The following is a 72,089-nucleotide window of genomic DNA, read 5'->3' as shown; positions in this document are numbered from 1 at the left end:
TGTAACGCCTATGTTACCATCATCCTGCATAAAAAGCGATCATGAGTCTACAGGCATACACGAGTCGCTGATAATTTTACGGTTTGATGTGGAAATGCTTTCCAAAATGCTGTCCGCAATTTTGAATCAAGTCTGCCCATTCAACCACATTTTTGATTTTGGATCCTGTAGAGCCTTCTTTTAATGATTACAGCCACTGGTGAATCATATTCATGCCACACTCGTATCTCGAAACGATTCACCTGTTTTCAAACCTATCTGCTAAGGATCCCACACACTAAGAACTCCAGCGCTGCTTTTACTCAGTACCTTTGCATCTTGCAACTGCTCCTAAGTCTCTGCCCTTCCCTCCCTGCAGCTTAGTCCATTTGATCATCCCAATTTAAGTGTGACCTGTACGGAAGTCGGACAGCGCTATATCTAAGACCTTCTGCATCCTCTGCGGAAACAGGACGAGCTGAGTTAATGCGACACGAGTGCGTTTTGACCACTCAGTGGAAATGGGAACAGGGTTTTATAGCTCCGCCAACTGTGTACAATGTGTAAGGCCAGCGCCAAACGAAGCTATCTCCTGCAACACGAGGTCGTAGACGACATAGTACGAGCAGTTACAGTGGTGTTTCTTGTTGAGAAAATAATGAAGACTACACATCGTACATGGCATAGAGGAAGGACAAAAATTTTGTACTGCGTTGCGACACGTCTCCAAACTACATACAAGTACTGCAATCCGAAAGAGACCTGTGTCTCTCAGGGTGAATTAATGTCTATCACCCAATCTTACATAGCCATCCTATTAACTATAAACGTATTGGTTCAGTGGAGCAGATGGTTCGTGATCGAAGTCAATTCTACAGACCGCTGTAAAGTTTCATCGCCTGTAGTGTAAGATGACTATATTCAACAGATTATCAATCACACTAGAGGATTCCCGTACTGTTCCTTTACAAGCAATGTAATATGTATTTTATTAGAGATGAAACAAACCCAATCAAGGTGCACCGCCATACACTTTGTTTTTTTCTACCATGACTTAGAGATCCACGTCAGCTGCTCGTAAACTGACATTTACTGGTTTCGATCCTCCGGCTCTCACAGAAAACTGAACATCGCTTGGTATAAACTACCACAATACAGGCTGGTAGAAATAAAACATAGAGGAGATGTTTCTCATTGACAAAAATGTGGAAGACATCGCAACAGATATACGCTGGAACAGTTTGAGGTATTGCAGAGCGCTTCCAACAGCTATTAAAAGATGATTACCTGTACAGTTAATCTCATCTGCCTATCGATAGGATAGCGGATGCCTCGTTGCTACATTTCGAAATTGTTCCTTAATTTTGCAGTCATGTACATGATTACTATTCCTGTGTCGGCCATCGCCAGAAGGTGCTGTTCGCAAATGCGCGTGAGGTAGTACAAATAAAAAGAGGCACTGTTATCTTATTGGTGAAATAAATAAACAAAAAAAATACAGTATGTGATCAAAAGTATCCGTAAACCCCCAAAAACGTACGTTTTTCACATTAGGTGCATTGTGCTGTCGCCTACTGCCAGGTACTCCGTATCAGCGACCTCAGTAATCATTAGATATCGTGAGAGAGCAGAATGGTGCGCTCCGTTGAACTCACGGCCTTCGAACATGGGCAGGTGATTGGGGGTCACTTATGTCATACACCTGTACGCGTGATTTCTACACTCCTGAACATCCCTAGGTCACTCTTTCCGATGTGATAGTGAAGAGGAAACTTAAAGGGACATGTACAGCACAAAAGCGTAGAAGGCGACCTTATCTGTTGACTGGCAAGAGACTGCCTACAGTTAAAGAGGGATGTAATGTGTAATAGGCACACATCTATCGAGACCGCTACACAGGAATTCCAAACTGCATCAGGATCCACTGCAAGTACTGTGACAGTTAGGCAGGAGGTGAGAAAACTTGGATTTCACCGTCGGGCCGCTGCTCATAAGCCACATCACGCCGATAATTGCCAAACGACGCCTCTCTTGGTGTAAGGAGCGTACACATTGGACGATTGAACAGTGGAAACACGTTGTGTGGAGTGACGAATCACGGTACACAACGTGGCGATCCAATTTCGGTGTGTGGGTATATCGAATGCGCAGTGAACGTCATTTGCCAGCATGTGAAGTGCCAACAGTAAAATTCGGAGGAGGGTGTGTTATACTGTGGTCGTGTTTTTTATGGAGGGGGCACTATCACAGCACAGGCCTACATTGATGTTTTAAGGACCTTATTTTCTTATGGAATTTTGTAATATTCTTGCCAATATCTAAACTATGGTGGACATGTTAACGAAGCACATACTCAAGTAGTTTTACAATACACGTTATAGATAAGATTACACATATTTCATTAGCATTTCCGTCAGTGTTATAACATGGACTCTACAGAAGTTTGTCGGATAATATGGAATTGGATGTAAGTTGCAAGTGCTACTCTGAGATGAAGAAGTTGGCACAGGAGAGGAATGCGTCATGGGCCGCATCGAACCAGTCAGAATACTGATAACACAAGAAAAAGAAAATGGACATGAGTCCAATAATCTCATGAATTTTGGTGCCCTCCAACCATTTCTTTTGGTGACTCACTTCTTCAGACTACTCCCTCCTCGCCAGTTCCCCCTCCCTTCGTTGTCACCTATAGCACTTCCAACCCTATCCAGTATGATTAATGTCTCATATTCTGTTGCCTCCACTGCTACCTCCGTACCTCTTCCCCCTCTCCACCATTTCGTCATTTGGGTTGTGGTTTTCTTGGTTGATTGTGCTAGTGTGAGGACTTTTGGAAGTATTTGAGCACTGCTGTTGCAATTTGTAACCATACACATTACTCCTCGACTATATAGATACCGCGTTTTACATAATTAACATTATTACAAGGTAAAGATTCCATATATGTTACAAATATATTATGACAAGACACTTCGCGCTGTTTACATTTGAAAATTAATAGTGGTCCTCCATGTCATTTACTGTAAACACTGTTATGTACCAGTTTATACAAAGATAATGCAGCTATCATGCAAAAGAATTACCTCATCTGCGTTGTTCCCTAACACACCAAAAATTGCATTGTAAAGACTGTGATGTCTCTCAGACGATTTTTGGATGATTGATTCAACCATGTCCACGTCAGTTGTTGCTGAGATACTACAGTATAGCGCGTGCTCGTTTATTGGTTAGCATTTTCATAAAACAGCTGTGCTACGGGGTCCATAATGAATGTCTGCTATACATTTAGGCTTTTTAGAGATGTTCTCACTTTTACTAACAACAGATGAGCACTGTATGACTAGATAAACTTTTTCGATGAAGATTTGTAATTCACACCAGTCTGATGTCGTTTGACAATATTAATAATGTAAAGAATCGTAGTACTTCTGCACTATTTTTCAATGTTGCCCTGATGTTGTTTTCGTGATTTATACTTCTGCTGTTCATCCTAGTTTTTGTACTTGAAAATGGCCTAAGGCCAGTTGTAACAAGAAACGTGATGCACTTGAGCACGTTTCCCTTTCCTTTCATCCACTATCGAATTTCGTTGATTTAGTGTACACCGCAATACTAATGCGTCAACAGGGTTGAATGGTAATCTACTGCGAAGACACTTGTTCAGCATCGTGTGCGGAACTATGTCCTTCGAAACATTTTTACCTGCACCACCATTGAGCGCTTTTGTCAGATCTGCCACATATAGCTGCCCATCATGCTTTACAACGCACGCAAGCTTCTGATGTCCACGTTCTGAGATGAAGCATGGCCTTCCAACACCCTGTTGCCTATTCATTGTTTCACCATCCTTCAACCACTTTCCATCGAAGCGCACAAGAAATCGAGCACCCCCGCCGATTCCGAGATGCTCGTTCAAAGAGGTTTGGCCATAAAAGTCTGAAATTTCTCAGATTTGTTTAATAGTGGGTTTCCTCATTTGAGTCCCATGTCTTTGTTCATAGATCCCCCATTCAATTCTGCTCAGCTTGTATGTAGTTCTTACCGCATCGATTGCCCACTACGTCACCCATCCTAATCCAGTTTCGCGGTCTGCAATGGTCGTTATGTTTCAGCTCAGCATCGTAAATATTAATTCTTAAAAAAAGGGTAATACAGCAATCGCTAGCCTTATGTGTAACGTCTATGAAGGAAAAATCTCAACATTAAATTTTGCCAAGTCGCAACAACAATAGTCATTGGTGCAACTAAACATTTGCTTGCAGAAGTATGGACTGCAATCGACTCTGACCTTTTTGAAGTAACCACATAAAATTAAATACCATTAGGAATTCAAGAAAAGCTGAATGAGGACATTTGGATGGGAAGTAGAGAGAAGTCCTCAAAAACGTTTCATCAATGCTGCGTTCACTTATCAACCACGCTCAGTGATTAAGAGAAGAATATCAAGAACTGCTAACGTAAAAGTATCTGTGAAAACCAGCAACAATGTTAGACTGAATGGTGTTGCGTAAAACTGCTGACGAAGAGCTAAGGCGCGTTATGAGGAATATGATATTTTTAGCAGTTTCGACTGCACAATGTTTGCATTAAATTACTAGGATTTTTCTAGATATAACCAGTACTGAGATATACCACAGCACAACAAATGAAAGGAGTATACAAAGGTGAGCATTGCTAGTAGCTGGTTTAAAAACCATTAAAGAAGGCTGTACACGTGGGTGAGATATACTGACGAGACAGAGCCTTTGAAACCAGATTTTGAACTGAAAAACATCTTTAGGGACGGGTGTGAAGTCTGACCATATCGTACACTGAAGCGCCAAAAAAATGTTATAGGAATGCTTTTACAACTACAGAGATACTTATACAGGCAGAATACGGCACTGCGCTCGGCAACGCCTATGTAAGACAAGTGATTGACATGATTGTTAGATCAGTTACTGCTGCTACAATGGCAGGTTATCAAGATTTAAGTGAATTTCAACGTAGTATTATAGTCGGCGCACGAGCCATGGGACCAGAATCTTCGAGATAAAGATGAAGCGGCGATCTTCCATTACGACCATTTCACTAGTGTACCATGAATATCAGGAATCCGGTAAAACATCAAATCTCCAAAACCGATGGTGCCGGAAAAGGATCCTGCAAGAACGGGAAGAACTACGACTGAAGAGAATCGTTCAGAGTGACAGAAGGGCAACCCTTCCCGAATCTGCTGCGAAATCAGTGCTGGGCCATCAGCTCACTTGTCAGCGTGCGAAGCCTTCAACGTTACATCCTCGATATGGGCTTTCGGTGACGAAGGCCCCTCTTGTACTCTTGATGACTGCCTGACCCAAAGCTTTACGCCTCGTCTTGGCCCGTCAACATCGACATTTGCCTGTTGATGACTGGAAACATGTTGAATGATCGGACGAGTCTTATTTCAAATTGAATCTAGGGGATGGGCGTGTACGGGTATGGAGACAACCTCATGAATCCATGGACCCTGCATGTCAGCAGGGGACTGTTCAGGCAGGTGGAGCCTCTGTAATGGTGTGGGGCGTGTGCAGATGGAGTGATATGGGGCCCCTGATACGTCTAGATACGACTCTGACGTGTCACACTAACGTAAGAATCCTGTCTGATCAACTGCATTCATTCATGTCCATTGTGCTATCAGACGGACAGCAGGATAATGCGACGCCCTACACGTCCAGAATTGCTACAGAGTGTCTCCAGGAACAATCATCTGAGTTTTGACACTTCCGCTGGCCACCAAACTCCCCAGAAATAAACTTTATTGAGCATATCTGGTCTGTCTTGTAACGTGCTGTTCAGAAGGGTTCTCCCCCCCTCATACTCTGACGGATTTATGGACAGCCCTGAAGGATTCATTGAGTCATTTCCCTCCAGCACTGCATCAGACATTAGACGAGTTCAAACCACGTCGTGTTATGGCATTTCTGTCTGGACCCTACACGATTTTTTGAAGCAGGTCTACCAGTTTCTTTGGCTGTTCAGTGTATTTGAGGGGCGCGCTTTCCTTATCAGCGCCGCTCGCTTGGGTCGATAGCAGGTTGCACCTAATCACAGTAAATGTCTCTGACCAATTTCTGGGTAATTTCTGGGTAACCAAAGTATGACTTCCCGCCAGGCAGCAGGATGGCGGCATCGAACGGCAATATATGGACGTGCGCGGCATACTCGTGGAATCTTGTTAGTGAAGCAGTGTATGGTTCAGGGTCTGCTCTTTCACGGACGTATTCACATCCCTGAAGCAGGACATCGCATGAGGTCGGCAGATTAGCTTGGGGTGTGCATTGTTGGTTCCGAGAAGCTGATTGAAATTCAAACTGTTACCCACCCAACCGTTTGGAGGACGCAGACTTGGCTTAGGAATCCTTCTCACCTCAGAACTGTAGATTTCATGGTGACCATTCATTTCCAGATATGGACAGCAATTTTGAATTTAATGAACAACTGTTGTGGTCTCGGGCATTGCGGTTTCTTTCTACTTTATGACTGATTGTCCTATGGCTGGCCTGTTATACTGTTGGGCACGAATGGACTCGTTTGTTTCTGTACCGAGCTGCCTCGAGTCGTTTTGAGCACATTTCGGGCTGGTGGCGAGCGTGAGATAGTCGTTAAATTTACTGTTGACAGTTTTGCTATTCTGATGTCACACTTGTGAGTGTGGGCTTGTTAGTATACGTGCAGGCCCTGCGTTTTGGTAGTGCCTAGGTATCTGCATGTTTGAGAAATTGCTCTTAAATTTTCCTGCCGTCTCTATTGTTTTGTGCTCCTCAACCTTGCCGCTCCCGTGTGATTTACGTTCAAAGGAAGATTAAAACTAAGTGACCCAAAGAAACAGAGTTACGTGTATTGAATAACAAATCTAATTAGTAATGAGGGATTTCTTTTAAATACATAGAACCAATCGTCACCTATAATTTCACCGTAACTTCCTAGGTTTGACTAATAGACTTGGATTTCATTCGTTGTAGAGTATAAAGGAGCTTATTTGTAACGTCAGTTGTAGATGCCCTTATTGCATTAGCTGTAGTTTGGTGCTTGATAATGTTGGTGACGACCGGTTGTGCGCGCCTTGGCGAGGATTTTGTAATCCGCTTACCTTACCGAGGGATTCATCAGTCAGTCGGTTACGAACTCCAGCGGCTACTGAAAACCTGAGGACATCGCTTCGCTGCCTTCCCTGCTGAGTGTTGCGCGTTGCTCTCACCCCGAACCCACGTTCCAGCTCCCTATGTCTAGCGACTTTCAACTTGGAGAATTGGATCACCACTTTGCTTGGAGATACGAACACAGCCCATACCGGCAAGAGGCGTGAGTCACTGATGCTGTTTAAGCAAAGGCTAGGTAGTCGAGGCACATTGTTGAGGCAAATTGTGGTAAGTGCACTGCCACGGTCTTCCTGGTGATCACATTAGCGATTTGCAAAATAAGTATATTCAGCAAAATAGTGCGAATGAAAAAATGCTCTCGAATTGAAAGAATGAATGGCAAAACCGTTACGGTGATCTAGGGTTTCTCGAAGTTCTGTACCCCACTCAATACTTTTTTTTAAAATATGGTATCTTCCTTAATATTTATCTACCTTGTATTTCTTGCGTCATAAATTTCTTTCATAAAGCTCTTCTCTATCTGAAGATTTGTTTGAACACCACAGTACTTCTCAGAGTTTGATTTCGTTGGTATGGTAAGCGTCTACAATCATTGGACCTTTCTACATCTACATATACATGATACTCTGCAGTTCAATCCTAAAGTCTCTGACAGAGGGTTCATGTGACTACTTTCTGACTATTTGTTCACAGTTCCACTCTCGAACAGCTCGTAGGAAAAATGAAAACCTAAGTTATTACATGCGAGCTCTGACTCATTTTATTACGATAATCATTTCTCCTATATAGGTAAATGTGAACAACATATTTCCCTTACAAGCTGATGGTTGTCAGTATTCGCAACTGCGAAAACATCTCATGTATTTCATAACATGCTGCATCGTTCTTCTTAACAATACAGGCACTGCAATATCGTAAAATATTTTAGCATTCGAGGAAAAAGTGAGTGACAGAAATTTCCTGAGATCTTGACACAATGAAAAGCATTGTCGTTACAAAGTTGTCATTTCAGTTCTCGTATCATGTTCTACTTCACAGCGATACAAAACCATCAGCCATTCTTGGAAGATCTTTGATGTCCTCGGTCAATGCCTTCTGGTAAAGGTGCCATTCGGAGTAGCGGAACCCCAGAATCAGATAGTGTAGTTTAGTAAATTTGTTGCTTCAGGTAAATGTTCTGACAATTAATCGCAGTCTGTAGTCCGCTTTCCCAACAATATTTTCCTTTTAGGTTGTTTGCAATTATAATCCTTCGATATTTACTTCATTGTATAGCCTTTAAATTTGTATTATTTGTCTTGTAGGTGAAATTTTACGCAAGGTATTTAGTGCTCATGTACAGGGTCTTAAACTTTTTCTTGTTAAGGATCTGTTGACATTTCTCATACTGTGCAGGTACCTTGTTAACATCATTTTGTATTTTCTCCCGATCTTTGTGACATTACTAGACGGCCAATGACAGCATCACGTGCGAAGCATATGAGAGAACTCCTCAGATTGTCCCCTTACTTAGCTTGTTATGGTGGAACGAGAATGAAATGCTACTGAATAGCAAAGTCATGGACATAGAAATGACAAGGGCTGGTTACCCAGAAGAGAAATATTTTTGTCAAGTTGTAACACATTTATGTCCTGGAGTCGTTTTGTTTCTTTTCTCAATTTCAAAGAATTTTGGCACAATATAAACCTTGTATAAAATCAACTCCTCATTAACAATAACTAACTCACCAGACCAGTGCACTGCGCTCAGTTTTTACGAATTTGTCTTAATTGGAATGAGAATAGCTAGAACAAAAGACAGAATTAAGAAAATGTAGAGTGTTTTAAGGCAGAACGGCTTTAGTGTGTCCTTCAATGTGCAATATTAACTTACATAAAACTTAATTAATCAGGTAAGACTTCATACTGTGTAAGCATTATTTCCAAAAGATTTTAAGAAATTTTACGCAAGCATCTGGTATACTTAACAAGTCGTGAATCTGTAACATAGTGAGAAATACATTAACCAAATTGGTGAATGAACAGAGTTCCGTAGGAAAAAATCGTTAGCACCATGCTGCTTGCAGCTTACACGCTCTTGCAACTGTGAATGGGATCCAGTTCAATACAGAGAAAGAGTTGCCAGACGCTCCATTTAATGCAGCACAGAAGAAACAAAATTAGCAGAACGGCAACCAATTCTCGCAATATATGCTGTGGAATTGCGAAAGAAAAACATAGAACGAAATTTCACCAGTGTTCTGTGCAATCAACATTAAAAGACAGCTGAACCATAACACGGATTCAGAAGCTGACTATTCGAAGTGTTGCCACAAAACAGGCAAATAAAAGTAACAACTAATTGCTTGCCAGTTTTCCAATGCATACACTGTTTCTCTGGGTAAGCAGACTAGAGGGTAAAAATTGTAGAGGAAGACAGACATTGGAATACTCTAGCAAATAATTGGGGACTTAGTATGCGATAGCTACTCTAAGATGAAAAGATTGGCACAGGAAAGCAATTCGTGGCATGCCGTATTAAAGCAGTCAGGAAATCGATGACTCAAAGAAAGCAGGCTGACATGAAGTAATTACGTCAGAGCACTGTCACGAGCTTTGCGAGAAAACGCAGGTCTGAACATAGTCACAAGATTTTCGCAGAACCAGATGCTCAGCAGTTTCAGTTACAGAGGTACAAATCCAACATGCAATAGCTGAACGTACCCTCTTGGCAGCGACCATGGATGAGCAATCATGTAACGTACACCACACTCAGGAGCGATTTGGGCTGAGAACTACCACTTAATGGTACAAGCCATGGCTCGTCCCACATCAAGGTCATGGAGCTGCTAGCCCTGCGCTGCTGTCCAGCCGTGTTTCTTTCTAAACAGGAAGTGGCTGATTCTCCCTCTTCGCAAGCGCGGCCGGCGCTAACTACCGACTTACTGTCACGCCCCACGTGTCCATGCGGCAACCAGGAAAACACACATTTAGCAAAGCTATCAAGTATCTCTGATCGGCGCCACGATCAAATAAATGAAGTTAAGTGGACTTAGAACCTCCATTTAACTCCGCAGTTATCACACACGTTAATTGTTGCGGATGTGAAAGAAGCGGTAAACGTCAAAAAGTAAACCAGAGGTAGACTGAGGTGTCTGATTCTTTCTTCTTTTTTTTTGAAGGCTGGATCTCGGGTATTTGTATTTGTAGTCTGACAATTACGCCACCGAAGGACGCTTGTATTTATTTAAAATTGGTTGACAATTTAATCTAGTTATTAAACTAATGTAGCTCTCAGACATGTAGTTATTTTCATTTCAAAGCTGCGCACATTATATTGTAATTGCGGTATTCGCTTTCTTCTGTAAACAGAAGTGTATGCAAGCACTGAATACTTACAGTATCATGATCCTGTGGCACATAACACGCTTTCAGGCGACTGATGCTGTAGATAATAGAGAATATATGCAGTATACATTTCGAGTTTTCATCAGATGCTATTTGTCATTTGCATCGCAGCAAGATAAGATAAGATTTAGCGCGTCACACGTGTGAAAAAATTTTCCTAAGATATGGTGCACTGATAATCATCTGGTACCGAAAAAAGCGACAGTAACATAGCACCTCTGAATGAATTTGGAGACGAGTCGGTTCAAGAAGAGAAAACGCAGGGTCCCCCTGAATAGGTCAGGCGTGCACTACACGCCGGAAGCGGCTACAAGGGTAGCGGAGTACGTGTGGAGTGCACATGGGGTTTTTTTAGGTTAGAGAATCCCCTCCCTAGGCCCGACAAGACGCCTCCTGAGACGCAGCAAGGTAGGAGTAGGCAAAATGCAACAGGGAATAACAATATTAATGTGCTAATAGTTAACTGCAGGAGTGTCTACAGAAAGGTCCCAGAACTGCTCTCATTAATAAACGGTCACAACGCTCATATAGTACTAGGGACAGAAAGTTGGCTAAAACCAGACGTAAATACTAATGAAATCCTAAACTCAGATTGGAATGTATACCGCGGAGGCAGGCTGGACGGTGAAGGGGGAGGCGTGTTTATAGCGATAAGAAGTGCAATAGTATCGAAGGAAATTGACGGAGATCCGAAATGTGAAATGATTTGGGTGAAGGTCACGGTTAAAGCAGGCTTAGACATGGTAATTGGATGTCTCTATAGGCCCCCTGGCTCAGCAGCTGTTGTGGCTGAGCACCTGAAGGATAATTTGGAAAATATTTCGAGTAGATTTCCCCACCATGTTATAGTTCTGGGTGGAGATTTTAATTTGCCGGATATAGACTGGGAGACTCAGACGTTCATAACTGGTGGAAGGGACAAAGAATCGAGTGAAATTTTTTTAAGTGCTTTATCTGAAAACTACCTTGAGCAGTTAAACAGAGAACCGACTCGTGGCGATAACATATTAGACCTTCTGGTGACAACCAGACCCGAACTATTTGAAAAAGTTAACGCAGAACAGGGAATCAGCGATCATAAAGCGGTTACGGCATCGATGATTTCAGCCGTAAATAGGAATATTAAAAAGGGTAGGAAGATTTTTCTGTTTAGAAAAAGCGACAAAAAGCAGATTTCAGAGTACCTGTTGGCTCAACACAAAAGTTTTGTCTCAAGTACAGATAGTGTTGAGGATCAGTGGACAAAGTTCAAAACCGTCGTACATAATGCGTTAGATGAGTATGTGCCAAGCAAGATTGTAAGAGATGGAAAAGAACCACCGTGGTACAACAACCGAGTTAGAAAACTGCTGCGGAAGCAAAGGGAACTTCACAGCAAACATAAACATAGCCAAAGCCTTGCAGACAAACAAAAATTACGTGAAGCGAAATGTAGAGTGAGGAGGGTTATGCGAGAGGCGTTCAATGAATTCGAAAGTAAAGTTCTATGTACTGACTTGGCAGAAAATCCTAAGTAATTTTGGTCTTATGTCAAAGCGGTAGGTGGATCAAAACAAAATGTCCAGACACTCTGTGACCAAAATAGTACTGAAACAGACGATGACAGACTAAAGGCCGAAATACTAAATGTCTATTTCCAAAGTTGTTTCACAGAGGAAGATTGCACTGTAGTTCCTTCTCTAGATTGTCGCACAGATGACAAAATGGTAGATATCGAAATAGACGACAGAGGGATAGAGAAACAATTAAAATCCCTCAAAAGAGGAAAGGCCTCTGGACCTGATGGGATACCAGTTCAATTTTACACAGAGTACGCGAAGGAACTTGCCCCACTTCTTGCAGCGGTGTACCGTAGGTCTCTAGAAGAGCGTAGCGTTCCAAAGGATTGGAAAAGGGCACAGGTCATCCCCGTTCTCAAGAAGGGACGTCGAGCAGATTTGCAGAACCATAGACCTATATCTCTAACGTCGATCAGTTGTAGAATTTTGGAACAAGTATTGTGTTCGAGTATAATGACTTTTCTGGAGACTAGAAATCTACTCTGTAGGAATCAGCATGGGTTTCGAAAAAGACGCTCATTTGAAACCCAGCTCGCGCTATTCGTCCACGAGACTAAGGGGGCCATAGACACGGGTTCACAGGTAGATGCTGTGTTTCTTGACTTCCGCAAGGCGTTCGATACAGTTCCCCACAGTCGTTTAATGAACAAAGTAAGAGCATATGGACTATCAGACCAATTGTGTGATCGGATTGAAGAGTTCCTAGATAACAGGACGCAGCATCTCATTCTCAATGGAGAGAAGTCTTCCGAAGTAAGAGTGATTTCAGGTGTGCCGCAGGGGAGTGTCATAGGACCGTTGCTATTCACAATATACATAAATGACCTTGTGGATGACATCGGAATTTCACTGAGGCTTTTTGCAGATGATGCTGTGGTGTATCGAGAGGTTGTAACAATGGAAAATTGTACTGAAATGCAGGAGGATCTGCAGCGAATTGACGCATGGTGCAGGGAATGGCAATTGAATCTCAATGTAGACAAGTGTAATGTGCTGCGAATACACAGAAAGATAGATCCTTTATCATTTAGCTACAAAATAGCAGGTCAGCAACTGGAAGCAGTTAATACCATAAATTATCTGGGAGTACGCATTAGGAGTCATTTAAAATGGAATGATCATATAAAGTTGATCGTCGGTAAAGCAGACGCCAAACTGAGATTCATTGGAAGAATCCGAAGGAAATGCAATCCGAAAACAAAGGAAGTAGGTTACAGTACGCTTGTTCGCCCACTGCTTGAATACTGCTCAGCAGTGTGGGATCCGTACCAGATAGGGTTGATAGAAGATATAGAGAAGATCCAACGGAGAGCAGCGCGCTTCGTTACAGGATCACTTAGTAATCGCGAAAGCGTTACGGAGATGATAGATAAACTCCAGTGGAAGACTCTGCAGGAGAGACGCTCAGTAGCTCGGTACGGGCTTTTGTCAAAGTTTCGAGAACATACCTTCACCGAAGAGTCAAGCAGTATATTGCTCCCTCCTACGTATATCTCGCGAAGAGACCATGAGGATAAAATCAGAGAGATTAGAGCGCACACGGAGGCATACCGACAATCCTTCTTTCCACGAACAATACGAGACTGGAATAGAAGGAAGAACCGATAGAGGTACTCAAGGTACCCTTCGCCACACACCGTCAGGTGGTTTGCGGAGTATGGATGTAGATGTAGATGTAGAAGGCACGTCTTGTAGAAAATACGTGAGAAGTAAATGTGACAGCGAAAATTCATAAAAATCACTGTGGAAACAGTGTACTCAGTATCAGGGGGAAGAGAGATACATCAGAGATACACAACAGGACGAAAAAGTAAATATAGTAAAATAAATTATCACTACCCACGAAAAAGTACTTCCAAAATATACAAACGTCCCTCACGACTACTTTGCAGAAGACATGCCGTCAAAACAACAAAAAAGGTCATAATAACCGATCTGTGGAAATGCATTTTCGGTAATTCTATGGTGAAAAATCGAAAGATACGAAAGAAAATGTATACGTTATCATCTTTCGGACTACAACAGATGAACGATTATAAACTTTGCATCATAGTTTACAGAAATAAACTTTATCCCACCACATTGTTGCCGAAAAATTTATTCGGTGAATAAAAAGATACATTGTTTTGCATATGGCGGATTTCAAATTAACCAAATTTTAAATCGCCCACCTAGAGAAACATGTGTAAGAGCTTCCGACCTGCGTAAGATGAGACTGAAAATAAGGTTAGCGATTACCCGTTTTCTTTAATAGACTTAGAGATTTCCCTTGAATCGTATTGCAAAATCAGTATTATGCTCCGTAATATCTTATTAAAGCTATTTCACCCTTCATCTGTTGGAACATCACCTTCTACTTATAATAGCAATTTACTGATTTTCTTGTTGTTACGGAATGATGTGTTTATTGACTGGCATAGTCGTGTTCCCTAAATCGTGCAGTTTGAATTCAGAGGCGTGCCGCTACATGTGTTACCGATAGGTTCGATCAACACGCGAATAGTACCTAATTAACACTCCATAAACGTGATGGGAATCCGTGGAAGGCAGAAGACCTTCTTTCCTTAAAACAAAATTGAGAAAGTTAGAACCCTCATTTGCGACAGATTGTAGAACGATTGCGCGAACATCAATGAATGTCTTGCATAGCGATTGCACAGATAAGGAAAATGATGGCTCGTACGGATGCGTATGGACAGTCGTTTCCCTTCCTCCATTTGCGAATTGAACAGCAAAGAGAATGAGTAGAAGTAATACAAGGTACTCACCACCATGCATCGTATAATAACTTCAGGAATATATGTACAGATGAACCAAAACATTGTGATCACCTGCTCAATAGCTGGTTTGTCCTTCTTTGGAGTGAACTACTTCACGGATTATGCGTATTACAGATTCGACAGTTTGTTAGTAGGTTTGTGAAGCTATGTGATATTACATTGCCACGCACAGGCCATAAAATTCGTGTAAATAACGGACCCTTGACATGTTTACGCGATGGTGGCTCCTGTTAAAAGCCAAGATGGGTTACATAGGATTTATATCGGGCGAATTTCATCGTCGGGACATCAACGTTAGTTTACTACAGCGCTCCGCACACCAATGCAGCACAGTTGTGACTCCGAGACACGGAAAATTCGATTACTACCACAGGTCTCATGCAAGCGCAGGAGCATGTCTCCCATAGCATAATACTGCTGCCACCAGCCTACGTTCGTAGCGTGCAGCACGTTTCGAGCCGCCGTTCACGTTGAAGGCGGCACTCGTTGAGGCAACCGTCGACCTATTGTAGCAAAAAAATGATCACTGGAAGAGCCGACACGTTTTCATTGACCAACGGTCGAACCTCGATAGTCCCGTGGCCACTGCAATCGTAATTGGTGGTGTCGTTGGATCAACGTGTGAACACGTAAGGGAGTTCTGCTGCGGAGCTCCATGTTCAACAAAGTACAATGAACGGTGTGGTCCGAGACACTTTTGCGAGCACAAGCACTGCGCTCTTTCCGCAGAGATGCCGCAGGTCATCGTCTATCCTACTTTAGAGAGCAGACAAGCCACCGGACCCCACGTTCTATGATGTGTCGTAAACGTCCAGTCATTTGGCGCATAGTGGAAGTTTACTGTACTTCTCCCTCTTTGTGTATATGCCCACGACAGTAGCACGTGAACATTCGACCAGCTTCGCCGTTTTCGAAACACTCGTTCACAGGCTCTACGTAATAATAATCTGCGCTTTATCAAAGTCACTTATCTCAATAGATTTCACCATTCGCAAGGTGATTCACCGTCCACGTCTGCTCCACTGAAATACTTTTTTAACAGCATCACGGGCCCGCAGCACCTCAAGGTGGCAGCCAACGCCGCGGTGGGCGGTGGTCATAATATTTGGGATCATTAGAGTATGCAGATGTACCGCGGCATATCATTGAACAGTTTGTCACAATATATGATGCCAGGGTAATACTCTGTCGCAACTGTTAAAGCATTACGATAAATCGAGAGCCTTGCCCCTTAGGTAGTTTGCTGAAATATTTCTGCGCATTTCAATATTTCGTTTTGTCTGCAGGCGGCATAGCTCACGCAGAAGTCTGAAATATCTGCAATTGCTGCCTTTGTGCGTGTAGGCTTCTTCGGGCAGCGAATAAAGATTCCTCATCAGGTTGGCAAAACTTGCGCCGCGAATTCGTCGTCTCTGCAACGGCAGCGGTGGAAAGTTTAAACTCGTGAAACAAACTTTGCGTTAAGGGAAAGAATAAAGTAGTAGAGGCGAGCAATGAAAGGCTGGTCCTGGCCCAAGCTCTTCCGCTCGATACCACGCCCCCTCCCACCCCCTCGCACCCGCTGAGGCCGTCCAACAATTGCACTGACCTTGGGGTCCCGGAAACACGGCGAGGCCCTCAGGTTCCACTAGCAATTTCTATTGCTCTCATATCCTTTTAATTAGATATATCTGATTCGAGGAAATGTGGGGCAAAATTTAATCGACTTCCACTTAATGAGATGTAAAGTCATTTCCGTCACCCATGCCATTGATTTATAAAGTCTTATTCGGAAGTACCTCAGCCGTTTCAAAAGACGATTTCGTGAAAACTTTAATTCACAGAGAGACATGACACACATCAGAGAATAAAGCACCATTCCCGATTTCTATTACTAATTCGATCCGTTCCGTAATTGTACAACCCATAACAAGGGGGCAGGAGTCTCAGAATGTGTAGACAAATCATGTGCACCATATTGTCGCATCGAAACAGGTCGCGACTGTAGACGGGCAATCCATTGAACAGACATCCTAAGCGTGCTGCCGTCGTTGCACAACATGCGTATTGCACGCACCTATTGTTGTTTGCTGCGTAACAAACGGAGCGTATGTTGAGTACCTGTAACGCGGATTAAAGCTTACAGAGATGCTCTATCCACTGATGTATTTGTGTATAGTGTGTGCCTTGAAGATTTTCTCGTAGTCGTCTTCTGAAAATTGTATATTCAGAATGGGATTTTATACGATTTATTTATTTCAATCCTACTACTAGAGAATGTTTTCTTCTTTTTCTCCGTACAAGTCACAATTCCTCTGTAATATTCTTTCCTATCAAATTTTAAAGCCAAGGAGAACCTCGTCACCTAAGATAGTCTGAAGGGAAGTGTTATTCTTTTAAATTGACTGGATTGAATCCACAAATGCAGTCCTTAAGAAGGTATCAGCATCACTTCATTCATTACAGACATATAAAAAATTATTTCCTCTAGAACTTGAAAAGAAACTTGTACAGTAATCCTGTTCTCCTATGACTTCCGTATGAGAGCTCACGTCCGCTGGAACTGGTGGTGAATGCTTGTATGAGATACGTTTGTGATGTACGCTATTTCGAGAACTTCACCTATATTTGTGTACAGTTATCATGACTACTTGTCGATAAGTGTAGAAATTTTTATACCCTGTGTTTGCTGTATCGTCTACTCATCTTCTCAATTATTCTTGCTATTTATCTTCAACACTTACAGTACTACCTGAGTATCGTAGCAGAAATACTTGTTCCCAACGAAGTAAAATTCCTTCTGTAACAATTCACAATATTGACATTTCCCAAAATATTAGAACAATTAAAATCCTTTCAAACTTCAAAAGACAGCTAATGGTTTACCTTCTGTCACTTTCGTCAAGCGTCCCTCCCCCAACTCTTTTCTCTCTCCTCGTCTATAGAGTTATCTACTGAAATTCTCATCTTCCCTCTCACCTTTCATTATCCCTTCCACTTCTTCTAATACAGTACGAAGCAAAGCTTCAAAATTGCTAAAGTAATCAATATCGTTCTTGACGCTTCCACAATTTTATCATTAAAGTTATTATTATTGCTGTTATTACTATTTCAAATTATTACTTTTGCTAATAATGCAATTTACTATTATTGAGTTTTATGTAAGAACTAATTAATATCGTTCTTAATTACTCCATTATTTTAGCACCATTATTAGTGTTGCAATTCTTCTTCTTCTTATTATTATTATTATCACCAATTATATTTACTGATAATGCAAATTATTATTATTGTGATTGTTATGTAATTTTATTGTATGCGTTGTTACCGGTCAGATGAAAGTGAGTGCCTTACGGCCATAATCTGGTTAGCCTGAATATGCAATTCATAATAAATAAATAAGCACGTCGGAAACCTTTTGACATGAATCAACCGAGTATATTTGTCAATTCCGCGAATGCACGGGCTATTTGTACCTTGTGTACTGCCATCTGTATACGTGCACATCGCTTTCCATGTGTGTGTGTGTTTGCTGTGTTTGTGTGTTTGTGTTTGTATGTGTGTGTCTCTGTGTATGTGTGTGTGTGTGTTTTCAGTATGCTTAGGGGTCTCAGAGTGTGAAATGCCTGTATTTGAACTAGATTTTTATTGTTATTCCCCATTCAATGTAGATATCCCAGTAAATTTAATCATTTATTTACATCATTTACAGTAGCGACGATGCCCATGCGTTGACTTGACAAATGTAGTTTCTTTACATAGTATGAATCTAGTAAAAAATGTCTGATGAATAAATCATTCATCTTATAAATGTCATGCCATCGGCGCGTAGGAGTCATTATTGCATGTACGAGAGCTCAATATGAATTTCACATTAATAAAAATATGCATGTTATTCTGATTCTACTCCTGAATGATTAAACATGAAACCAAATTACCCATTGCATTGTGATAACGAGGTCATTGTTGGGTGTAGATCAACAATGTGTGTGCCTTAACATTAAATCAAAAACCTTCAAGTTTGATATAAATTAGTTAACAGTTTTGTTTTATTCAGTCACTCAGCTAAGAACAGGGAGAGGGTAGTAGTAGTTATGTTTTACATTGCTAACCCTTCCATTGCAGATGATAGTTTCTTTTCGTATAGCCACCCAAGCAATAGACTGCGTGTACATTTTGAGCCCGCCAACGATATTATTTTATTATCAATCGCATGTTCTGAACGTCAGCTGCGAAATAAAAACCACATCATTGTAATAGTGAATGAGCTCTGGGTATACCATCAACGCCAAATAACTTAAAGTCATAACTGATGTACGAGGGTTATTCCAAAAGTAAGGTCCGATTCGCCGTAACTATTTAAATTTGGCGCCAATGACAAAACACGCATGCGCGCCGACTCCAGGCAAGCCTTGCGCGTCAAACGCCGCCATTCGCTTTGTTACTGTTGCTGAGTGTAGTTCACAGTGTCACTTTACAATGTTTAAGACAATTGATCAGCCCGCCGATTGTGAAGTAAGGGCAGTGATACGGTTTTTGTCTGCAAGAAACAATTCTTCGGCGGAAATCCATCGGCAGATTACTGAAGTGTACGGTCCTAACATAATGAGCGACAGTAATGTTCGCAAGTGGGTGCGAGCTTTTAATGAAGGACGGGATCATGTGCACGATGAACCACGGTGTGGCCGACCATCAGTGATTTCAGACGATTTGGTCAATGCGGTTGACAAAAAAATTCGTGAAGATCGCCGATTCACTATTACAGACGTAGACATGCATTTTCCGAATGTGAGTAGAACAACTTTGTACAGAATTGTGTCTGAACATTTGAAGTTTCACAATTTGTGTGCCCGTTGGGTTCCCAGGCTGCTTACTGAGCCCCAACGAATGAAAAGAATGGCTTTTGCTCTTGATTTTTTGGAGCGATATCATAAGGAAGGTGACAGTCTTTTAGACAATGTTGTCACAGGGGATGAGACATGGGTTTCTCACATCACTCCAGAGTCTAAACGTCAGTCAATGCAATGGCGTCACACGTCATCGCCAGTCAAGGTCAAGGCAAAGCAGACAATCTCAACACGTAAGGTTATGGCGACTGTGTTCTGGGATAGACGTGGAGTATTGTTAGTCGACTTTATGGAGAGAGGAACAACGATTAATAAGGCTGCCTACTGCGCTACCCTGACTAAACTTCGACGTGCAATCCAGAATAAGCGACGTGGTCTTTTGTCGTCTGGAATCTTGTTGTTGCATGACAATGCCAGACCCCACACTGCAAATGAAACGCAAGCTCTGATCAAGAAATTTGGATGGGAACAGATGGACCATCCTCCTTACAGTCCGGACCTGGCGCCAAGTGATTTCCACCTGTTCCGTTACTTAAAGGAGTTTCTCGGCGGCAAGCGCTTCGACACAGATGATGAAGTGAAAGAAGCAGTTAAGGACTGGTTATCGTCACAGGCGGCCGATTTCTATAACATGGGCATTCAAAAGCTTGTTGAACGATGTGACAAATGTTTAAATAAGTATGGAAGTTATGTAGAAAAATAGATAAAGATGTAAGGAATGTAAATAAAACAATTGTTTTGAAAAAACATTTTAGTTTTGATTTTTTTTTTTTATAACCGGACCCTACTTTTGGAATAACCCTCGTAGTTACTGGCAAGGAATAAATGTTTAAATCTTGCATTGCAATGCGTCTCTCCATTCACAACGCTCCAGTGTTTCGCGTAGTTCTACACTGTCAGCACATTTTATGTAATAACTGTATAACTTACAGTTCTGTCAAGTTGTAAACGCAATGAGTGGTAAAGGCAACTGAGAGTGCGTGATTTTGAACTACCCAGTCACATTACTTTCAAATTATCTTGAGATAGGAAGCTTTTTTCTGTTTATTAAATGCTTTTGGGCATCACCCATATTTCCAGCCTCAGAACCATAAAAAATAGTTATCAGCTACAGCCAACCAAACTTAATTTATGTCAATGGGCTGAGCAAATTAGCATATTTACTATAATATAATGTATAAAAATCTCTTTTCCTATGCTCTTGTTTGATCCTTTTATGTGTTCTGTTGCTGAAAGAGTTTTAATATTTTTTGGCAAGGCATTTCCACAGGTCAACTTTGTAAGTAGGCTGTTTATGTTTTCCCTATGTAAGTAGGCTGTTTAGGTTCTTTATTGGTAACGCCACCTCAATATGAAAATCACTGGCTGTGCTGTGTGCAGTCTGTGGCTAGTTTGCATTGTTGTCTGCCATTGTAGTGTTGGGCAGCGACAGCTGGATGTGAACAGCGCGTAGCGTTGCGCAGTTGGAGGTGAGCCGCCAGCAGTGGTGGATGTGGGGAGAGAGATGGCGGAGTTTTGTAATTTTTCATGAACTGCTATATTTATATATGATGATATCAAGGTAAATACATTGTTTGTTCTCTATTAATATCTTTCATTTGCTAACTATCCCTATCAGTAGTTAGTGCCTTTAGTAGTTTGAATCTTTTATTTAGCTGACAGTAGTGGCGCTCGCTGTATTGCAGTAGCTTGAGCAGCGAAGATTTTTGTGAGGTAAGTGATTTGTGAAAGGTATAGTTTAATGTTAGTCAGGGCCATTCTTTTGTAGGGATTTTTGAAAGTCAGATTGCGTTGCGCTAAAAATATTGTGTGTCAGTATAAGCACAGTCCTGTATAAATTGTTCAAAGGGGACGTTTCATATGTCGACCCTTGGCCTAGGATACCTCACTGGAGTCTTCTGATTTTTTTTCTTGTAGTTTGTGTAATTAGTGTAGATTTTGTTTATTGCTAGCACGTAACTGTAGAGAGAATCTCCTTTGTAGTTGCAGTCTTTCATTGTTGTACGGTAAAACAGTTGTGGCATGCATGTAGATTTGCACCAAGTATTTAGCAGCTGCAATTAACTAGATATTATTTTCAGTGTTATGTTAATGTGTTCTTTTATTTTTGCTCTTCAAATTGTGCTTTTCTGCGTTGTCGTGTGAAATATTGTGACAATAATGGCGTGTGAAAAACGTAATACTAGGCTCCAAAGTAAATTGAGAAATAACAGTGAAGACGAAAGCAGTGTGTTACCGCCGCAGAATAATGAATTAACTAATGTTCAAAGTAGTAATTTGGTAATTGCGCATAGGGAAATGGAGCGGGCGGCAAACAATGGTGTAGACAGTGAAACAATTAGAGAACCGGGAAGTATTATCGATCGATCGGTCGGCAACAGCTCGCCTCAGGAATCCGAAATGACAGGAAACAATCTCGCAAATACTGTAAATTCAGGTTTTGGTTCCTCACCGTTTTCTCAAATAAGTCAAGACACATTTTCTGCTTGTCAAAATGTGAATGTTGCCGGTGCAAATTCACTGCCGAAAAGCACTGAGGAACATGTTCCAGACACCAGTGCATTGTTATTACAATTAATACAGCAAATGGGACAAACACAGCAAAAGCTTCAAAAGTTAGACACAATGGAACAAAATCTTCGAAAGTTAGACACAGTGGAACAAAATCTTAAAAAGTTAGACACAATGGAACAACATCAGAGACAAACACAGCAACAGTTAGACACAATGGAACAAAATCTTCAAAAGTTAGACACCACACTTGAACAAACACGTGAAGATTTAACTACTGAGTTACATAACATTGAATCTAAATGTCAAAAAGTCTGTAATGACGTAAAAACACAAATTTGTGAGCATTTTCAACCTATTTTTTCGCGGCATGAAAATGCATTACAGAATCACGAAGCAGCCATAAAAGAACTGCAAATTATTGTTCATGAAAATCATGAGACCTTGCAAGCTAAATTTGACTCAGTTGCATCTACCGATTCGGTTACGCAACTTGCAAAAACTCAGGATAACTTAAAGGACACAGTAGATTCGATTTCAACACAAATGGACACTCTGAAACTTGGTTCAGAAAAACACACTGAGGAAATGTGTTCATTATCAGAGAAAGTAGTTGAACTTTCGGATCAGCTAAATAATTTATCTACGAAGGTAGATGATAATCTGAATGACGCAAAACCGGTAGTCTTTAATGACACAGAACAGAGCGAACAAATTAGGAAACTGAAACAGTATGCTTTGTCAGAATTAGAATCTGTTAATATGCAACAATGTTTGAAGTTAAATATCCAGTCAAGAACCAAGAGAACTTATTTAAACAGAAATTACGAATGCATTGTTATAGTGAACAGATGACACAGTGTTGTATTTGTACGTTCTTGCTTGTTAGTTGCACGATTACGTAACGACTATCAGGCTTACATACATAGAACATGTACTCGTACTGCTCATGAGATTTTAATGCAATATTTTGGTTTACTTGAAAATACATTCTGGGTTTAAAGTACTTTCTGTGAGATACCAGACGACACAGTGGTTAGTTTATGTGACAGCTACACGGTTATATCACGACGCTACTAATGAGTGAAAATTTACAATGTTGCTTTTGCGGTGTATCTGTTTTATATCTGCACAGTTTTCTGAATTCTTCTGGAAAGTAAAACATGTTTTAGTAGTAACTTTTGTGGTACAGCAACAATGAGACAGCTTTTTTGTGGCACAACAATACGTTACTGTACAGTACTTTCTTCATCACGCCAATAAGCATAATAACTACGATATCTATACGCAAAGCATTTCACTTTTGTTTATCATGAGGTAAGTACATTGGCTTCTGCAGAGCTTAGCTTTCGGAGGAAGATAACTACGACGCTTCCACAGAGATTATCTTACAACAAGATGCACATTTAGCGCTACAGGACACGCATTTCAGTGATCAATTTTATACTTAAAACATTTATTTTTAAAGATTTTTGAATTACAAAGAAAGTTTTCTGTGATATATTTCATTCCATTGCTGTAATCTGTAGCACCTGAGGGTATAATTACATTAATCCTCAGGGGGGTACACGCTTACTTTGTGTACCATGTGTGTGGCAACCACAAGGAACCCTAGCTAATATGGTATTTGCTTATACAACTTTACACATTGGTACCATATTTCTCTAACACACAAATTACACAGCTATCTGATCATTTAACTGAGAGAGACAAACATTTATTTTAGTACATCAGTGACACATGTTTACGCAATTACACAGTTGGATAACTTCACACTAATGAATCTGTATTTTGTCTGTACTTTGTAAACTGTTCATATTTTTTCGGAACCATTGTGATACTATGAGAGCTTTGAATGATATATTTGGTAAGGGAGCATGATTTTAAAGTACGTTTGAGGTAGATGACACTATTGAAATGAGCAGAATATTTTTTTAATTATTGGAGGAAGCTACGACGATTTTGAGATTTTACTGAGGTGTTATGATGTTATTTTTACGACGACGATGTGTATTATGCTGCTGAGGTATGTTTACGATTAATAGGCTGAGGCTATATGAGTTATTTGATTATGCTTCATATTTATAATGACGAAATATTGACGAGTGTCGATGGATACGTATATGTGTAATAAGGTAAGGAGTAATGAATAGTGATTAGGGACTCTGACTTATGGAAAAGGATGTTGGAAACCAAGAATCATACTTTAGAATTATGAAATGTGTGTACATGTGTGAATCATGTGTGAATGTATCACAATGCCACTGAAAATTTTTTTGGACACTGTTATATTCATAGGATTTTGTTTCTACACATTTGTTACGCAAATTTTCGACCTGTGAAATGTTTATATGAGACTGTCACTGTAGCGGAAACTGCTGTCGTAAATATGTCGGTAAGAAAGGTAAGTGACCGTGACGTAATGCGTTGCGAGCGGCCAGGTGTGCCAGTTGCCTGGAGGAAAAGCCATTATTACAAGCCCTTTTCAGCGGCACAGGTAGAAAAAAAAAGGGGACGCCATTAACCTCGCTTCTGACATTCCTTTGTAGAAAGCATAGCAAAAACGACACGGTCGAACTTGAAAACATATGATTACACTAGCTCTTAATTTACGATATTTACTGAAATGCCTAATGAAATGACGAGAAATATTTTTACATCTGCACACCTGATTATGACAAGCGTCTTTCTACGAGAGTTGAGAGAGTTTCTACTAACTTATGAAATGTCACATGACTACTGAATGATATTTTTATACTTTGCTTTTCGTAATTGCTTATTTCATTTGATACCTGTTTTCCAGCTGTGTTGCAGCATTGCCTTTATAAAATGAAATGCATTTGCTAATGTGAACACTTTCTGTCAACAGATCTATTAAATAATTATTTTATGATCCACATTCTTTAAAAAAAGGAGCACTTGGAAAGGAAAGAACAATAAGAAGGAACTAGTAACAGTAACACAATTTTCTTTTCAAGTACTTGGTAATTTCTTTTGTAGAATAAATTGTGATGCATCACTCTAATGTTAAGATGTGACATAGGTATTAGACATGGCCATTTTAGTGTAATATTTTTTCTGCTTGAGCTATGTCATGTTTAGGTATAAGTTGCTGCTGTTCGCCAGGCATAGTGTTATTGAATTTGACTTTTGCTCATTTATGCTGCTAGCTTTGCCAATTTGCATTTTTTTGCATTGCTGTTTGTGTTGATTTGTTATGTGATGCTGCATTGCCTCGTCCCTTAGTTTAGCATCTGAGCTCAGTAGATTTAAGTTAGCTTAAGAGGGGGTAGCCTCTAAGAGAATGAGTTACGATGAATTGGAAGAAATGCATTGAGAAAACAGGTTTAGGTAGGATTTTCTTGGAAATAAATGTTGAGGTAAGAAATGTGTGAACATATAAACACAGAAAGCATGCTTAGATAGAATTTTTTTTGGTGGAAACAAAGGATGAAATAAGAGGAAAGATATATGAAGTTTTGGGTTGGACTGCAGTACCAAATGTTACACTGAAAACGAACCCTGTCCTTTCCTATTGGTGTTATCCCACTATGTGTTTGTGTACCCTTGAGTATTTGTTTTCTTCCTGTCTCTGTGTAGTTTCATAGAATTTTTTCTTCTTTTAATATTAAGCTACATTCACTATGATGAGGAATACTGTTATCCTCGAATATAATTGGCATTAATAATATGTTATTTACTTTGTAAAGATGTTAGACATTATTAATTCTGTTCTGTTCAATGCTCATGTGTGAAGTTGATGTTTCAAAACTTATTGTGATCCTTTATGTATGTACTCATGTCATAATTCCACTGGTGTATATGTTTATTTCTATTCTTTTGTAAAGCCTGTGTTACTACAAATGTTATCTGTATTATTATGTTTTTAATGATGTATTTTGTACCTTTGTTATTGTATTCTTATGTTATAAAATTGTAATTGTCACCAGTTCATCTTATTATTAACTTGTTAGTTACATTTCACTGCACACGTTTCTGTTGGTCATAGTATATGGACAATATGTGAGAAGTAGGGACTGTTCGTGTTTGCACGTGTGTTAATAATTCTGCAAGGGACTGGATAACAGCATTGCTGGTTCTAAGGACAATTCCAAAAACGTTGTGAGTGCACAAGTGGTGGTTTATGGACTTGCTATATTCTCTGCAAGACTCTTCGATGGTGATTGTGCACCTGCCCAGTCTCAACAGATGGCTGCTGGCCATTTCTACAAGGACTACAGTGGGTCTACACCTTTGCTGACTCACCAGTACCATTATTTCTACAAGGCCTGCAGTGGGTCTGCACCTCTGGTGGCCCACCAATACCGTAATCTCTACCAGGACTACAGTGGGTCTGCTCTGTGATGACCTACCTACCAATATTCATCAAAACTTCGACTGACTCTGCAGTGGGTTTGCTCTGTTGTGGCCCATTACCTGTCAGCATGTCGAGAGTCAGCACTGTCTTTCCGTTGGAAGGACAACACTACTTCTTCAAGACTGCATGGAAATCCACTACTTCCGTGTGCATTTTCTTCTACTGCTCAGACTTTGAGAAAAACACTATTTTACCGTAATGAATGATCAGGACTGTCTTTATGGACTGTGAGAAAATTTGAGCTTTTGACCAACATAATATCAATAAGTGTGTGCATTTGATTTCTTTGTAATTGTAATTATGAAAAATTTTATCAAATCATTATTGGCCACTGCCCAAAAAAAAATTTGTAAAATTTTTGTGGGGAGCGTGGGGGCTATGTAAGTAGGCTGTTTATGTTTTCTCTATGTAAGTAGGCTGTTTATGTTTTCTTATTGGCAACGTTACGTAGCGCTCAATATGAAAATCACTGGCTGTGCTGTGTGCAGTCTGTGGCTAGTTTGCATTGTTGTCTGCCATTGTAGTGTTGGGCAGCGGCAGCTGGATGTGAACAGCGCGTAGCGTTGCGCAGTTGGAGGTGAGCCGCCAGCAGTGGTGGATGTGGGGAGAGAGATGGCGGAGATTTGTAATTTGTCATGAACTGCTATATTTATATATGATGATATCAAGGTAAATACATTATTTGTTCTCTATTAATATCTTTCATTTGCTAACTATCCCTATCAGTAGTTAGTGCCTTTAGTAGTTTGAATCTTTTATTTAGCTGGCAGTAGTGGCGCTTGCTGTATTGCAGTAGCTTGAGCAACGAAGATTATTGTGAGGTAAGTGATTTAGTGATTTGTGAAAGGTATAGTTTAATGTTAGTCAGGGCCATTCTTTTGTAGGGATTTTTGAAAGTCAGATTGCGTTGCGCTAAAAATATTGTGTGTCAGTATAAGCACAGTCCTGTATAAATTGTTCAAAGGGGACGTTTCAACTTGTGCCATATGATTTCGTAGTTTCTTGATAATTTCTGTGGTAGCTCGTTGTTGTGGTCTTCAGTCCTGAGACTGGTTTGATGCAGCTCTCCATGCTACTCTATCCTGTGCAAGCTTTTTCATCTCCCAGTACCTACTGCAACCTACATCCTTCTGAATCTGCTTAGTGTATTCATCTCTTGGTCTCCCTCTACGATTTTTACCCTCCACGCTGCCCTCCAATACTAAATTGGTGATCCCTTGATGCCTCAGAACATGTCCTACTAACCGATCCCTTCTTCTGGACAAGTTGTGCCACAAACTTCTCTTCTCCCCAATCCTATTCAATACTTCCTCATTAGTTATGTGATCTACCCATCTAATCTTCAGCATTCTTCTGTAGCACCACATTTCGAAAGCTTCTATTCTCTTCTTGTCCAAACTATTTATCGTCCATGTTTCACTTCCATACATGGCTACACTCCATACGAATACTTTCAGAAATGACTTCCTGACACTTAAATCAATACTGGATGTTAACAAATTTCTTTTCTTCAGAAACGCCTTCCTTGCCATTGCCAGCCTACATTTTATATCCTCTCTACTTCGACCATCATCAGTTATTTTGCTCCCCAAATAGCAAAACTCCTTTACTACTTTAAGTGCCTCATTTCCTAATCTAATTCCCTCAGCATCACCCGACTTAATTAGACTACATTCCATTATCCTTGTTTTGCTTTTGTTGATGTTCATCTTATATCCTCCTTTCAAGACACTGTCCATTCCATTCAACTGCTCTTCCAAGTCCTTTGCTGTCTCTGACAGAATTACAATGTCATCGGCGAACCTCAAAGTTTTTATTTCTTCTCCATGAATTTTAATACCTACTCCGAATTTTTCTTTTGTTTCCTTTACTGCTTGCTCAATATACAGATTGAACAACATCGGGCAGAGGCTACAACCCTGTCTTACTCCCTTCCCAACCACTGCTTCCCTTTCATGTCCCTCGACTCTTATAACTGCCATCTGGTTTCTGTACAAATTGTAAATAGCCTTTCGCTCCCTGTATTTTACCCCTGCCACCTTTAGAATTTGAAAGAGAGTATTCCAGTCAACATTGTCAAAAGCTTTCTCTAAGTCTACAAATGCTAGAAACGTAGGTTTGCCTTTCCTTAATCTTTCTTCTAAGATAAGTCGTAAGGTCAGTATTGCCTCACGTGTTCCAGTGTTTCTGCGGAATCCAAACTGATCTTCCCCGAGGTTGGCTTCTACTAGTTTTTCCATTCGTCTGTAAAGAATTCGTGTTAGTATTTTGCAGCTGTGACTTATTAAGCTGATAGTTCGGTAATTTTCACATCTGTCAACACCTGCTTTCTTTGGGATTGGAATTATTATATTCTTCTTGAAGTCTGAGGGTATTTCGCCTGTTTCATACATCTTGCTCACCAGATGGTAGAGTTTTGTCAGGACTGGCTCTCCCACGGCCGTCAGTAGTTCCAATGGAATATTGTCTACTCCGGGGGCCTTGTTTCGACTCAGGTCTTTCAGTGCTCTGTCAAACTCTTCACGCAGTATCATATCTCCCATTTCATCTTCATCTACATCCTCTTCCATTTCCATAATATTGTCCTCAAGTACATCGCCCTTGTATAGACCCTCTATATACTCCTTCCACCTTTCTGCTTTCCCTTCTTTGCTTAGAACTGGGTTTCCATCTGAGCTCTTGATATTCATACAAGTCGTTCTCTTATCTCCAAAGGTCTCTCTAATTTTCCTGTAGGCGGTATCTATCTTACCCCTAGTGAGATAGGCCTCTACATCCTTACATTTGTCCTCTAGCCATCCCTGCTTAGCCATTTTGCACTTCCTGTCGATCTCATTTTTGAGCCGTTTGTATTCCTTTTTGCCTGTTTCACTTACTGCATTTTTATATTTTCTCCTTTCATCAATTAAATTCAATATTTCTTCTGTTACCCAAGGATTTCTACTAGCCCTCGTCTTTTTACCTACTTGATCCTCTGCTGCCTTCACTACTTCATCCCTCAAAGCTACCCATTCTTCTTCTACTGTATTTATTTCCCCCATTCCTGTCAATTGCTCCCTTATGCTCTCCCTGAATCTCTGTACAACCTCTGGTTCTTTTAGTTTATCCAGGTCCCATCTCCTTAAATTCCCACCTTTTTGCAGTTTCTTCAGTTTTAATCTACAGGTCATAACCAATAGATTGTGGTCAGAGTCCACATCTGCCCCTGGAAATGTCTTACAATTTAAAACCTGGTTCCTAAATCTCTGTCTTACCATTATATAATCTATCTGATACCTTTTAGTATCTCCAGGGTTCTTCCATGTATACAACCTTCTTTCATGTGGTAGCTCAAGAAAATGAAACTAACGTCTTGTTCACTGCCACATTCAGATCAGAAAGTTGTGGTGAACGTGTTCAGGCGGTAGAGATATTGCCAGAATCTTCTGCACTTGAATCAAAGTTTTTCCATTGCCATTATAAAGTTTATGCTGTATTTGCTATTATGATACCAAGGACGTGATGGGAGATCAGGCACAACTGCGGCATAGTGTCTAATTTTGTAAGATTGTGTGTGGGTTTCACTCCATCGGGCTCTGCATATGGTCCTTATGGCATGAAGAAGACTGTCGGGTGGCAATTCCTCAAATTTCAATGAACCACTGAACATGCCTTGCTTGGCCAAAGTATCTACTTTTCATTTCACTTTATTTCTCTGCGTGTCTTCTCCTATAACTTGACGGTCGTCTTATTTAGGTTTTAAAGTTCCTGAACTGCTTCTGTAGTGCGGTATACTAGGTGAGTTTTGTTACTGTTGACATTTTAACAATTTAACAGCATAAATGTTGAGTGTGAATCAGATTTCTATCGGCCAACAATAAGTAGTATATCAGCAACTAACTGTACCAGCATTTCAGTTGTGCTTTTACGCTGTCAAAGTTGATTTGTCGAGGAGGCGGTGAACTACGACTTTCAGTCTACCATTCTGATTTGTGGTTAATCATTCGTTTGAAAGTCTTATACAGAGACGATAAGAGAGTTGTTGGTCTGTACGATGAAGCAAACGTAGGAATTTTCTTAGTTTTATTTATTGGAATGACATGAGCATTCTTTGTTTCTGGTACATGGATTTAGTTGGTGCATATTTTGTTTAAGATGACCAGTGGGTGAATTCGACTCTTCTCCGACACGTGCTGTAGCAAAGAATAATGTATGTATCCGGTCCCGGCTTCGTACCCTTGCAGCGGGGTATTGCTCAAGTCATTTCTGGCAGGACGAAATTTCCATTTAGTAGGTGTTCCATCTGACTATCTACCATGTGATTGTTATTTCGCTTTTGCTGCGTCTGGAGTCAGGTTGCGTAAAATGTTTGCTAAAATGCCCCTAGATGATGTCTGTACTTTTTCCGTTGCTGTGTTAATTCGTCTACTAGTTATTGCGCAAGTTACGGCAGCTTTCTCTGCTTTAATTTTTATGTAGACGCTTCTTCCTTGTCTGGATGCGATTTAAATGAAGTAAATTCCCTTCCGTGGCTTGTCGCTTGTAGGTTTTGAGCGTGTCTCTCGTCTCCTTGGCTGCCGTTTCACATTCTTCGTCCCACCAGACTGGAGGTGGCCTAGCAAAAATATAGAAGAGCGTGTTTTGGGGATTGCGGCTTCGGGTGCCCTTTGAATATTACATACTAGATTAGCATAGTCACCTCTCACGCCCCACCTTTGTTTAAAGTCTTTCAGCCTCTCCGTCAGCACTTCCAAGTATTCTGACCACAGTGATTTTCTTATATTCCATTTGTACTGCGGAGAGATCTTTACTCCTTTATTGAGACTGTTCTGACGCTGTATCAGTATCGATAGATGGTCAGATCTGGGTGGTTTTTGTAGTGCTTCCCAGCTAACTTGTAGCGCAAAATTAGTCGATGTGAAACTGACGCTTATCAATTCTCGTTGGTCTGCAGTCAATTAGTCCCGCTAAGGTGTCCGGCTCTATCTCTTCTGCAGTTTCCCTTGCAACACCGTTTTCACCATTATACTCTGAAGTAGGACAAAGGGTGTTCATGTACCCTGCTATGGCCTTTGGGTGGTCAACAGCATTAATTATTTCTCTTACTTGTTCTCCTATTATGTACTTGCTAGGAGACTAATAAATCGATAAGAGATTCACACGGCCATCCCTCGTGCGCATAGTGGCTCCACACGTCACCACCACATAGTTTTGTGCTTGTGTAAGCAAAAATTCAATACATTCTTTTACAGATGGCGCTGCCTCCTTAGCCATTCCTCCGGTCTTTTTCATCATACCGTATCCTGAAATTGGAATACGTTCGCCTCGTCGTATCCACGTTCCTGATATGGAACATACAGATATTTCATTGTTCTAGCAATTTTCTGTAGACTGTCCCTGTCACACTTTAATAAACGAGAATTCCACTGTATAATATAATGGAACTAATTATTAGTACTGGTGGGTGCTGCAAGTGATTTCACGATAAGGACTTTTATAATTCTGCACTAGGCTGGTGATTCTAAGTGCACGGCTGGTTTGACTGATCGTAACACTAATAGCATTACTTCCAGGCTGTATCAGATAAATTTATCATTGATTTTCAGGCACAGGTAAGTTGGTGGCGGGAAAAGCATTGTTGCTGACAGGAACAATCTTGTAATGGTTTAACACAAAGATTTCTTATACATGCCGTATTTTAAGATCAGAAAACGTTCTCTATGTTATGTCCCCCTGAATGACGATAATGCTGCAGATGGGGGCTGTAATATGAAGAAATCTGAGTACCTGTTATTTAAGCAGTGGCAGGTGGTGCAGGAGCGTATGCCAGCTAAGTTAAAGAGACATTTGTGCCAAAGTGCCTACCTGTCGGTGATCATGCCACAGCTACGATATATTCCTGACTTATTTTAGCAGGTTTGTGTGTGTGTGTGTGTGTGTGTGTGTGTGTGTGTGTGAGGTAACGGCAGGAAGGCCTAATGGCTATGTGGTAGCGCTGCTACCACATTTCCGCATGTTTCACCCCCATAAATCTCACAGCCTGTTTCTGAGTTACGCCTTCATATGCCATAACCTGTTTAATATGCCTCTATGTAGCGTACTCAGAACATCAGAACAGGAACGATCATTCTGAGGCTTGACCATCGGAACAATGTGCACAAACTGCGGGGCAAGATGTGCCACTACCCTCAATGTCACGTGGACATGGGCAGGATGCGCATCGTTGCTGGCTATGGCACTGCTTGGTGCCATGACCACACCGCATAATCTGGCCGCATACGGCTCTACTGGACAACTGATTCCGTGAACGTACACATAAATAAGTAACCTCTGACATTTAAAAGTAATTACAAGCCCTGGCGCTGGTTCGCCTGTGTGAGTCACACTCACTTTTGGTTTTTCATTGTACTTTCTGACTGACACAACTTAAATCCTGCACAGTATGACAAAAAAATGTAATTTTTTTATTTGACATATCCGTGAAAACATTTAAAACAATTCTTTTTCTCGTTCTCAAAAATCAGGGAAAATAAACTTACAGACTATCCATGTAAAAACTGAAGTTTCTACTAGATTATTCTCACGTAAGCCAGAGCAGACTTAAGTTTAAATTTATTACGTCCGGTAAGAGCGAAATCGATGACACTACTGCTAATGGTGGCTTCCAACAATGCAAACGTTTTCAGATTGAGATATAGTGAAACCTTCCAGAGTTCCAATCCTCGCCTTCTAGAAAGACGTAACATAACTCCATAACATACTGTTCACACAAATTTATTGGCTGCATCTTAAGGGGACTAGTACGTGAATAAGTCTACAAAAACTGATTTTTTAATGTTTTAATCTCAAAAATTCTCTGTAGTTTTCTAAACGGGTAAAATTTACTTCGAGGAGATTGTACCGAACAAATCCCCAAAATCAGAGGAATTTAAAAGTGGCTGAGCACATGACGGTGCCCTCACGTCATGCAGACAGTTCTGCTGAAAACAGAATTTTGTTCCCACCATAAGCATTCTTTGCCATTTGGAAAAGGATCAATAAAGAAGTGTTTGCCTGGTAGTGCTCAAAACCCAAAGGAAAGTTTTAGCAGCTTCATACGGGACCTGATATGCAAAACTGTTCTGACAGGAATAAATACTTTGAAGTGTGCTGGATGCACTTCTGTGTTTCAGTGACGGCTCCATATCATGGTTTAAGATGACGGATTTAATGGGTGTGCCGGGTGAACTAAATATGTAGAGAACTATAAACGCCATTGATTGCAGGAGACTCTTCGAAGCAGAGAAATCAGTGTTGGAAGGCACGGAAGATTTAAGAATAAGATGAACAAATCTGAAAAGGTAAGGAAGGAAGAGCAACACGAGAAACAAGATAAATACGGATTCGGGATGCAGTACTGTTATGCAGGCTAGATACAGAAACATGTTTTAACTTGAATTTGAATTTCCCAAAAGCTTACTTTTCTGTCGTTCTAGTGTATGTTGGTGAAAACTATGAAAGATGGACGGCTGAAATTTTGTTAAGTGTCGTGAAACACACTCAACTAAGAAGTAAACTGTTCTTAAGACTTAAAATTGAAAACTGAAGACACATTTTAAAGAAAAACTATGAGTCAATAATAGAAACTTTGGATGATGATTATAAAATTTTTTGAACCATAATTTGTGACAGCAGCATCTTCTTAAAACCCTCCCTTAAAGATAATAGCGTCAAGAACTAACAGAAAAAGTCAGGCTACTACGTGGCTTTCCTTCGAGGTACATACACCGACGTCTGAAGTACAACATACAATTCAGAAAAAGTATGAGGCCAAAAGCCTACTACAATGTTCCCAGGTCTCTTAAAATATGGGCAGTATTACATGGGCTCACAACTCTTATTCTTTAAGCTACATTGTTTAGAAAACTGAATTTTTATTTTAATATTTTCGCTCGTGTTCTTCTTGAACCAGTCCGCTTAAGCTGTAACTACGTACTTACAGCTGCCGTTCGAATGGTACAGCTGATACGTTTTGCTATCTGTTTCTCGCGTGTAACAAGTTAACTTACCACTAATGAAACAACTGCAGAATGACGATGCCGCTCGTACTCGCAAGATTCTTGAAGACTCGTTTATAGCTGATTAAACGATTTCTGAAGTAGGATTTTCTCCCGGTGCAGTCAGTGGGAGAAGTAACGTACTGGGCACTAAAGTATCGTTCCCGCCTTTCTGTCCTCGCCGCTAGTCGTATCGGGCCATTTCGGAACTGTTCTCCAACTAAACTAACGAGGAGAAAAAGGCAGGTATCACAATTAGGTTTTCCAGAAACTTTGTTCAGTGGAATAGGGGTCAAAATAAGCAAACACATGTTTCAGCTTATCGGTAAATTCTCCACCGCTTCTGAGAAAACGACAAAGATTTTGAGTTACTCTGTGTTCCTTTTGGCAAATAACTAATTTAGCCGAACTGGTGGCGCAGCGGGTAGCGTCACGTCTACACTTGTTTGCACCCAGTGCTGGCAACACAGTTATTGGTTCTATTTTATTTATTTATTTATTTATTTAATTTGTCTACCTATGTACGTTGAAGATTACAACACGAATGTGTAAAACGGTAAGTGAAGGAGAAAATTTTGAACTGTTTCCCAGTAATATTGGTGGTGTTGCATATTTGTTCCCGAGAAGTGGATTTCTGTCGGCCAGCAAGTGTACCCGTTTATCCCTGCAGCCTGAAAGCAGGGTCTTCTATTCAATCGATTCTGATCTGCTCAGCTGGTTTGATCCTCTTGAAGGAATCGGTAGAGGAAACATGTCATTCTCGAATTAGTTCTCAAAGCGAACAGACAGGAGTGGACCATAAACACAAATATCATATAACAAGTATCTGATACTGACTGTGAAACCCAGTTGTAATTTTACAATTGATATACCGCCCTTATAGCTCCTGACTTCATAGCATACATATCTGTAGTAACGTTGGAAGGGCACGGGTTGAAAAATGAAATAGAAAGAAAAAAAGAACAATGATCGGGTGTCGAACGTGGGGCACGAAAGTGTGAAGTTACAACACCACCAACTGTGCCAATGCTTTAACACAACTAGTCGCGCGATAAAAGGCATATAAATCGATTCGAAGACTATGACCGTCGGTTTGGCAGAAACGATCGAGTATCTACGGATAAGCTGAGACACTTACTCGCTTATTTTGACCCCTCTTCCACTGAGCGAACACTTGATGTGTTCTCTTTTTTAAGTTCTGCCACCTCAAGCATGATTGCGACACAGACGTTCACTTCAAGGCCTGCACTCGACAGTTGCTTGAGAAGAAGAAAACTATTAAAAATTTCTTGTACTGCCGAAATAACTAAAAACGATTCGAGGCTCTATACTTGGTCACGTTGCCAAGACAACATGGACTATTCACATAACACTGTTAATAGACTAGAATTTGCTTTAAATCTTCACAGTGATTTGTAGGGTAAAATTCGCTCTTCCTATAAGAAGCCTAACATGAAACACACAACATGGAGCTGAACACGACGACATCAATAAAATTTCTTTCGAACTGTTATGAATTTCATGCTTCCTATAGCGCAGTAAATACATACAGAACGTATTGACAATGGTTCAAATGCTTCTGAACGCTATGGGACTTAGCTTCTGAAGTCATTAGTCCCCTAGAACGTAGAACTACTTAAACCTAACTAACATAAGGACATCACACACATACATGCCCGAGGCAGGATTCGAACCTGCGAGCGTAGCGGTCACGTGGTTCCAGACTCTACCGCCTAGAACCGCTCAGCCACCCCGACCGGCCCAAAACGTATTGATTTAAGGTATTTCTTAATCATTTATGCCCGTTGATATTTTGAAACGATCTACTCAGATGTGAACGCCAATAATTTCAACTACAGATATTTAACAAGAAGTATCAAATGTAATTGAAACTAACAAAACGCCAACACTTCTAAGGCTGTAGAAACTCGTTAGAAGCTTTTTACTTAGTGCATTCTGGTATCTGAGAATAGGAAGTTCGCGGTAACAGCCGCTTCCACTACTGCACCACTGTCAACTCCTTACGCCTCTAGTACTCTGTGGGAAACTATGCTCGATCAGAGGAACCACTTCTTGTTTCTCCAGTGAGCGTAGTTAAACGCAGCTTAGCCTATTTCAGTAGTAAGGTCGATAGCTGAGGCGCCTAGATCGAAAGTGCTTTCCGGAACTGGCTGTACCTTTGAATATCCAAGTTATCTGTGAAATGCAATTTATGGGAACAGATTTCAGTGATCAGAGGTCTGATAGTCGTCCAGTGTTTACTGCTTTAGAGGAAACGTTGCCACATTTGCAAACTGGTACGTCTCTTTGGTGTTTACAGCAGAATAACGTAATACTGTGTAAACGCAACATGCATAATTTTAGTACGACATCATAAAAAGGTTATATAGTAATTTAAAATTCTTTCCTGGATCCTCTCAGTTCACATGGCTTTCTTAATCTCCTAAACCAGCTTAATTATTCTTGCTGAAATATCCATACCAGGCAACAAAAAGAAAACAGTCGGTTAGATTTCTGTTTATGACAATGTAGCTAAAAGAATGAGTCAGGGGCGTCTGAGGGGGAATCATTCCATCTGTCTAACACGCTGCGAGACAGGATATTATTCCTGGTGTGTAAGCGATGTCAGTGCAGTAACTATGGTGACCGCATGAACAAACAGCTGTAAACAACAGCTGTGAGAAGACAGAGTCAAGTAATGGACGTGTGGCCGTAATGTGTCAGCGTTGTTGTATCACAGATCACAAAAGGGCAACGAATCGATCATTTCTAAATCCAGTGTTCAAGATATCTTCTAGAATGCTTAGAAGAAAAAAACAGTGTGCACGAAGATTTTCCCGTACACCTTGGCACTAACACAAAATCAGACACACGCGGTGATCATCTGTGACTTGATTGAAATGTAAAACGTGAACAATTTCATTATAGATGAAGTCATTACGAGACTTGGTGCTTTCAGTACGCACGTACTATAAAACGATAAAGTGCATCGGCAAGACCGAAGAAGGTGGGAATGTGAACTGCGAGGTGACATGTCAAAGAATAAGTCTTCCGACAGAATAAATTGGTTACATGAACAACCTACTCAAGTGGAGAGCGACTATGTAGAAAACATGGAGCATTAAAATCACTGTCTCAACTTTTCTCCGTTGTTTTATTAATCTAGTCTTGAATCTTTCGGACAGAGATGGTACTGCGTGAAGAAGTATATGTAGCTGTTAAAAACTAAAGACTCATTTTGGTGTGCTTAATTTCAGTTTTAATTCTGATGGGGGTGATGATACTCTTATCAGCGTTGCACCCGAACTTTCTGAAAGACTATACGTAGACGGTTTAGTTGAAGCATTCTCAGAGCAGAGATACAGGTACCGCTCAGAGATACAGAAGTTGACATGAATGCAACTACAAGCTTATAAAAATTATGTTCTTGGTTTTCTTGTGTTACTCAGTGACTTCCGAATGAGAAATGAAGTACGACCACGAGAAAAATTATTTCTCTTGAAAATGAGGATGTTGCAGTTACCTGTTCACATTCTCTTGGATAAAATATTCCGGAGATAAAATAGTCCCCCATTCGTATTTCCGGGCGGGGACTGCTCAGGAGGATGTCATTGTAGCCTGGTACGTCAGACCCCTTAATCAGGCATAATGGTTAGAAAATTTAAAAACGGAAATGTGTAGATTAAAGTTAGATGAAGTGAGAATTAGTGAAGTTCGGCTGCGGGAAGAACAGGACCCCCAATCAGATGAATGCAGAATTATAAATACAAAATCAGAAAGGGAAATGGAGAGGTGGGTTTAATAGTGAACGCGGATAAGCTACTATGAATAGAATAGTGAACGCATTATTGTAGATAACATTGACACGAAGCCCACACCCACCACAGTAGTGCAAGTTTATATGACAACTAGCTCCGCAAATGTGGAGGAGGTTGAGGAAATGTATGATGAGATAAAAGATATTATTCGGATAGTAAAGGTAGACGAAAATTTAATAGTCATGGGTGAATTCAATAGTAGGAAAAGGAAAAGAAGGAAAGTGGAATGGGGGGAAAGGAACGGAAAAGGAAGCTGCCTGGTAGAATTTTGCACAGCTCATAATTAAATCATAGCTAACACATGGTTTGAGTATCAAGAGAGAATGTTATGTACATGGAAGAGACCTGGAGACACCGGATGGTTTCAGATTGATTATATAATGGTAGACAGATATTTAGGAACCAGATTTTAAATTTTAAGACATTTCCAGGGGCAGATGTGTAGTCTGTCCACAATGTATTGATTATGAACTGCGGATTACAGCTGAAGAAACTGCAAAATGGCAGGAATTCTAGGAGATGGGACCGGGATAAACTGGAAGAACCAAAGGTTGTAGGTGGTTTCAGAGGAAGCGTTAGGGAACTGTTGACAAGAACAAGGGAAAGGAATATAAAAGAAGAATGGGTAGCTTTGAGAGATGAAATAGTGACGGCAGCAGAGGATCAAGTAGTTAAAAAGGCGAGGGCAAGTGGCAAACCTTGGGTAACACAAGAGATATTGAATTCAATAGATGAAAGTAGAAAATATAAAAATACAATAAATGGAGCAAGAGAGAGTGAATACAAACGTCTAAAACATTATACTGATACAATGTGCAAAATAGCTAAGCAGAAATGGCTAGAGGATAAATATAACGATGTGGGATCTTATATCACTAGGGGTAGTATAGATACTGCCTACATAAAAATTAAGAGACCTTTGGAGAAAAGAAAACCACCTGTATGAATATCAAGAGCTGAGATGGAAAACCAGTCCTAAGCAATGAAGGGAAAGCTGAATGGAGGAAAGAGTATACAGACTAGAGTGCTGCAACGCTCAATGTTTGACCGGTCACGGCTCGCCTGTTGACGGGGGTGGGGGGACCGAGCCTCTCGTGTCCGGCCCCACACGACTCGGCTCGGTCACGTACTCGCCCCATGTCTGTTGTCCGGATTCCGGACACGCGGACAACCGAGCATGACCGGTCACCGCTGACGTCTCACCTCGCCTCGCCCCGGTTCGCTGCACTGTACTGTACTGAACACGACGCCTCTCTCTCTCTCTCTCTCTCTCTCTCTCTCTCTCTCTCTCTCTCTCTCACACACACACACACACACACACACACACACACAATGTATTTATCTCTGTCTCTCTTTTAATGCAAAAGAACGAGTGCGTGACACAGCTAAATTCATAATGCACTTGGAATGTAAAATGATATTTCAATACAATCGCGGATAGAAGACGTAGCAATTTTATATGTGGAAGTGATCACAGTCTTTTCACAAACGAAAGTCAAGGCACGATTTTTAATCATTTGTACCTCCTGTCAAAAAATTCATATCTGTTAATACACATCAATTACGCTAGTTAATTACAAATCTATCGCGTATCACAATGAAACAGTGCTTTTAACTGCAGTAATTACTCACCTGACAGCCAGTGTCTTTGACACTGCAAATTTGTTGCAGTTTGTGAAACCAAAGAAGAACTAACCGGATTGTCGCTTCTTTTTCGCTTTCTAATTCATCTGTGGCGTCTTTAAATGGTCTCAGAAAATGCGCAGTTTTTCCTGCAAGCTCATTATCATATCCCTGCAATCTGTAAACGGAGTCCTTTTCCGTCAGCAAAGCAGCAACTTCGTTATACTGTGTGTGTAAGGATTCCAGCCTAGTGTACAAGCTCTTCCAGCGTGTGCAGAACTTTTGTTTCAGCGACAATTTCAAAGGCGAGCAGAGGCCACTTTTCTTAATGTACCTTGCAATACATTTTGCAGTATTTATAGTTGATGTGATGTTCGGGGCATGATTTAACAAGAAGTTATCTTCATCGAAAGTAAGGCTAAGTGCCGTGTTTATACAATGAGCAGCACAAGGAATCCTTCCTCGATTTTTAAAAGCCTTTACTACGTGGGCAACCTGGTCGGAGATAAAAACAAAACTGTGCAACATGTGCGGCGAAATGTCCCAATCAGCTATCCTCCCTTCAATTTCTTTCATAATATTTACTCCCGTCTTGTTAACATCAGGGAATTTTGTTGTAAGTGAAACATTGTTCACAAGAGACCAATCTGTGTTAATGTAATGTGTTGTAAGCGTCAAATAGTGCACCTGATTATGCAAATCAGTCCACATATCAACTGTCGCAGCACTTGCTTTATTAATAACTTCCGCAATAACAGAAGCCATTATGCTGTTTCGCATTGCATCAGCTTGTTCTTTGACATGTCTGCTTATAGTAGAGGGATGTGGCATGACATCTGCCACGTTAACTTCTACATAATGCGCACCTAGATGTATTAATTCTTGGCCTAGTTCTCTGAAACCTTCACCGGGAACAGCATTGATAGGTCTCATATCTTTAGCACACATTGCAACACACTTTGCTGTAATACAATTCCTTATTACTGCCGGTATCCCTGAAGGAGCTGTAACTTTGTGAGGTTTCCTGCAACTGTTTTTCTTTAAATGAGTGGTTCCCGACTGGAAACACAATAATGTGGAGCAGTTTATGCACGATACGTACGCAGTAGACGCACTGTTTTCGTCTACAGCCAACAGAAACGTACTCCATACTTGACTTTTTAGACCTTCCCGTTCCTTCAATGTGTAAACATTGGTTTCAATCTTACGTCTTACTGCACTAGCTTCCTCGCGTTGCATGATTAGAGAGAGAGAGACACCACAAATGACAAGCCCGTACTGGCTGCAGTCTCACACGGATAATGACGTGTGTAATGAGTTAAGCTATGTGCTACGTATTCGGTCACGCCTTCTATGCTCGGTCTCTAGAACTAGTGCGGGCAGCCTATCCAGTTAGGGTGTGCTCGCCCCATCTCGTATTTTCTGCTCGCGTACTCGGTCATGCAGGACTCTAATACAGACGGTCTTTACAAGGGAGATACACTTGAAGGCAATATTACAGAACTGGATGTAGAGGAATATGAGAACGAAGACACTATACTGAGTGAAAAATTTGACAAAGCACTGAAAGATCTAACTCGAAACAATGCCCCGGGATTAAAGAATATTATGTGAGAGCTACTGATAGCCTTGGGAGAGCCAGCCACGACAAAAGTCCTCCATCTGGTGAGCGGGATGTACGAGACAGGCGAAATACCCTCAGATCTCAAGAAGAGTATAATAATCTCCTACGTTTATAGCATTTGCATAATTAAAGAAACCTTTTGACAATGTTGACTGGCATACTGTTTTTCAAATTCTAAAGATTGCAAGAGTGAAATACATGGAGCATAAGGCTATTTACAATTTGTACAGAAACCAGAGGGTATTTATAAGAGTTGAGAGGAACGAAAGGGAAGCAGTGGCTGAGAACAGCAAAAAGGCTATTTACAATTTGTACAGAAACCAGAGGGTATTTATAAGAGTTGAGAGGAACCAAAGGGAAGCAGTGGCTGAGAACAGCAAAAAGGCTATTTACAATTTGTACAGAAACCAGAGGACAGTTATAAGAGTCTATGACCGCGGAAAGGTAAGTGGTGGTTGAGAAGGGAGTGAGACGGGGTTGTAGCCTATCCCCGATGTTATTCAATCTGTATATTGAGCAAGCGGTAAAGGAAACAAAAGAAAAATTTGAAGTAGGAGTTAAAGTCCAGGAAGAAGAAATAAAAGCTTTGAGGTTTGCCGATGACATTGCAATTTTGGCAGTGACAGCAAAGGACTTGGAAGAGCAGTTGAACGGAATGGACAGAACTTGGAAGGAGGATATAAGATGAATATCAACAAAAGCAAAACGAGAATAATGGAATGTAGTCGAATTAAATCAGGTCATGCTGAGGGAATTAGTGTGGGAAATGAGATACTGAAAGTAGTAAATGAGTTTTGCAATTTTGGAAGCAAAATAACTGACGATGGTCGAATTGGGGAGGATATAAAATGCAGACTGGCAATGACAAGAAATGTGGTGCTACGGAAGAACGCTGAAGCTTATGTGGGTAGGTCACGTAACTAATGAGGAGATACTTAATAGAATTGGGGGAAAGAGAAATTTGTGGTACAACCTGACCAAAAGAAGGGATCGGTTGGTAGTATACATTCTGAGACATCAAGGGATCACCAGTTTAGTACTGTAAGGTAAAAATCGTAGAGGGAGAACAAGAGATGAATACAGTAAGCAGATTCAGAGGGATGTAGGTTGCAGTAGTTAATCGCAGATGAAAGGGCTTGCACAGGACAGAGACCATGGAGAGCTGCATAAAATCAGTCTTCGGATTAAGGACAGCAATAACAACAATAACGCCATGGACTATGCTACGTAGGGGGTACAGCTTAGGATTAAAAATATTTTGTTTTGGTTATTTCTACATTAATGAAGAGAAACAATGTAGAACGGCATAAATATACTACAAATGAAATGACAAAGGTTCAGAGGCTTTACTGGTATCATAAAGGTATGATTTTGTGCATATTGACTGAAGCGGCGAGTGAAAATTTGTACTACGTCAGAGAATCAGAACCGGGTATCCTGCTTACTACGCAGGTGCGTTAGCTACTACGCCACCTTGGCACAGCGATTAGGACACGCGCACTGATTACCCTGGCATGTCTCCCTCCTAGATCCAAATTATCACTGCCACCCCAGTCTATTTTAATTTCCTTCTTACACACGAGCAGAGTTGCCGAGGCTTTCCATGGTCTGGAATAGCACCTCAGCTTCGAATGTAAATGGGAATCCATCTCGAAACCTAGGAGCAGGTACTTAGTCAAATGAAATGACACAGTTTCAGAGGTTTTACAAGTCTAGTACAGATCTGATTTTATGTATATAGACTGTAGAGGCGATTGAAAATTGGTACCACACGCGGGAATCTGATTTCGATCGATTAGAGAGACATGCCAGGGTAATCTATGCCGTTGTATGAGCCACTGAGCCACGATGGCCTGAGTGGCTAACGCACCTGCCTAGTAAGCAGGAGACCCGCGTTCGAACATCGGCCTTGGTACAAACTTCACTCGAAGCTTCAGTCTACATATATAAAAACAAATATATTAATTTGATCAGAAGTTACATTATTACACTTTATTCCGGATGTGTGATGGCTACTGATATTGTTACATTGTCTTCTGCATGTATGATGGCTTCCGTAAAGCTCAGGTTAAGCAATAAACGGTGCGGCATTGTCACTTGAGCCAGTTCTACGTGCAGATAACACTATCGTAATAACTCAACGTTGATTCTGTGTGTTACTGCATTTGCTGACGCAAGAGTAGTGTTGTTGCTGATGGGAAATTGGTCATTTATTGGCTTTGTCTCTTCCATTAACTTACTACTGATACCACTCACATAAATTGTGATTTGAAACTTCTAATTTTTAGCCCAACTTATAAGTGAGAGGGCTGATGTCAACCATTTGGAGATATTGTGGGAAGTTTCCACCGTGAAAGCGAATAGTCGTGATAGACGTTAGATTCTGTCTACAGCATGCCCCATCCGTAACGGTATATATATTACCTGCGTCCGGTTACAGTTTATGATGGCCTCTCTATCGTCGTGTTTCTTCCCGTTGTTCCCTCCATACTTTGCGTGCCCACGTATTCGGGTTAGAAACTAATGGGATGCATTGAAGTCGACGATATTTAACAGCTCTTTGTACATTGCATACTTTGAGAGGAGCGTTTATAATATAAGCAAAAACGACACACATGGAGGGTTACTTCTACGGCCAATTACTTATGCTATATGCTAGAGTGTGACTGGAAAAGCTCTAATAGAGGGTATCTACAAAAATTATTACTTTTCCCAACCTTTCCTGTTGTTTAACAAACACATTTATCATACAACTTCATGAAAAATTTATTGGGAAAACGATACACTTGGAAGGCTAAATTGGTTGAGACAAATAAGTGAAGAGATTTGTACCTTCCTAACATCCTTTTATAAGCTCTACTTATCGCAGCTTTCCAGTTTATAATTCCATAAACATTCAGCATACGTAATTTTGTGTTTGCTTATCTACTCTAAGCACCACTTCTCCCAGTTTCTCAAAAAATGGTTCAAATGGCTCTGAGCACTATGGGACTTAACATCTGTGGTCATCAGTCCCCTAGAACTTACAACTACTTAAACCTAACTAACTTAAGGACATCACACATCCATGCCCGAGGCAGGATTCGAACCTGCGACCGTAGCAGTCGCGCGGCTCCGGACTGAGCGCCTAGAACCGCTAGACCACCGCGACCGGCCCCAATTTCTCACTGCAGCCTTTCTATACGAAATGGATTATCAACTGATTGAAAAGTTTTCGGAGTACCTCGCAAACCCAGTCACACATCCATATCGCTACACGCATTGACTAATAAAGTTTGGCGTCAACAATCAGACGCATTTAAAAAAAATCATTAGTATAATTATATAAAAAATAGGGCTTTCCAAAACGTGATTAGGTTAAATTTAAAGAAATGATCATTCACCCAGTATTCTGGAAGGTCAAATTGCTACTCCAAATCGCTTTAAAATGGAAATAAAATTATATTTCCTTACAATGAATCTGTGAAAAATCAGGTTGATATTGCAAATGAACTTCCAATTTCCATTAAACGCAATCATCATGAAACTTCCTTCTTTGTACTCAATGTTTCACGTTGGGTGCGTTAAATGGAAACGGTAATTTCATTTCCAAATACCAACTGATCTTCACCGACTAATTTCAGAGGTTCTACAAGAGTATTTTCTGAGTACTGAGGTGTAACGGACCAGAGGTCTCCGCTGTCTTCTCGGACAGAAGACAAAAATGTTGACGGTTTTTACAGTGGGTTTTTTTCTGGAATCTAACATGTTCCACTCCCCCACGCCTCTTACTGTTGAAAACATTTATACTCACTTTACTCTCCTGCTTCATGCTTGCCTCCAGTGCTGATAGTTTTGGCCGCATGTCTCTTTCTTTACAGTAGTGTTGGATGGACGTTAACAATGCTACACAGAAGTATACAGGGTGAGTCACCTAACGTTACCGCAGGATATATTTCGTAAACCACATCAAATACTGACGAACCGATTCCTCAGACCGAACGTGAGGAGAGGGGCTAGTGTAATTGTTTAACACAAACCATACAAAAATGCACGGAAGTATGTTTTTTATCACAAACCTACGTTTTTTTAAATGGAGCCACGTTAGTTTTGATAGCACATCTGAACATATAAAGAAATACGTAATCAGTGCCGTTTGTAGCATTGTAAAATGTTAATTACATCCGGAGATATTGTAACCTAAAGTTGACGCTTGAAACCTCCGACGTTCAGTTGCGTGTTGTAACAAACACTGGTCACAGTCGGCGAGCAGCATCTGCAGGGACATGTTTAAGATGACGACCGTGTTTACGATTGTGGCTGTAGTGCACTGTTGTGGTGTGGTCTAGCTGTCGCAGTGTCCGCATGTAGCGCTTGCTGCTATTATTATTCTGCATTCGTCTCCGCACGCAGACCAACTGTAGTACATCGTGTTACCAGACGTCTGTGATAGTGGAGTGTTGTAGGAACTGTGACCATGGTGTATTCGAACTCTGAAAAGGCGGAGATGATACACATCTATGGCGAGTGTCGACGAAATGCAGCTGAAGCCTGCAGGGTGTATGCAGAACGGTACCCCGACAGAGAGCATCCAACGCGCCGCACATTGCAAAACATCTACCACCAACTGTATGCAACAGTTATGGTCGTAGCACGCAAACGGGTCCGTAACAGGCCCGTCACATGAGAAGCGGGTGCAGTTGGCGTGTTAGCTGCTGTTGTCATGAACCCACACATGAGTACACGGGACATTGCGAGATCCGGTGGACTGAGTCAAAGTAATGTCATGCGCATACTGCATCGTCACCGCTGTCACCCGTTTCATGTGTCGCTACATCAGCAATTACATGGTGATGGCTTTAATCATCGAGTGCAATTCTGTGAATGGGCATTAACAGAGAATGCGTTGCAGTTCTACCTGTTTACCGATGAAGCGGGTTTCACAAACCACGGGGCAGTGAATCAACGGAACATGCATTACTGGTCCGTGGACAATCCTCGCTGGCTTAGACAGGTAGAGCGACAGCGACCGTAGACTGTAAATGTATGGTGCGGAATCATTGGCGACCACCTCATTGGTCCTCACTTCATTGCAGGGGCCAAAACAGCTGCAACATACATCGCGTTTCTACAGAATGATCTGCCAACGTTGCTCGAAAATGTCCCACTGGAAACGCGTCGACGAATGTGGTATCAGCATGATGGTGCACCTGCACATTCCGCAATTAACACTAGGCTGACCCTTGACAGGATGTTCGACGGGCGTTTCATTGGACGTGGAGGACGCATAAATTGGCCAGCCCGTTCCCCTGATCTTACACCTGTGCACTTCTTTCTGTGGGGTACGTTAAAGGAGAATGTGTACCGTGATGTGCCTACAACCCCAGTGGATATGAAACAACGTATTGTGGCAGCCTGCGGCGACATTACACCAGATGTACTGCGGCGTGTACGACATTCATTACGCCAGAGATTGCAATTGTGTGCAGCAAATGATAGCCACCACATTGAACATCTATTGGCCTGACATGTCGGGACACACTCTATTCCACTCCGTAATTGAAAACGGAAATCACATGTGTACGTGTACCTCACCTCTCATGGTAATGTACATGTGCGTCAGTGAAAAAGACCAATAAAAAGTTGTTAGCATGTGGACGTAATGTGCTGTTCCAGTCTCATCTGTACCTAAGGCCCATCACCGTTCCCTTTGGATCCCTACGTAATTCGGTGCTCTCCGATACACACGATCGAACAGCAGAGGAGTGGTACTCAAGCGTCAACTTTACATCTCCGGATGTAATTAACATTTTACAATGCAACAAACGGCACCGATTACGTATTTGTTTACATGTTCAGATGTGCTAAAAAAACTAACGGGGTTCCATTTAGAAAAAATATAGGTTTGTGTTAAAAAAACATACTTCCGTGCATTTCTTTATGGTTTGTATTAAACAATTACACTAGCCCCTCTCCTCACGTTCGGTCTGTGGAATCGATTCGTCAGTATTTTATGTGGTTTACGAAATACACTCCTGGAAATTGAAATAAAAACACCGTGAATTCATTGTCCCAGGAAGGGGAAACTTTATTGACACATTCCTGGGGTCAGATACATCACATGATCGCACTGACAGAACCACAGGCACATAGACACAGGCAACAGAGCATGCACAATGTCGGCACTAGTACAGTGTATATCCACCTTTCGCAGCAATGCAGGCTGCTATTCTCCCATGGAGACGATCGTAGAGATGCTGGATGTAGTCCTGTGGAACGGCTTGCCATGCCATTTCCACCTGGCGCCTCAGTTGGACCAGCGTTCGTGCTGGACGTGCAGACCGCGTGAGACGACGCTTCATCCAGTCCCAAACATGCTCAATGGGGGACAGATCCGGAGATCTTGCTGGCCAGGGTAGTTGACTTACACCTTCTAGAGCACGTTGGGTGGCACGGGATACATGCGGACGTGCATTGTCCTGTTGGAACAGCAAGTTCCCTTGCCGGTCTAGGAATGGTAGAACGATGGGTTCGATGACGGTTTGGATGTACCGTGCACTATTCAGTGTCCCCTCGACGATCACCAGTGGTGTACGGCCAGTGTAGGAGATCGCTCCCCACACCATGATGCCGGGTATTGGCCCTGTGTGCCTTGGTCGTATGCAGTCCTGATTGTGGCGCTCACCTGCACGGCGCCAAACACGCATACGACCATCATTGGCACCAAGGAAGAAGCGACTCTCATCGCTGAAGACGACACCTCTCCATTCGTCCCTCCATTCACGCCTGTCGCGACACCACTGGAGGCGGGCTGCACGATGTTGGGGCGTGAGCGGAAGACGGCCTAACGGTGTGCGGGACCGTAGCCCAGCTTCATGGAGACGGTTGCGAATGGTCCTCGCCGATACCCCAGGAGCAACAGTGTCCCTAATTTGCTGGGAAGTGGCGGTGCGGTCTCCTACGGCACTGCGTAGGATCCTACGGTCTTGGCGTGCATCCGTGCGTCGCTGCGGTCCGGTCCCAGGTCGACGGGCACGTGCACCTTCCGCCGACCACTGGCGACAACATCGATGTACTGTGCAGACCTCACGTCCCACGTGTTGAGCAATTCGGCGGTACGTCCACCCGGCCTCCCGCATGCCCACTATACGCCCTCGCTCAAAGTCCGTCAACTGCACATACGGTTCACGTCCACGCTGTCGCGGCATGCTACCAGTGTTAAAGACTGCGATGGAGCTCCGTATGCCACGGCAAACTGGCTGACACTGACGGCGGCGGTGCACAAATGCTGCGCAGCTAGCGCCATTCGACGGTCAACACCGCGGTTCCTGGTGTGTCCGCTGTGCCGTGCGTGTGATCATTGCCTGTACAGCCCTCTCGCAGTGTCCGGAGCAAGTATGGTGGGTCTGACACACCGGTGTCAATGTGTTCTTTTTTCCATTTCCAGGAGTGTATATCCAGCGGTAATGTTAGGTGACTCACCCTTTATATAGGCTTACTGAATAAAAGCTGGCTGATATGCACCTTGTGTGTCGATTCACTGCATCAAGTAGAACAACGCCTCAGTGACGCTTTGATGAACTGTTTCTGTAGCGACGGAACTCTCCTTTAGTAATTCTGCATCTGTGACTTTCGTTTGACCTGTTGAAATCTATACCTTTACTCGCAGTTTCTCTCTGCATTCTTGTGACATGTCTTAGTCACCAGGAAATGAAAGAAAGAATTTGTAGTTTGCCTCGCATCGTCAGTCACACATCATTAGCTGATACTGTTATGTGTCACTGCCTCACAGCCAACATCACCGGAAAACAAACTGATTAATATAAATTATGACATGAGGCCAAGAAGCTGCTGTGTTCGATTATATTATTACAGTACGCCTGTTTAAAATGGTTCAAATGTGTCTGAGCACTATGGGACTTAACATCTGAGATCATCAGTCCTCTAGACTTAGAACTACTTAAACCTAACTAACATAAGGACATCAGACACATCCATGCCCGAGGCAGGATTCGGACCTGCGACCGTAGCAGCCGCGTGGTTCCCGACTGAAGCCCCTAGAACCGCTCGTCCATAGCGGGCGGCATGCCTGTTTCGACGTGATTTTCATCTTCAGGTTATATCAGTTTGTCTTGATACCCTTGTGATATGGATGTATCAGTTACTGTCACACTACAGAATAAGTTTCCTCCTTTGATGTTGGTGGAGCTACGATAGGTGTTAAACTATTGCTGGAGCACTTACGTGTGAAGCTATCGAATTATGAAAGTTTGTTTCGTAATGACGTTCCTTGAAAGGTGTCAGTACAGCTATTAACTAACGTATTCATAAAATAAACTTTCATAATTCGAGAGCGTCACACAGAACTGGTGCAACAAAAGTTTTGCTGTAGCTCCACCAACATCAAGGGAGAAAACTTATTCAGTAGTATGACAGTAGCTCAGACGTCGATGTCAAATACATATCATTGTCGTAAACAATATAACTGAACACATTAGCGTACTGGTTTCATAGCATTATATATAACGTCCTTGTGTGACGTACACTACGCAGCGGGCCGAAATGAGAGTACAAACTGATGATTGGTGGTTTGGTCTGTTACAGAAAGAGAGAGAGATACAGACAGACAGACAGACGGACAAACAGACAGATAGAAAGACAGAGATGATGAGAGAGAAAGAGAGAGTGTGAGATCATTTTCGTCCGTGTATGGATCTGTGGTTTACTCTCTACCTATATTCCCACCATACGTCTGCTGAAGAAAAGGTGGATGACAAAAAAAGGTATACCTCCTTGGTCTCTTAGTTAAACGTAAGGAGCATTAAACGAAGCGAATGAGTCACGCATCAGAAAATTTTTGCCGATTACGGATGATGTGAACCGAAGGACCAGTGGTAACGGTCATCGAAACCAAGCAAATGTAGGAATACGATACTCGAATTAACAGAGATGAACATTCCTGAGGTGACATTATTTGGCGTTGTTGGTCACATATTAGAAGAAATCTGAACTTCACGGAAAAAATGGAGTTGTTTAGAAAACTGTGGTGTAAAGAATTAGAAGAGAATTTAGAAAGAAGATCCAGCAAGTACATACTGAACTCAGTTCAGATAAGAGCGGAAAATGAGTTTGGAAACATCTAAACTCCTGGACAATGAAAGGCTCCAAGTAGAAGATGAGGGGCTGTGTTTACAGACGATAAAAATCTACAGAATACTTTTGCTGGGAGATCGGAGGGGCAAGTTGTAGGTAAAGCTTAGACGGCACATTACGCAACACGGAGAGCTGCAGAGATACACAATTGGAGGAACTTGTAAAATCTGTAAAACTTTTATCAGTTCATTGAGAACATTGTGCTTAGAGGTACTGTGATATGAGGCACAGAACAATAGGAAATTTCGTGCTGAGCCACATTTCATAGCCTCCAAAATAAGGGAACTGACATTTATTTCAATATAAACGCAGACTTGAGATTTATTTCAGCAAACAATTGCAAGGTTACCGTCGACGCAGTTTATTGGGTGTGTGGCAGACGAATTGCGATTGCTCTCCTATTCTAATTACTCTGTATTGATGAATTTGCAAGTTGTACTTATACCTTTCACTACTTTATGGTGTCTGCTATGCAAATCTCAACCTCTGGTTTTATGTTGGGGTTTTTAGTACAGCGATTTTATCTGATAAGAACGGTCCAACTTTAACTGTGTGTTTGCTGGCTCTGCATGGAACCTGAAATTATTATCCATTTAACAATGCAACCCATAACGCTAACGACACCTTGAACCAACACATTCAGTGGAGAGGGCGGTAGCCTCCTTTCTTTCCAGGGCGATAATTCACCTACTAGTGGCTTTTGTTCCATTAATGCTTCTCTCAAATGAACCAATTTCACCTATAGTTATTCATGAAACAGAATGCAGATTTGATGGCCAACACTCAGTCTCAATGGTCACAACTACAGTTTTGGCTGATACTCTATACCATCAAAATTATGACAACTGAACCGTATTCCAACACTTCCCTGACTAGACTTCCTCTAAACGACACGTGGCGACCATTATTTATGATGATATAACTCTTCACCATAGCAGCAAGAGCTCCACAAGAGCGTCCACACTTCAAGCCAGTCCATCTAACAATACCGAAAACACGGCGGACTTTGGAAGACAATGCTTCCTCGTTCAAAATATTTGGAGGGGAACGTCTGCTACTGGCTGGAGCCATCTGCTACCATTTACTGTACATTCTGTCGATCTTGTACGAAGAGCTCAGGCAATCTCTTTACTTACCTTCCCCACAGGCTATACCTTGGCAAACGCACTACTCTTCAACTATCTTTGGTTAGTCCCTCACTTGTCCATATCCCATCACATTCAAACTTCACGCAGTCACCAGCCAATGGAAGGGCGTAGACCGGACGTGGAGAGTGTGAGCTATTAAAATAAAACACAGATCGTTCTATTCCCACATTCAAAAGTATTTCATGTGTATTAAATAGAGAAAGTTCTTATTATGCCACAGAGTCCCATGACGATCAATCTGGAGTGTCTCAGATATCATAGGCAGGCATCACTGTGCGTTGTCTGAAATCATCATCCACAACTCTCCATTGACCAATAGCGTTGTAAAGCGATGATCGTCATATGTGGGGTGGCCTCCAGACGTATGAAGCATGAGACATAAATGTGTGATGTAAATCTGCGCTTTAGTATACTAGGTGGTCAGAAACAGTCTGAAAAGCTTGTAGGGGTGTTGCAGAGTAGGTTGTGCAAGGAGGTAATTTTTCAGAAAAAAGTTCGATACGTTACGACGATTCGGAATTAATTAGCATTGAAGTTACCGTTTCGAGCCGTTGCAAGCGGAAATTAAAGCGACCCGGCAGATACGGTGTCACCAAACGAGTGCTTCGTCTGCTTTCCTAAAACCGAAAAAAAGAGCGATAAAAACGTTACCACTGTAGTAAGGATCGCGACCGCTACCGTCGCCGGTTCGAAATCTGCCTCGGGCATGGATGTTTGTGATGTCCCTAGGTTAAATAGGTTTAAGCAGTTCTAAATTCTAGGGGACTGATGACCTCAGATGTTAAGTCCCATAGTGGTCAGAGCCATTTGAACCATTTTTTTGGTACTGGCTTGGTGACGTATTGTTGGAACACAAGCTTCAGTGTGCATTACAGTTGCAGGCAGTCAAAATGAGTCTGGACAATGTGGCAGGCTTTATATCGTAAAGCTGTTTTATCAGAACAACAGCAAAACAACTTATCCTGAAACGCCCACAAAAACTTTTCATACTGTTATTACATTTTAATGTAATATTGTGCTACTGTGTTTGTATAACCATGCTCATTTCTGCATGTTTTAGATTAAAATAAATACCCACTGACGATGGTGGTATTTGTCACCGAAACTGGTTTGGCAGGATAAAGAAATACAGGAATAACAAGGTGTTTAGCATCAAGGCGGGCTCAATTCCTGATATTGCTGTTTTTGTGCAAACACGGACCAAATAGAAGAGTTCCAACATAAAATCAGAATAACAACAATAATAGTGCTGCTCCTCGCGAGTATAGACGTATTAAAAGAATACGAAGATGTTTCATTTGCACTGGGGTTTAAAAACAAGATTCGGAAGTTAGAGTTAACTGGTGATTTGGGAATTGCTTCCGGAGACACAGACAGCCTATTGCGCCACAAATTGTTGAAGAAGTTAGTGTTGCCATGGCCGAGAATGCTGAACGTAGTGTTTAGTCTTCAAGCTGTAAACGGGCTGTGTCACGACAGCTGAACATTCCGTGGTCCACAGTCCGAAACGTGTTCCGAACAACTGTGAAATGTTACTCGTGGGAACTTCCAATTACTCATCAGCGTTTGCTACGTGAAGCAGATGTTCAAGTAAACTTTGATGATACGTTTCTTGGAATCGTTAAAGCTGACGACATGTGGCCTCAGAACATTGTTTTGGAGTGATGAAGCATGTCTGAAACTCTGTGAAACAGTGAACACACACCAGTGTAGCATTTGGGAATTGTCTCCGCCAATGAATGCTCATACAGTTCAAAAATCCAAAATGGTTCAAATGGCTCTAATCACTATGGGACTTAACATCTGAGGTCATCAGTCCCCTAGACTTAGAACGGCTTAAACCTACCTAACCTAAGGACATCAGACACATCCATACCCGGGGCAGGATGCGAACCTGCGACCGTAGCAGCCGCGTGGTTCCGGACTGAAGCACCTAGAACCGCTCTACTGATCATACAGTTCCCGCGTTACTGTGTGGTGTGGCTTCACGGCACATCTCATGACTGCCCCATTTTCCTTTGAGGACCTCTAACCATGGGCCAAGGACATGCAACGCGAAGGGCTCCTGTTAATGTCACTGTAATATGCTTCGCCAACATATGATCCCTGCTGTACAGACGGGACGCAACTGTTATGACACACGATGGAGTTCCACCTCACATTGCTTGTGAGGTTATTCGGTTTCTCAGTAACACATTTAGAGAATCCGAATCATTGGTCGACCATTCCAAACTACGTGGCCAGCGAGATGACGAGATTCGGACCAATGTGACATCCGCCTGTGGGTTCCATGAAGGACAGGATTTATCAACGGGAGACTAAGTCACGTTGGAGGTTGAAGCTCAGCATGTAGAGGGATGTAACCCATCCCAAATGAGATGTTTTGGGCAGCAGTAAAACAGTCCCCGGTGCGGTTCCAGGCTGTCGTGGATGCAGATGGTCGTGACAGTGAACATCGTCTGTAATCTGGAACGTTAAAATGGCACGCAATTAATTAATGTTACCCTGTTATGTGGTTATTAAAATGTGTTTGTTTCAATGGCTTCTTTCTCTTCCACATGTCCTCATGAATGTTTCCATAAGTTTCAATATCCTACGATCAATTGTTTTTCATGGAGGGGCCCCCATAACTAGGGAAAGTTTGATTATCAAAATGTTCAAATGTGTGTGAAATCTTATGGGACTTAGCTGCTAAAGTCATCAGTACGTAAGCTTACACACTACTTAATCTAAACTATCCTAAGAACAAATACACACACCCATGCCCAAGAGAGGACTCGAACCTCCGCTGGGACCAGCCGCACAGTCCATGAATCCACCGCGTCAGACCGCTCGGCTAATCCACTGCGGCGTTTAATTATAACCACCCTGTATATAGAACTAGTCTTTTCAAAAACCGTGGAAAGTACACTGCATGGTAGTTCTAGCGTAGGAACGCTGTAATGTAAGATCAATATACTGCTCACTTGTTCATCGTTTCCCAGTTACGTCTGTAGTCAATGCATGACGTTGAGTCGTCAGGCGGAAGAAATCTTATCATACACAATAACCCACTAAAAGGCTCGCTGGTCGTTCAGTAGCAAAGTAGATAGTGTGGAAATGGTACCAGGTGGTGATGTGACTCTCCACTGCTGACACAGATCGTCAAGTTTATGTGCCAAGAATGAGATCAGTGAAGGGAATAAATGCGGAGATGCGGCAGAATTCTACAAAGGAATTCTAGGGATTGGTCCATACTTTGAATGAAGTTGTCTCAGTTTTTTGGTTTATGAAATCGTACTGTCAGAAACGTATATACAAAGTATAGAGTCCCGCTCGCCATCATGAAAACCGACGAAGAAAGGTAGCCGTAGAAGTATTCTACTCGACGGGAAACGGAGACAAGTTGGCATTCTTTAACGAAGACACTCGATTCCTAATGCAACGGGAATTACTGTTGTCGGTAAATGCGTGGCCCTCTCAATCAGTTTCTGAGCTAATATTGCGAAGGTAGCTGTGGTAATGTCTCTCAAAATTCCGTTGCTCACAGTAGTAGATGATGCTGGACGTCTCCGATGGTCCAAAAAACACAGACACTCATTCACATATGACTGGAGTGTAGCCCGAGAAGTTGCGAATTGACGCGTATCCACACCTCAGTGAGAAGTCTACCCCACAAAGTAGAGTGGCTGTAGTTCCAGTCAGAGATGGTTCTGTGATATTTTGGGAACTTTTTCGTTCCACAACTAGGGCCCACTCATTTAGGATAGGTGTCACACACCATTCCACAACGATGGTTCTTGATTGATGTGCTGTCCCATACACATTCTTCATTATCTGATGTATGTCTACGGTGTTTGTCCCTCAACGGCCAGTAAAGAAAAACAGCACGTTGGTCACATTTGGACGTATTTGGTAATAACGTCGCTACAATTTACGCTTCCGCATTTTCCGCACGCTCGTTCAAAATATACGAATGCCACACTAATCCCTTGAGTATATGTCGGTGCTTATACGAGGTGCCTTCACACGTAACGCCACACCTTTGTTATCTCGGACAGTTTCAGTTGAAAAAATGTGTAATTTGCTTTTGGACATCATGGAATATCATCCACCAGCGCCTATGGTTTCACGAAGTTTCGATAGGAGGCGGTGCCATACGTAGCCTTCACAATGGACCCTGTAACGGAGGTGCGTTACCAGTAGAGAGTTGTCATAGGCGCTTGCAGAATGTCTACGCGAATTGACAGTAAATAAAAGCACTGGGAGTCGTTGGGGGAGGCATTCGTCTTAATCACGCAGAGATCGCGCTAACTTGTACTGTCTCTTGCGTGCCGGCAGGCCGCACACAGCTGTGACACCTGCAAATGTTTGAACGTGCGGACACTCTCGTTCGAGGTGTTCGACGGATCAAAAACACTTCGCTGCTCAACTGGATGTCCCTGTTCGTAGTGCTGACACAGTCGTCTACCAGTTGTGGCGCTAGAAGGTGGGTACCCGCTGGATTCCTCACCGCGTAACAAAAGACCATAGAGAGCAACGAGGGACCATCTGTGCGGAATTGCTTGCTCTTTGTGAGGCTGATCTCCACTATTTTCTGTCGAACATCGTCAGAGACAATGAAAAATTGGTCCACACTTCGAACCTGAAAGGAAATAGCAATTAATGGAGTGTCGGCACACCACCCTCTTTTCCGAAGCAAAACTTGGGACCCACATCATAGTCCGTTAAAGTCAGTCTTCGAGGACTCTGAAGCGGCTGTTCTGTTTGACGTCCTCCTTCATGGTGCAACGATCTATTCTCAAGTGAATTGTGCTACCCTCAGGATACAGAAGGAAGACTTCAGCGTGTTCGTCGCCACAAAAATGCAAACCAACTTCTCCTTCTGCAAGACAACGCAAGGCCTCAAAAAAGTCTGCGCACCCGAGGGGAGCTCACTAATCACAATACGTCACTGAACGGTCGCTCCCCATCCACTCTATAGCCCAGATCTCGCACCGTCCGACTTTCATCTGTTTAGCCCAGTGGAGGACGCACTTTGCGGAATGAAGTGGATGATTAAGGGGAGGTTATTGATGCATCAAGACACTGGCTCCAACGTCGATCAGTGGAATGATACTGTGCGTGCCTACAGGCTGTCCCAGTAAAGTGGTGCATGGTTGTCGCATTGGACGGCGATTATGTTAAAAATACTGTTTTGTAGCCGAAAGAATGGTGAATAGTATGGTGTATTGAAATCCTGAATGAAACCAATCGTCATTCAGAAGAAAAAAATCCCTCGTACATCTGCAATGGAGTCGCGCTATGTTGCATATATGCTGCAGCAAAGCCACGATACGGCATCTTTTTGATCGCACCTTGAGGTTCTTCTGTCCGTTTGGAAGTATACGATTTCACGAAATTCGTATTTGCGCAGATGCTGTATGGGATAAGGTGGAGCAGTTTTGTTCCTCTGAAGCCCACAAACTATTAAATCTAGCTTCATTACTCGATGCCACAACACAATACGGCGTAGTTTTTATATTGCTTCCCTTAACTCGGCGGGCGGAGAAAATTAAATGAGGCGTGAACGTCGAGCCTGCGCCGTCTCCCGAGACCGCCGGGGACAAACGCTGCTCCACACGCGTGGGAATGCGCTTTGCGTCGCTCCCGCAGTGCGTAAACATTAAGGCAAAGATAATTACGCCCAGGAATTAGCGGCTCCGTCACACGGCCCCAGTAAAGCCGACGCCACATAACCCGACTTTTATGAACAACCTTAATTTCATCTCTAATTACAGTGGAAACTAAATCTCTGTTAAATTATGAAAGTGTGTTTCAGCCACCATTGCGAACCAGCAGTAATTCCCCCATATAATTGCGCGCTCAGGAGCAGCGGGCTGCGCAAATAAAATAAAGTAATTACATCGCGCAGCTTTTATTAAAAAGCAGATTCGTACAGTGCGCCCTCCTTCATAATGCAGATTTCGCAAAGACAAGATTCCATTTCATCTAGAGGCAAACAGCGTTGCGACACAGGCATACTTAGACACTTTAATTTACTTTTCACCCAGTAGCTATCGTCTGATAAGGCGTCTTGTGTTTCTGCTCTCACGATGCCAGCTAAAGTACGAAACATTAAAGGAAGTTATGCCAGACGGTTCCTTGTATCTTAAGATATATAAGCCATTCCAACGCGACTGATTTAGGCTCCAGTTTGAGAACGTCCTGGGATGCTGGAAGTATTTTAACATTTATATTTTATACAAATAAATGAAAGATTGAATCTTGTAATTTTCTACATGCTGAAGTTCCATCTTTTTAGACCTATAGACAAAACATTCGAACGCAATCTAAAAGGCAGTTTCAAGCTTGGGCATCAATACATTCGAAAAAAGCATTTGAATCAATAAGTATGAGAAAATTTATCTCGACTTCCTCTCAGGTCCGTCAAGCATTCGTAACATCCTATCCACAATATGGAAACAGTATTATGAAAACCCAATAAAATAGAAATAACCCTGGACAATCTTAGTGGTTTCAGAAAATATAAATTCTGATGAAACATATTTAAGCAATTGGCTGGAAAAACACCAGATTTCGATGCTTCAGTACTGCTGCCTAATTCTCCATTCCACCGTGATGGATATATGAAGATGGTATCTGTTCTTTCCGACATGTAGTGTGTGAACAGTAACTTGGTCTCACAGGGAACGTGGCAGAGATAAGTTCCTGCAGTGCGTCCTCGATGCTTCATTCCCGCTTCGCCCGTCGGGCGACTAGTGATATTAGTTCCACCTCTACCATAGCGCTGCGTGTTTCCTCGCCTCGTGTCCTTTTAGTGCAGCCCTTCCTGTCGCGGCGTCGTCTCGCACCGTCATGTCCACCATGGTTCCCACGAAAATTCCGCATACAGGTACTATCAGCTTCACCTTAAGCAAATCCATGCCTTACGTCCAGCCCGGTTCTTTGGAGATACATGAATGGTTACTAGATAGAATTACAGCCACTACTGATCAGGTGCATGCTGCATATTTTGACAGCGAATTATGTGTGTTTCTTGATCCGCTCGTGGTTGATAGGACACTTTCTCGTCACGGTTCTCAGGTACTCGTTACGCACCGTGATGGTTCCACTAGCATGGTTCTCTTCGCAAATGCAGAAGTGGTATATACTAATGTCCGGATGTTTAACCTTCCGCTCGAGGTAGACGACTGTTTCCTGAGGCTCGCTTTGCTTCCTTATAGGGAAATTCATCATATTCGAAAGGAACGCTGATCTACTCAGCATCGCTTACAGGTCTGTAGTGGTATGCGGTCAGTGGAAATGGTGGTCAAAAAACATATTCCTCCTCATCTACAGGTATCTGGTTATAGGGTCCATACTACATACATGTTATTATAGTAGTCAAACCGGTCATATCCGTACAAATTGTCCGCGGCGTGTGGTGGTATTAAAACGTGCATACCAACGGCATAAAAAATTGACATCAGTTGATCTCCCGCAGGGATCTCAGACTGAATCGCTCCCTATTACCGAGGGACGCAGTGATCCGTTGCCCGACAACGCCCGTGATTTTCCCCCGCTGTCCTCGCGTCGGGATGTTGATGCCGTTAATTCCGATGTGCCCGCCGTGATTTCTCACAACAAGCGTGGCCCGACACAGGATAATGAGGCAGATGAACCTTCCCTGTTGGCCCACCCTTCCGTTGGTCTTCCAGTAAACGACCCTCTTTCTCAGTCTGAAATCGTGGATCAGGACGCCACAGGTGACTTCACGCCTGTGCAGAATATCCCTGACACCTTATCTTGCGTTGTTCCTGTTGTCGAGGCCGCCCCTCCGCAGACACCCGTGAAGGAAACTGCTTCGGGTTCCCACGTGTCTTCTCCGGTTCTCTCAGACACTTCTCTTGTCGACTCTGTCCACATTCCTCTTCTGAGGCTTCTGTCGCCTCACTCTGGGTCACGGCCTTCTCCCATGAAACAACTGATTCTCAAGAGCCAGTGGATTCCGTTGTTATTCACCAAGTGTCCCCCCGTGAACCCATGTCTGCGGACGACTGGGATGTTGAGGCCACTCCCTGGAAATCTGAAACAGAATACCTACATGATGCTCTCACGCGACCGAACACGGCAGCTTCGGCGCCGCGGAGCCGCAGTTCAATGGCTCTGAGCACTATGCGACTTAACTTCTGAGGTCATCAGTCGCCTAGAACTTAGAACTAATTAAACCTAACTAACCTAAGGACATCACACACATCCATGCCCGAGGCAGGATTCGAACCTGCGACCGTAGCGGTCGCTCGGCTCCAGACTGTAGCGCCTAGAACCGCACGGCCACTCCGGCCGGCAGAGCCGCAGTAGAAGCCGTAAACAGCCACAGAGAGCCGCGTCATGGCCGAAGAAAAAGCAGTGGGAAGTTGAGGGTCGTGTTTCGTAGTTCTTCTCTCCCTGGTTCGGCGATTGATTGTGGTAAGGTTACCTGTATGTTACTCCGTCAACTGACGTATCTCTACCGTTCTTTGTTCTTCTCTCTGCGTTGAAGTTCCATGCAAGCATACACATTTCTTACTCTGAATATTGACAGAATATGTTCTGAGCTTCGGCTCGCCGCTTTGCCACAATTTATACATCAATCTGGAACAGATATGGCCTTTTTACAGGTAGTCTTAATCGACCAGTTTTCTATTCCAGGGTTCTCAAATTTTTTTTAATGTAGCTTCCGAACTTTCTACAGGCACTGCCTTGTTTTATAGGAAAGCCATTCCGTTGATGGATTCCAAGTACTCGACAGTGGAAGGGGGATCGGGTGCACGTTTTGTGATCTCACTTTATTCCTTCTTTATGCCCCTTCTGCCACAGGTCGTACTACCGCACGTTCGAGTTTCTCTTAAGAAGAAATCATTTACCTGCTTCATAAATTCCCGACAAAGATTATCTTAGATGGGGTCTTCAGTTGTGTTCTACGGCCAGTGTATCAGTCTCCGAATTTCAATTTCAGTAAAGAAATCGACGGTCTGGTGCGCTCCTTGCGCCTGCGTAACATGTGGTTTTCTCGCTATCCTACGTTTGTGCTACATACATACTTTACTCCCACGTCTAGCAGTCGCCTCGATCGCTTTTACCTTTCCAATTCCTTGTGTGGGCAACTTCTGGATGTGATACCAGCCTGTTTTACTGATCATTGCGCCGTAGCTGTCACGTTTAATTACGAGCTGCAAACGGTATAATTGTTTCGTCCTCCCTGGATGGTCAGTTCAACCTATATGCAAGATACCTCTCTTGGTTTCGACTTGCAGGACGTATGGGTGCGTTGTTCTCGTACTAAGGACCGATACTCGTCTATTGTGGCATGGTGGACACTGCATGTTAAACCACAAATCCATAGGGCCCTCACGCGTTTTGGAGCTGCGCAGGTGGAAGACGATCGATGAACGCAAGAATTTTAATACTCAGTCTTAAGTCAACTGTACGATAGTGCTACGCGTGCTCCCGTACTGGTTATTGATATACAGCGCATCATAGCCAAATTGCTGTAGCTCAAACGCATTGAAATGGAGGGACTGCGTACAAGATCTCAACCACGTTCCCTTTTACAAGACGAATTGACGTCGATTTACCATCTAATCCGTTTTTGGGCGCACCGGAAACGTGTGTGCCTTGCCTGCCTCACAACCGCTGACGGCCGCATGTTCACCTCTCACCGTGACATTTCCGACTTTATTTACATCTGTTTTACTGATCTGTATGATACCCATGTCCCGGCTACAATCTCTCTCGACGACCTTACATCCTTGTTGCATCGCGTTGTCACTCATTTAAATGACGCCTTTCTGTGTCCCTATCACAAGGATGATATATACACTCCTGGAAATTGAAATAAGAACACCGTGAATTCATTGTCCCAGGAAGGGGAAACTTTATTGACACATTCCTGGGGTCAGATACATCACATGATCACACTGACAGAACCACAGGCACATAGACACAGGCAACAGAGCATGCACAATGTCGGCACTAGTACAGTGTATATCCACCTTTCGCAGCAATGCAGGCTGCTATTCTCCCATGGAGACGATCGTAGAGATGCTGGATGTAGTCCTGTGGAACGGCTTGCCATGCCATTTCCACCTGGCGCCTCAGGTGGACCAGCGTTCGTGCTGGACGTGCAGACCGCGTGAGACGACGCTTCATCCAGTCCCAAACATGCTCAATGGGGGACAGATCCGGAGATCTTGCTGGCCAGGGTAGTTGACTTACACCTTCCAGAGCACGTTGGGTGGCACGGGATACATGCGGACGTGCATTGTCCTGTTGGAACAGCAAGTTCCCTTGCCGGTCTAGGAATGGTAGAACGATGGGTTCGATGACGGTTTGGATGTACCATGCACTATTCAGTGTCCCCTCGACGATCACCAGTGGTGTACGGCCAGTGTAGGAGATCGCTCCCCACACCATGATGCCGGGTGTTGGCCCTGTGTGCCTCGGTCGTATGCAGTCCTGATTGTGGCGCTCACCTGCACGGCGCCAAACACGCATACGACCATCATTGGCACCAAGGCAGAAGCGACTCTCATCGCTGAAGACGACACGTCTCCATTCGTCCCTCCATTCACGCCTGTCGCGACACCACTGGAGGCGGGCTGCACGATGTTGGGGCGTGAGCGGAAGACGGCCTAACGGTGTGCGGGACCGTAGCCCAGCTTCATGGTGACGGTTGCGAATGGTCCTCGCCGATACCCCAGGAGCAAAAGTGTCCCTAATTTGCTGGGAAGTGGCGGTGCGGTCCCCTACGGCACTGCGTAGGATCCTACGGTCTTGGCGTGCATCCATGCGTCGCTGTGGTCCGGTCCCAGGTCGACGGGCACGTGCACCTTCCGCCGACCACTGGCGACAACATCGATGTACTGTGGAGACCTCACGCCCCACGTGTTGAGCAATTCGGCGGTACGTCCACCCGGCCTCCCGCATGCCCACTATACGCCCTCGCTCAAAGTCCGTCAACTGCACATACGGTTCACGTCCACGCTGTCGCGGCATGCTACCAGTGTTAAAGACTGCGATGGAGCTCCGTATGCCACGGCAAACTGGCTGACACTGACGGCGGCGGTGCACAAATGCTGCGCAGCTAGCGCCATTCGACGGCCAACACCGCGGTTCCTGGTGTGTCCGCTGTGCCGTGCGTGTGATCATTGCTTGTACAGCCCTCTCGCAGTGTCCGGAGCAAGTATGGTGGGTCTGACACACCGGTGTCAATGTGTTCTTTTTTCCATTTCCAGGAGTGTATGATGTTGTTACAGGAGCTCAGTCCTGCAAGTCGCCTGGATTAGACGGTATTACTAAGGTGCTTTATGTTCAATTTTGACCACTCATTGGTGACACCTTAACATCAATGGTAACTGAAGTGATGCGGGGAGTCTCATTTCCTGCTCCTTTTGAGGAAGGTAAACTGGTCCTCCTCCCGAAATCCACAGGTCGACCTACGATTGATTCCCTCTGCCCTATTACTCTCCTTAACTTCGATTATAAAACTGTCGCTCGAGCAATTAATATCCGTCTCTCTAAGCTGCTGGACACCACTACTGCCGCCCACCAAATCTGTGTGCCTGGACGCACGATACTGACTTCTATTCTCGAATGTCGCCATGTAATTCTGTGGCGGCTGCCGCTTATATTCCAGGGGCTTTCCTTTTTCTTGAGTTCCAAAAAGCGTTTGATCATATCAGCCATGATTTTTTAACGAGAGTGCTCACCGCTGTCGGCTTTAATAATAGAGCTCGACAGGTCTTAACTCACCTTTTTAGCGGTATCAGTGTCTTGGTGATTGTGGACGGTCACCCTAAACCCCCGGATTTCCATCTGACAGGGTTTACCCCAGGGAAGACCATTATCCATGTCCCTTTTTGTCGTTTTTGCTGTGAACACGTAGTGCGTAGTGGGGCGATCGCACTGTTGTAGAAATAATTTAAAAGCCAAGATCGCTTAAATACTGTTTACTGGATAACCGGTTTCAGCACAATAAAGGTGCCATCATCGGATCTGAATGTAGATTAACATTTATAAACCGTTTGGATATAACGTTACATGAGGCAGACCAGCTGATATGAAATCATTGTCACAAAAATGAAAAACAACTGCTCTCATAAGATACGTAAATCCGCAGCCACGAGACATAACTAATTGGTACATGACCGCTGCTCGCCTATCAGTGGTCGGCATCAACTGGTCTGCCTCATGTATCGTTACATACAAATGGTTTATAAATGTTAATCTACATTCAGATATTACGATGGCACCTATAGTGTGTTGAAACAGGTTATCCCGTAAACAGTACTTTAGCTATCTTGGCTTTTGAATTATTCCTTTTTGTCTTGTTCTTAGAGACCTTCCTTCGCCGCCTCGCCATTCAATAACATGGCTGGACTATATCTGGTAACTTCTTTCGGTCCGTGCATACGCCGATTACGTAATGGTTTTAGTACGACATGTCGAGGACATACCAAGGCTTCAGGATACCTTGGTTTAACTTTGTCGTCTTGCTGGTGCTCGCATTAATGATCGTAAATGCACGTTCCTACCGTTGACAGGCTACGATCAAGTCGTCATTTGTTGGGCGGCGGTCGTCAATCGCCATATGACCTTAGGGATCTTAGTGGATCGCAATCCAATAAAAATGGTGACACTAAATTGGCGTGAGGTTACGAGACGTGTTCACGGAGCGATCATTGAACATGAACACTGTTCCCTTAGCCTCCTTCACAAGGTACTGGTTTTAGAAACCTATGTTTTCAGTAAAGTATATTGCGTTACGCAGATCTTCCCGCGTTGATGGCCCGCAGACTGAAACAGCTGTCTGATCTATTCCTGTTGCGCCGCCATATCTTTCGTGCCCCGTATGAAGTAATGGCCAGGCCTAGAAAGATTTGAGGATTGTGTCTTTCCGATACCAAAATGAATACATCGCTCTTATTTGGCAGCCGCTTTGTTTTAACCTGTACGCGGGCTCCGCATTCACTTACCTCTCCTTTACTTACACGCCCCCGGCCGGTCTGTCGGAACCCCTGCTGATGTTGGACGGATTAATCCTAAATAGCGGCACATTCGTGAATACTTTCTAATTATTGGTATCCTAGGTGCTGGTATACTTTCTATGACGCATATTAATACCAAGATAGTCTCACCCCGTTGGGGTGCAATATGTCCCCTTTCTTCTGTCGAACTTACTTCCTCGTCAACGTCTTGGAAAACGGTCTGATCTCATCTTAGTCTTCCTATATTCCCGATGGCCTCCCCCTATGAACCATGGACCTTGCCGTTCATGGGGAGGCTTGCGTGCCTCAGCGATACACATAGCCGTACAGTAGGTGCTACCACAACGGAGGGCTATCAGTTGAGAGGCTAGACAAACGTGTGGTTCCTGAAGAGGGCAGCAGCCTTTTCAGTTGCAGGGGCAACAGTCTGGATGATTGACTGATCTGGCCTTGTAACACTAACCAAAACGGCCTTGCTGTGCTGGTACTGCGAAAGGCTGAAAGCAAGGGGAATCTACAGCCGTGTTTCTTCCCGAGGGCATGCAGCTTTACTGTATGGTTAAATGATGATGGCGTCCTCTTGGGTAAAATATTCCGGAGGTAAAATAGTCTCCCATTCGGATCTGCGGGCGGGGACTACTCAGGAGGACTTTGTTATCAGGAGAAAGAAAACTGGCGTTCTACGGATCGGAGCGTGGTATGTCAGATCCCTTAATCTGGAAGAGGGGTTAGAAATTTTAAGAGGGGAAATGGATAGGTTAATGTTAGATATAGTGGGAATTAGTGACGTTCAGTGGCAGGAGGAACAAGACTTCTGGTCAGGTGAATACAGGGTTATAAATACAAAATCAAATAGGGGTAGCGCAGAAGTAGGTTTAATAATGAATAAAAAGAAAGGAATGCGGGTAAGCTACTCCCAACAGCATAGTGAAAGCATTATTGTGGCCAAGGTAGATAAAAAGCCCACGCCTACTACACTAGTACAAGTTTATATGCCGATCAGCTCCGCAGATGACGAAGAGATTGATGAAATTTACGATGAGATAAAATAAATTATTCAGTTAGTGAAGGGAGACAAAAATTTAATAGTCTTGGGTGACTGGAATTCGAGAGTAGGAAAAGTAAGAGAAGGAAAGGTAGTATGTGAAGAAGGATTGGCGGTAAGAAATGAAAAAGCAAGCAGCCTGGTAGAATTTTGCAAAGAGCATAACTTAATCAAAGCTAACACTTTTTTCAACAATCATGAAAGAAGGTTGTATACATGGAGGAAACCTGGAGTTACTAGAAGGTATCAGATATATTATATAATGATAAGACAGAAATTTAGGAACCAGGTTTTAAATTGTAAGACATTTCCAGGGGCAGATGTGGACTCTGACCACAGTCTATTGGTTATGGACTGAAGAAACTGCAAAAATGGGGGGTGGGGGGGGGAGGGAATTTAAGGAGATGGGACCTCGATAAACTGACAGAACCAAAGGTTGCAGAGAGTTTCAAGGAGAGCATAAGGGAAGAATTGACAGGAATGTGGGAAAGAAATACAGTAGAAGAAGAATGGATAGCTTCGAGAGATGAAATAGTGAAGACAGCAGATGATCAAGTAGGTAAAAAGACAATCCTTGGGTAACAGAAGAGATACTGAATTTAATTGATCAAAGGGGGAAAATACAAAAATGCAGCAAATGAAGCAGGCAAAAAGGAATACAAACGTCTCAAAAATGAGATCGACAGGAAGTGCAAAATGGCTAAGCAGGGATGGCTAGAGGACTAATGTAAGGATGCAGAGGCGTATATCACTATTCGTAAGATAGATACTGCCTACAGGAATTTAAAGAGACCTTTGGAGAAAAGAGAACCACGGGCACGAATATCAAGAGCTCAGATGGAAACCTAGTTCTAAGCAAAGGAGGGAAAACAGAAAGGTGGAAGGAGTATATAGAGGGCCTATACAAGGGCGTGGTACTTGAGGACAATATTATGGAAATGGAAGAGTTTGTAGATACAGATGAAATGGGAGATATGATAGTGTATAAAGAGTTTGACAGAGCACTGACAGTCCTCAGTCGAACCTAGGCTCCGGGAGTAGACAACATTCCATTAGAACTACGGATACCATGTGGAGGGCAAGATGTATGAGACAGGCGAAATACCCACTGACTTCAAGAAGAATATAATAAATCCAATCCCAAAGAAAACAGGTGTTGACAGATATGAAAATTACCGAACTATCAGTTTACAAAGCCACGGCTGCAAAATACTAACTTGAATTCTTTACAGACGAATGGAAAAACTGGTAGAAGCCGACCTCGGGGAAGATCAGTTTCGATTCCATAGAAATGTTGGAACACGTGAGGCAATACTGGCCGTACGACTTACCTTAGCAATTAGATTAAGGAAAGGCAAACCTACGTTTCTAGCATTTGTACACTTAGAAAAACCTATTGACACTGTTGACTGGGATACTATTTCAAATTCTGAAGGTGGCAGGGGTAAAATACAGGGAATGAAAGGCTATTTACAATTTGTACAGAAACCAGATGGCAGTTATAAGAGTCGAGGTTCATGAAAGGGAAGCAGTGGTTGGGAAGGGAATGAGACAGGGTTGTAACCTGTCCCTCATGTTTTTCAATCTGTATAATGAGCAAGCAGTAAAGTAAACAAAAGAAAAATTCGGAGTATGTATTAAAATCCATGGAGAAGAAATAAAAACTTGGAGGTTCACCGATGACATTGTAATTCTGTCAGAGGCGTCAAAGGACCTGGCAGAGCAGGTGAACGGAATGGACAGTGTCTTGAAATGAGGATATATGATGAACATCAACAAAAGCAAAACGAGGTTAATGGAATGTCGTCGAAATTAATTGGGTGTTGCTGATGGTATTAAATTAGGAAATGAGGCGCTTAAAGTAGTAAACGAATTTTGCTGTTTAGGGAGCAAAATAACTAATAATGGTCGAAGTAGAGAAGATATAAAATGTAGACTGGCAATGGCAAGGAAAGCGTTTCTGAAGAAGAGAAATTTGTTAACATCGAGTATAGATTTAAGTATCAGGAAGTCTTTTCTGAAAGTATTTGTATGGAGTGTAGCCATGTATGGAAGTGAAACATGACGGTAAATAGTTTAGCAAAAAGAGAACAGAAGCTTTCTAAATGTGGTGCTACAGAATAATGCTGAAGATTAGATGGGTAGATCACATAACTAATGAGGAGGTATTGAATAGAATTGGGGAGAAGAGAAATTTGTTGTACAACTTGACTAGAAGAAGGGATCGGTTGGTAGGGCATATTCTGAGGCATCAAGGGATCACCAATTTGGAGGGCAGTGCGGAAGGTAAAAAGCGTAGAGGGGGATCAAGAGATCAATACACTAAACAGATTAAGAAAGATGTAGGTTGCTGTAGGTACTGGGAGATGAAGAAGCTTGCACAGGATAGAGTAGCATGGAGAGTAGCATTAAACCAGTCTCCGGACTGAAGACCACAACAACAACGTTGCCGATGGTGATTGATTCATCGTGGTATAAGGTCATTCACCGTCTGATACCTACTGGTGATCGTCTTTTTCGTATTGGTCTTCGTCCGACAGGTTAGTATGAGTAATGTCAACAAACTGACATCTTATTTCACAGGCGTGTTGCTTGCGGACGGGCTCATTGGCTCTGGGTCCTCCGTCAATTGGCTTTCCTTACCCGAGTGCCTGAAACCGCTTTCCCAGACGACATTCTCCTACATCCGTGCATATCCTTTTTCCTCAGATGAAAACGAACACGATTGTCTGGCTCTTGGGTTACTATGTTCACTACGTCGTTGAAGGCTGGAATGACTCATATCCCCGCGTTTTTTGCCATTATCTGACAACTGAGCATTGGAAACGGGAGCGGTTGCAACGATACCGAACGCATTTTGAGAATATGCTTTTTCTTGTGTTTAACGGTATGAGTGTTGGTTAAGCTCCCCTGTGATCCCTCTTTCCTCCCTGAGCTTGAGTTTCCTCCCTCGTAGCTTTGTGTTGTCACTTTTTCTCTTGCACATGTATACAAAAAAAAAAATTGACAATAAGTGTGCGATAATGGCGACCCGTTCAGAATTTAATAATTGTTTGCGCTTGAAATAATTTGCTGATTTCCTTTTTGCAGCTGATATTGAATGATGATTTGAGTATCGTTGTTTGATTTTCGTGAAAATACTAAGTCAATCTGATAACAAAAGGCAAAGAAAAGTGGCTCAGACGGGTAGAGTGTCTGCCAGGTAAGCAAGAGATCAAGAGTTCGAGTCCCAGGCGGGGCATACATTTTCAACTGTCCCCGTTGACATTTGTCAACGCCTGGAAGCAGCTAAAGGTCAGGATTTCATTGTAATTTCACCGTAATGGCTGTTTTCGTTAAGTCTTCACTTATTTCTTTTGTTCTATTTGCTTAATGTTATTTACGTTATGTGAAATATGTAAATTTTACATATGTACACATGTTGTACACATACCTATATATCATATAATTTAAGTGAATAACGATGTAAGGATCGTATCAACTTGAGATGGAGGCAATTTACGGACAATGCAGTCGGAAGTAATGGCACTTGTAAAAATGGTTGAGGATAACGTGCACTGAAGGCAACAAATTTACAACAGAGCACATTTAAGCTAATCATTTATGTCGAATATACCTTAAAGAAAGCCTAGCGCTAGAAAGTAAAACTTTAGAGGAACAACAGCAGAAAGTGTTTATTTGGTATCTTTTCCTCGAAAATGAACTTTACCGTTTCCAAGGTAATTTATACAATTAGAGCTGTGGAAAGAAGAACGTGTACAAATAGTGAAATTGTGAGTGTAAAATACGTCTAATTCCATGTGATATATAACCAGTAAACTATTGTCCGTTGAGATCCAATCAAAATTGAGTGTGCAAACAATACGAATGAAACTGTTCTCTATTTGCATTCAATATCTATTGTTACAGAGCATCCTCCTTGAACTGCTCTACATACTCCTGAGTTCTACAAACTGTCATTTACAGTAACACATTACCCGGTAATGAATCCACAATTTTAATGGTAAATATGGTAATTTTCAAGACAAACAGTCGCCGCACTGGGCATAGCGATGAGGATACAGAGACAGTGCGACTGAACATTACAAAAACAATTGTCGTCTACATCCACCATCAAGCAGGAGATGGTTCCTTGCATACGCCTTTGGTCTTCTGTAACACTTGTAGCAAAGAGGCTCAGATAAGCTGAAGATGCTTTAGGTGTCCATTCAGAGGGCCACAATATTTATATTTCGAAACAATGTGCATTTTAAGGAGTGCTATATTTTATACTGTGAGGCACACATACAGAGTTTTGTTTCTTTACAACATTCTCCATTACACACTACTTGTAATACTACATGCCAGTACTGTGTGTGTGTGTGTGTGTGTGTGTGTGTGTGTGTGTGTGTGTGTGTCCAGTGCATTGTCGTGTTGTATGATGTGATGATTATGATGTGATGATTATGATGATGATGATAATCATGATGATGATGAGAGAAGGTAGAAGATGAAACCTGGTGTAGGCACATGCCTACTCCTTGAGAATAGCGCCAAGAGGGTCGCCTATCTTAACATTCGCATCCGACGGACGTATCACCAACAACAGTGTTACGTGTCCTCACTTCATGAGACACTGCGGAGACGTTTGGTATTTAAATCAGGGCACTGGCATAAAGTCTGTTGATCGGAACTTTACGGCGCCACCTCTCCTCTCCTTTCCGACCATACAGCAGTGAACCAGGAGTCAAACAACCTCATTCCCGGGCCGAGCGCGAGCGTTAGCGATCTCGGCCTCGGAGGCAACTCATAACGAATTCGTCTTTTGTGCCAATATTTTCATATCAGAGTAGCACATGCCACCTACGTCTCCAATTATTTGCTGGATACTCTCGGTCTTCCTATACAGTTTCTGCCCAGTACAGCTCCCTCTAATACCATGGAAGTTATTCCCTGATGTCTTATCAGATATCCTACCACCCAGTCACTTCTTCTTGTCAGTGTTTCCCACATATACCTTTCCTCGCCGATTCTGGGGAGTACCTTACCTTATCAGTACATCTAATTTTAACATTTTTCTGTAACACCACTTCTCGAATGCTTCTACTCTCTTTTGTTCCGGCTTTCCTACAGTCCACGTCTCTCTATCGTGCAATGCTATGCTCCAACCGTACGTTCTCAGAAAGTTTCTTCCTTAAATTAAGACCAGTGTTTGGTACTAGTAGGCTTCTCTGTGCCAGGGATCCCCTTTTTGTCATTGCTGGTCTGCTCTGTATGTCCTCCTTGCTCTGCGTAGTCTTGGGTTGTTTTGCCTACTACATAGCAGAATTTCTTAACTTCATCTACTTCGTGATCATGAACTGTGACGTTAGGTGTCACGTAGTTCTCATTGCTGATATTTTTAATTACTTTCGTCTTTCTCCGTTTACCCTCGGTCCATGTTCTGTACTCATTAGACTGTTCCATTCCACAGATCCTGTAATTCTTCTTTAGTTTCACTCAGGATGGCAATGTCTTCAGGACTCGTAACATTGAAATCCTTTCACATTGTATTTTAATTCAGAACAACAGTGGCGAAATACTACTTCCCTGTCTTGCACGCTTTTTAATCCGTGCACTTCGTTCTTGGTGTTCCATTCTAAGTGTTGCCTCTACGTTCTTATACATATTGTATATTACCCGTCTTTTCCTATAGGTTAGTCCTATTTCAACAAATCCAACAAGATCGTTTGTTGTATTTACTGAACCGTTCTGCGTCACTAGTATATAAGGTTGAAACTATGGCGCACAAAACGAGTTTCTTTAAACTATGCCTAATTATCAGTTGGTTATAAGCTAATGATAAATTCTTACTAAAGAGCAACGTACTTGCGGTCAATTTGTAGCATTAATAATTTACAGTAAGAACAATTTCCTGATGCGTGAAATTGAATATGTGTCAATCTTGTTTATTTGGATTAGCTTTGTACATTTATTGTGAATTAAATATTGCTACGGAGTGAAAGATTCTTTGTGGGAGGAGAATAATAAAGGAAAAAACACAGTTATATGAAGTGTGTGAAATTTCAGACCAGGTGTGCACCATCTTTGGAAAGTAGAGTTCCATATTGACAGTAACTGTCCCGGCAGTGCCTGAAATCGATATGCTCATCTCCAGGTTAATGTACTAAGT

Source organism: Schistocerca serialis, chromosome 6 (genome assembly GCF_023864345.2).
Source record: "Schistocerca serialis cubense isolate TAMUIC-IGC-003099 chromosome 6, iqSchSeri2.2, whole genome shotgun sequence".
Taxonomy (NCBI): domain Eukaryota; kingdom Metazoa; phylum Arthropoda; class Insecta; order Orthoptera; family Acrididae; genus Schistocerca; species Schistocerca serialis.
Note: the sequence above shows the minus strand (reverse complement) of the source record.